Here is a 72,089-nt window from a genome sequence, read left to right as displayed (position 1 = left end):
TCGCTTCAAACCATGATCATTCCCATGCACTTCACGGTCATCCCAAACAATTCCGTGTTGATTAACGGTCGTTTGAGGCATTTCATGGTCAATTCGCTTCACTTCCGGTCATTGCATGCATTTCACTGATCATGAATTGATGCGATTTGAGTGCGAAATGCATGCAAATGACCGTGAAGTGAAGGGAATTGACCGCGAAATGCCTCGAAACGACCGTGAATCAACACGAAATTGTTTGGGACGACCGTGAAATGCATGGGAATGATCATGGTTTGAAGCGATTTGAGCGCGAAATGCATGCAACTGACCGTGAAGTGAAGGGAATTGACCGCGAAATGCCTCGAAATGACCGTGAATCAACACGGAATTGTTTGCGACAACCGCGATTTGCGACTGGGAATGATCATGGTTTTAAGTGATTTGACCGTAAAATGCATGCAAATATCGTCAAGTGAAGGGAATTAACCGCGAAATGCCTCGAAACGACCGTGAATCAACACGAAATTGTTTGGGACGACCGTGAAGTGCATGGGAATGATCATGGTTTGAAGCGATTTGACCGCGAAATGCATGCAAATGACCGTGAAGTGAAGGGAATTGACCGCGAAATGCCTCGAAACGACCGTGAATCAACACGGAATTGTTTGGGACGACCGTGAAGTGCATGGGAATGATCATGGTTTGAAGCGAATTGACCGCGAAATGCATGCAAATGACCGTGGAGTGAAGGGAATTGACCGCAAAATGCCTCGAAACGACCGTGAATCAACACGGAATTGTTTGGAATGACCGCGAAATGCATGGGAATGATCATGGTTTGAAGCGAATTGACCGCGAAATGCATGTAAATGACCGTGGAGTGAAGCGAATTGACCGCGAAATGCCTCGAAACGACCGTGAATCAACACGGAATTGTTTGGGATGACCGCGAAATGCATGGGAATGATCATGGTTTGAAGCGAATTGACCGCGAAATGCATGTAAATGACCGTGGAGTGAAGGGAATTGACCGCAAAATGCCTCAAATCGACCGTGAATCAACACGGAATTGTTTGGGTTGACCGCGAAAGGAATGCATGGTAGCATTACGAATGATCAATGCGATAGGTCGAATCCTCAAAGCGAATACGATTGTTGGACCGGAACTGAGAAGAATGCATGCAAATGACCGTGGAGTGAAGGGAATTGACCGCGAAATGCCTCGAAACGACCGTGAATCAACACGGAATTGTTTGGAATGACCGCGAAATGCATGGGAATGATCATGGTTTGAAGCGATTTGACCGCGAAATGCATGCAAATGACCATGAAGTGAAGGGTATTGACCGCGAAATGCCTCGAAACGACCGTGAATCAACACGGAATTGTTTGGGACGACCGTGAAGTGCATGGGAATGATCATGGTTTGAAGCGAATTGACCGCGAAATGCATGCAAATGACCGTGGAGTGAAGGGAATTGACCGCAAAATGCCTCGAAACGACCGTGAATCAACACGAAATTGTTTGGAATGACCGCGAAATGCATGGGAATGATCATGGTTTGAAGCGAATTGACCGCGAAATGCATGTAAATGACCGTGGAGTGAAGCGAATTGACCGCGAAATGCCTCGCAACGACCGTGAATCAATACGGAATTGTTTGGGATGACCGCGAAATGCATGGGAATGATCATGGTTTGAAGCGAATTGACCGCGAAATGCATGTAAATGACCGTGGAGTGAAGGGAATTGACCGCGAAATGCCTCGAAACGACCGTGAATCAACACGGAATTGTTTGGGATGACCGCGAAATGCATGAGAATGATCATGGTTTAAAGCGATTTGACCGCGAAATGCATGCAAATGACCGTGGAGTGAAGGGAATTGACCGCGAAATGCCTCGAAACGACCGTGAATCAACACGGAATTGTTTGGGATGACCGCGAAATGCATGGGAATGATCATGGTTTGAGCGGGAAATGCATGCAAATGATCGTGAAGTGAAGCGAATTGATAGCGAAATGCCTCAAACGACGTGAATCAACACGGAATTGTTTGGGATGACCGAAATGCATGGGAATGATCATGGTTTGAAGTGAATTTACAAAGAAATGCATGCAAATGACCGGGAGGTGAAGAATTGACCATGAAATGCCTCAAACGACCGTGAATCAACACGAATTGTTTGGGATGACCGCAAATGCATGGGAATGATCATGGTTTGAAGCGATCGCGCAAAATGCATGCAAATGACCGTGAAGTGAAGGGAATGACTGTGAAATGGAAACGACCCCGAATCAACACGGAATTGTTTGGGATGACCGAAATGCATGGGAATGATCATGGTTTGAAGCAATTGAACGCAAATGCATGTAAATGACCATGGAGTGAAGCGAATTGACCGCGAAATGCCTCGAAACGACCGTGAATCAACACGGAATTGTTTAGGATGACCGCGAAATGCATGGGAATGATCATGGTTTGAAGCGAATTGACCGCGAAATGCATGCAAATGACCGTGGAGTGAAGCGAATTGACCGCGAAATGCCTTGAAACGACCGTGAATCAATACGGAATTGTTTGGGATGACCGCGAAATGCATGAGAATGATCATGGTTTGAAGCGATTTGACCACGAAATGCATGCAAATGACCGTGGAGTGAAGGGAATTCGATCGCAAATGCCTCGAACGATCGGAATCAACACGAATTGTTTGGGATGACCCGTCAAATGCATGAGAATGATCATGGTTTGCAGCAACCACCAAATGCATGCAAATGACCGTGAAGTGAAGGGAATTGACGCGAAATGCCTCACGGCAGTGAATCAACACGGAATTGTTGGGTCACCGAAATGCATGGGAATGATCATGGTTTGAAGCGATTTGACGAAATGCATGTAAATGACGGAGTGAAGCGAATTAACCGCAAATGCCTCGAAAGGACGGTGAATCAACACGGAATTGTTTGGGATGCGAAATGCATGGGAATGATCATGGTTTAAGCGAATCGACGAAATGCATGCAAATGACCGGAAAGTGAGGGAATTTAACGCGAAATGCCTCGAAACGATCGTGAATCAACACGAATTGTTTGGGATGACGAAATGCATGGGAATGATCATGGTTTGAACGACGCGAAATGCATGCAAATGACCGTGAAGTGAAGGGTATCGACCGTGAAATCTCGAAACGACGTGAATCAACACGGAATTGTTTGGGATGATCGTGAAATGCATGGGAATGATCATGGTTTGCAGTGGTGCATGAATGCATGCAAATGACCATGCAACTTAAGAGACTAGAAGAAGCACACTATGAACACAACTTGGAAAACATGGAGTGTGTACCGACATGGGTGTGTACTAACAAGCTAACCTAAAAAAGTAAAATAAAAAAATATTTAAAAAAATAAAAACAACACATTAGAAAAAAAATAGAAAAATTACACTTCGATATATCGAATAGAACACGATATATCGAAACTCTTCGATATAATCGAAACCTAATCGATTAATGGTAGAGTAAGTTGTCGATTATATCGACATCTAGTCGATATAACATTAGTAAGTCATCCTTACAACCGACCGATATATCGACTATTATTCGATTAATTGAAAATAGTCACACACTGTCCAGTGACAAAATACTTTTTAAATTGTATTATCGATATAATTGAGTAGATGTCGATATATCGAGGTATCGATATATCGACTAGATTTCGATATATCGAAAATTGTTAGAAAATGTCCAGCGTCGAACTGCTTTTTTAGTGCAATTTTTCTGTTTTTTTTCTAATGTATTTTTTTATTTTTTTTTATATTTTTTTTGTTTTACTTTTTTAGGTTAGCTTGTTAGTACACACCCATGTCGGTACATACTCCATGTTTTCCAAGTTGTGTTCATAGTGTGCTTCTTCCAATCTCTTAAGTTGTATGGTCATTTGCATGCATTTTGCGGTCAAATCGCTTCAAACCATGATCATTCTCATGCATTTTGCGGTCATCCCAAACAATTCCGTGTTGATTCACGGTCGTTTCGAGGCATTTCGCGGTCAATTCCCTTCACTCCACGGTCATTTACATGCATTTCGCGGTCAATTCACTTCAAACCATGATCATTCCCATGCATTTCGCATTATCCCAAACAATTCCGTGTTGATTCACTGCCGTTTCGAGGCTTGTGTGCGCCTTCACTTCGTCATTCGATGGCATTGCGGCCAATTCGCTTCAAACCATGATCATTCCCATGCATTTCGCATCATCCCAAACAATTTCGTGTTGATTCACTATCATTTCGAGGCATTTCACAATCAATTCCCTCCACGGCCATTTACATGCATTTCGCACAAATCGCTTCAAACCATGATCATTCCCATGCATTTCGCATTCATCCCAAACAATTCCGTGTTGATTCACTGCTTCGAGGCATTTCATGCCAATTCGCTTCACTCCACTGGCCATTTACATGCATTTCGTCACAATATCGCTTCAAACCATGATCATTCCCATGCATTTCGGGTCATTCCAAACAATTCCGTGTTGATTCACTATCGTTTCGAGGCATTTCACGGCCAATTCCTTCACTTCCCTGGTCATTTACATGCATTTCGCACATTCGCTTCAAACCATGATCATTCCCATGCACTTCACTGGCTCCCAAACAATTCCGTGTTGATTCACTATCATTTCCATGCATTTCATGGCCAATACCCTTCACTTCATGGTCATTCGCATGCATTTCGCGACAAATCGCTTCAAACCATGATCATTCCCATGCATTTCGTCGTGATCTCCAAACAATTCCGTGTTGATTCACATCGCTTCGAGGCATTTCATGGCCAATTCCCTTCACTCCATGGTCATTCGCATGCATTTCGCACAAATCGCTTCAAACCATGATCATTCTCATGCATTTCGCTCATTCCAAACAATTCCGTGTTGATTCACGTCGTTTCGAGGCATTTCGCGGCAATTCGCTTCACTCCACGGGCCATTTACATGCATTTCGCACAAATCGCTTCAAACCATGATCATTCCCATGCATTTCGCGGTCATTCCAAACAATTCCGTGTTGATTCACTATTGCTTCGAGGCATTTCACTTGCCAATTCCCTTCACTCCACCTGGTCATTCCTGTAGCATGCATTTCATGTCGCACAATTCGCTTCAAACCATGATCATTCCCATGCACTTCATGGTAGTCCCAAACAATTCCGTGTTGATTCACTATCGTTTCGAGGCATTTCGCCAATACCCTTCACTTCATGGTCATTTGCATGCATTTCGCGATCAAATCGCTTCAAACCATGATCATTCCCATGCATTTCGCAATTCCAAACAATTCCGTGTTGATTCACTCTCATTTCGCATTTCTCGCTCAATTCCCTTCACTCCACTGTCAATTTCGTGCATTTCGCGCACAAATCGCTTCAAACCATGATCATTCTCATGCATTTCGCTTATCCCAAACAATTCCGTGTTGATTCACTATCGTTTCGATGCATTTACGGCCAATTCGCTTCACTCCACTGGCCATTTGCATGCATTTCGCCAATTCGCTTCAAACCATGATCATTCCCATGCACTTCACTCGTCCCCAAACAATTCCGTGTTGATTCATGGTCGCTTCAAGGCATTTCGCTAATTCCCTTCACTTGACGATCATTTGCATGCATTTTACTGTCTCAAATCACTTAAAACCATGATCATTCCCATGCAAATCGCGGTTGTCGCAAACAATTCCGTGTTGATTCACGTGCATTTCGATGCATTTCGTCAATTCCCTTCACTTCACTGGCATTTCCATGCATTTCGCGTCCAAATCGCTTCAAACCATGATCATTCCCATGCATTTCACTTTCATTCCCAAACAATTCGTGTTGATTCACGGCCGTTTCGAGGATTTCGGCTAATTCCCTTCACTTCACGGCCATTTGCATGCATTTCGCACTCAAATCGCATCAATTCATGATCAGTGGTCATGCAATCGACCGTGAAGTGAAGGGAATTGACCGCGTAATGCCTCAAACGACCGTGAATCAACACAATTGTTTGGGATGACCGTGAAGTGCATGGGAATGATCATGGTTTCAGCGATTTGAGCGTGAAATGCATGCAAATGATCGTGAAGTGAAGGGAATCGACCGCAAATGCCTCAAACGACCGTGAATCAACACGAAATAGTTTGGGATGACCGTGAAATGCACGGAATTGTCCGTGAAGTGGAGGGAATTGACGGTGAAATGCATGGAAATGACCACGAACTGATTGAAATTGACCGCAAAGTGAATGAAATGGATTTTCGACCATCGACCTGATGAAATCTTAGAAAATAACTAGGTTAGTTGGCTAAAGTATCTTCTCCTACCCCAAAATCATATAGGGTACATCAAGTAACTAATTTTGGTTTATAAGATATTCTTGTTGAATGAATAGAGAAATAAATGAAAAAAAGAGAGAATTTTTTTTTTATATGCTTATATATACATATTTATATAAATATGTATTAGAGAAAATTGTAGGTAGAATAAAGTTCTCCATGTAAAAAATAAAAACTAAAAAATAAAAAATAAAAAAATAAAAAAATTTGCATAGACTTTTACGAACTACAGTTATGGCTATAGCTATAATCTGTAGCTGTATCTTCGATACATATCGAATACACTTCGATTAATCGAAAATTGCAGAATTTTTTATGCAAAGTTGCTGGACAGTCTTGGACCTTTTCCGATTAATCGAAAGACATTCGATATATCGAAGTATATATCGAAAGACCTTCAATGTATAGTAGAGGACATATTGAAAAAGCATTGGCTGCAGTTATCGCTACGGTTATAATCCGTAGCCAAAGATACCAGCTCTTTTTTTCCCTGTTGTAATCCCTACCGCCTTTGTGGGTCCTTCTATGAGGTATGTGTTAGATCCAAACCGTCCATCTATTTGGTGAACTCGTACTAACGCTTGGGAAGAAAAATAAGACAGATTTAGCTATCAAGTGGACCACACTGTAAAAGGCAGTGGAAGATTGAACGTCTACCATTGAAACCCTTTTAGGGGTCCCAGAAGTTTTGGACCATTACAAAATTTGTTTTTCCTCTTCATCCAGGTCTTTGTGACATTATGAATATATTGGATGGAAAATAAATGTTACGGTGGGCCCTATAAAATTTTTAACGGTTAAAATCAATTTTCCCGTTGCTCTTTGTGGTGTGGTCCAGTTGATCTTTGGATAGGATTTTTATTTTTTTTGATAAAGCTCCGAAATGATCTCGAACTATGGATGAGCGTTGTGGATATAATAAATACGTAACTGTGGGGCCCATGTAACTCTGATATCTTTTGAACCGTTCGTACAACTCGGAGTTCGAGGAGTGTCAGCGCTTGTCTTCGAGCGCCACATATCCGCTTGAAGAAACAAGCAGGGGGCATTTTCAACCTTTGGCAAGCCTTCCGTACAGTTCGGGCGTATTCTCGCAGAGGAAAATGAAGTGGGCGTAGTTTCCTAAATGGGCCATAAATGGGTCGTACAGTCGCAAATTTCTCTAATGTTCACATAACGCAACTTTCACATGCAAAGCTTTCCTGCGCTCCAGCGTGTCCCTTCTCGGCCGATGTACCACACACCAGCTATCTAGCTGATGTGTTGATGTCAGTAAGTTCTATGGGTCCCATCATGAGGTATGTGTTATATCCAAACCGTCCATCCATTAGGCGAGCTAGTTCTAAGGCTTGAGCCAAAAAATAGGACATATATAAAGATCAAGTGGACCACACTGCAAAAAGCAGTGGGGATTCAATCTCTACCATTGAAGCTCTTTTGGGGTCAAAGAAGTTTTGGATCAATATTATATTTGTTTTTCCTCTTCATCCAGGTCTTTTTGATCTTATAAACAGATTGGATGGAAAATAAAAGTTATAGTGGGCCCTACAAATGTTGTTTTAACAGTGAAAATCATTATCCCTATGTCACTCGTGGTGTGGTTCAGTTGAGCTTTGGAAATGATTTATGCTCTAAAATGACCTTGAAAAATGGATGAACAGTGTGAATATAATAAATACATCATTTTGGAGCCATGTAACTTTGATCCCTTTTGAGCTGTCCGTGCATCTCTGAGCTCCGACACTCACCTACACCAGCTGTATCAGTAGTGGCTGGTACCCAAGCATATCCGCTTCCTTCTCTGGAATGTCAAAAGCGGAGCTGAATACGTTCGGTGAGCCAAAAAGATACAGCTCCGTACTGTTGAGATGTGGGGGATTTAATTGGGCCACATGCTACTTTAAAAAATGCTTCTATTTCACTACCATGTGGATTGACTACTAGCCTCATTCATATTAGCATCGGCTTGCTAACCAATCAAATCTTATTATATTGTGCATATATTCAATGTTATTATCGCTTAATTTATACATGGTACATGCGAATTCATAGAATAAAATAACAAATTTTGGTGCACATCGGACTCTTTAGCTTGAATGGATTGGAATCCTCTACAGCAGTGTTATACTGATAATATAAAAGACCTAGCTATGTTGACCATCCATTGTATATGTAAAAATCCACCATGCCCATCAGGCTCTATAATCTCATGTGTAGGGAACTCAAATAGGCTACACCACAAGGAACAGTGGTGATAGGTGGCTGACTATAGGTTTGTATGTGGGCCCACCACCATTAGGTATATCTTTCATCAAACTCATTAATTAAAAGTGACTCACAAGGTTGGAGTAAAGATTAAAAATTAAAAACTTGATCCAAAATACAATCGACCACACCAATGAATTGTTAAAAATTATACAAATTAATGTATTTTTGTATAATGTGGAAACCGAAAAGTGCAAAATAATCAAAAATCAGGACAGGCTGAAGCACGTATGAAACGCTGTCCTTAAAGTGTTATTTGCCCATACTCAAGTGAATTGAGTATGCTGGTAGTTTACAGGCAAATGGCTTCTAGGATACGACGAGCCTGGTGTGGGTCTGCGTTCAGCAAACACGAAGGCCCACCAAATGGAACTCAATTACACACGTTCCTAACAGTATTACAGTATAAAGGAAAAAATCTCAAAAGAAGAAGAAAAGAAGAGAAAAACTTCTGCACAGGTCACTTCAAATCTTCAGCTACTGGTTCAGTTGAACCATTCTAGACCACACCGCTGGTCTGTTCTTCAAGCTAAGGTTTAAGCCTTGCTTTGTTGCTGGAAAGACTATAATATATGAGTGGAGAGGGGCTGTCTGTCTCAGTTCGTATGGGTTTTCTGGAGTGAGTTGAGATTGTTTGGAAACCCATCCAGGTCCTCCTTTTATAGGCTATGGTGGCTAGGGGGTTATGGTCCAGAGACTTAAATTCCATTAAGCCATTTCTGGCTGTTGGAAAACTAGCCGTTTTATGGCCGTTTTCTGACTGTTGTGCATGGACCATTAAGCTGCTACATGCTGACTGTTGTGAGACAACAGCTAGCCGTTTTCTAGCTGTTGGGCTAGACATGCAGCAGTTACAGCTGTACCCTACACTAATGGCTCAACTGTTACAGTTTCTGCTGCAACAACTCTTTTCAGTCCCTCTATTTATACCGAGAGATTTCACTCTCAATCCTTGAGTCTCTCTGCTAACCAGCCACCTATCATAGCCACTTAGTCGCACCGCGACTCGCACACGTCTTGCTTCGGTTCACTCAAGGTCGCGAAGGAGTGACCATCTGGGACACGATGCGGACGTGCGAAGTGCAAAGTGCGCCACTAGCTCCTCTACAGCTACACTGCCTTACATGCCCACGCCCTCGCACCAAGCCCGAGCCCTCGCACCTAGCCCGAGCCCGTGCCCGTGACTGAGACCGAGTCCGAGTCCGAGTCCGAGCCCGAGCCCGTGCCCGAGCCCGGGCGCGGGTGTTCCACGCACTGGAACACGCAAGGTCCATAGTCCACAGACTAGATAGGTAAATATTATAATACTCCACATCTTTTATATAAACCACAGGTTTTTCTCTTCTCTTTTCCATGTGGGACTATTCCAAAAAAATTCGTAGAAAAGTATTTTTTCAAAATAACTTTTTATATTATATATTATTTTATTAGTAAAATATTTTTTATTAAAAATTAATATTTTTGCAACAATCCCCCAGTTGATTTTTATAAAAATATTTTCTCGGTTAAACAATACTGCCAGAATAATTTGCTTATATGCATAAAGAAAGATATCTTTCGATTTTAATCTTTCCTTAGTGTAAGTATTTCAAAACTCTGTCGAAATGACTGGTAGCTGCAGCTTTGAACCAGTTATTCCTAAATAACAAAATTGGAAATACCACACACATATTCGCTATGTGTTTGTTAGAGTTCCCACAATCTTGCTCAGCACAATTAATGACCATGTGCTTATCCTATTTCATGAACGATCCCAAGAGAAAAACTCTTAACTCTCATGAGAGACGGCACCATCTCTACGTTTATATAGGTGAAATCCTTCCAGTATTTCCGTTACTATAAGATACTTGTCCTTATAGACTGTATTTCATTAAGAGTTCTAAGACTCAACCCTCTATCGTAACGCTCAACACTTATCTATTATGGATGAGGTTTTATAATTTTAGTGCTGAAAAACTTTCCACATATCAGTGACTTGTTCTTACCCATTAAACCCAAAATTAGAGATTTTTTGACTTTAGGTTGGGTTACCATCACTGGTGAAACTTTGGTTGAAGAGTTTCAACCCCATATCTCTAGATGTAACATTTACTACCTCTCTCGGTAGAGGTCTAGTGAAAGGATCTACCAGGTTATTGCTTGATTTCGCATAAGAAATAGCAATGATTCCATCTCAAATTAATTGTTTGACATAATCATGTCGAAGACTAATATGTCTAGACTTACCATTATAAGTCCCGCTATAGACTCTAGCTAATGTGGCTTCACTATCACAATGTAGTGACACAGCCGATATAGGCTTTACACAGAAAAAAATTTCTAATAGAAGATCCCTTAGCCACTCAGCCTCTTTGCCTGTTGCAGCCATGGCAATAAATTCAGACTCTATAGTCGAATGCGTTATGCAAGTCTGTTTCTTGGATCCCCAAGATACAGCTGCACCTCCTAGGGTGAATACCCACCCTATAGTAGACTTGTTGTCCCCTGCACTCGATATCTAGCTCGCATCGGTATATCCTTCCAATACGGCAGGAAACTCTGAATACAATAGTCCTAAGTCTTTGGTTGCTTTTAAGTAACCAATGACTCTACTTATTGCATTCCAATGTTCAGTACTGGGGTTACTAGTAAACCTACTAAGTTTACTCACAGCATATGCGATATCAGGTCTAGTGCATTGCATAGCATACATAAGACTCCCTATAGCACTTGCATATTCTAATTGTGTAACTATTCTTTCAGTATTTTCTTTTAGCTTGATACTTGGATCAAATGGGGTCTTTGCTTCTTTTATATTTAGATGGTTAAACTTGTTTAGTATCTTCTTAATATAATGAGATTGATACAAAGCATAACCCCCACAATGTTTTTTAACTTTGATACCAAGAATGGTATCAACTTGTCCAAGATCCTTCATTTTAAATACGGAAGATAGAAATCTTTTTGTTTCAGTTACACCTTCCATTTAATTACTTATTGTTAACATGTCATCAACATACAGATAAATAATAACGATGTAATTACCATCTACTTTAGAATATATGCATTTGTCAGCTATAATGTGCATGAAACCATAAGAAAGTATTTTGGAATCAAACTTCTCATGCCACTGTTTTGGTGCTTGTTTTAATCCATACAATGATTTGACTAATCTACATACTTTGTTTTAATTTCCTGGTAGAGCGAATCCTTAAGGTTGTTCCATGTATACCTCCTCATTGAAATCAGATAGTTAGGTTGGTTGGCTCAGTTTGAATCTTCAGCTATGACCCATCCATAATGGGGCTCACAATTTGGACGGTCTGGATTGCCATACGTTAACCTGAGCTAAGCAGTTATGAGAAACTACTTAAGTATATAATTCTGGGAGTGGATTGTTTGTATGGTATGGTCCAGCTTTCGGTTTGTATAAGTGGGACCCATGGTTTAGTGATCCAAACCATTGGTACGGTGGTTCTCACCATTGATATTGGAAGATCATAGCCTTGGTAAATTTAGCCCTTTATCGAATGGGGAATGGGGCGCAACATATTGGAAGGTTAGGATTTTTCAATCTGAGGTATTTTTGCAATTCACGGTGAAGTCCATCATACCAATGGTTTGAACAACTGAACAAAGGGTCCTCTCTTGTCCAAAATGAGAGACCGAACGGTAGTGTGGAACAGTACCTCTCACAAAAGTGGTGGTGAACTATCAGCCGAATCTAAAATAGTTAGTGATTTTCAATTGTGATAAGTGGGTCCATGGTTCCGTAATCTGGACCATTCAGATAGTATCCCACTGTTGATGGATATACTGAAAAAATATTCTTAGTAGGATCATCTAAGCCTTTTGATTTGTGGCCTAAATATAGACGGATATGAAGAAAAATTCAGCAGCCGTACACGTTCCACTGAAAAAGCTCCTATGGCTTTAAGTTAACACAATCTCGGAGATGTAGGGGAACTCTCCATCCATACTGGGATTAAGAAGACCAACGGCATGGATTTCAGAATAACGGGCACCATTCTGGAGAATTAGAAACGCGTGTGCATTGTGTAGGCATGGACCCTACATATATGGGTAATGTTCACATAACGCGACTTTCACATGCACAGCTTTCCTGCGCTCCAGCGTGTCACTTCTTGGCTGATGTACCACACACCAGCTATCTAGCTGATGTGTTGACGTCAGCAAGTTCTGTGGGTCCCATCATGAGGTATGTGTTATATCCAAACCGTCCATCCATTTGGCGAGCTAGTTCTAAGGCTTGAGCCAAAAAATAGGACATATATAAAGATCAAGTGGACCACACTGCAAAAGCAGTGGGTATTGAATGTCTACCATTGAAGCTCTTTTGGCATCAAAGAAGTTTGGGATCAATATGATATTTGTTTTTCCTCTTCACCTAGGTCTTTTTGATCTTATAAACAGATTGGATGGAAAATAAAAGTTATAGTGGGCCCTAAGAATGTTGTTTTAACAGTGAAAATCATTATCCCTATGTCATTCGTGGTGCGGTTCAGTTGAGCTTTGGATATGATTCATGCTCTAAAATGATCTTAAAAAATGAATGAACAGTGTTAATATAATAAATACACCATTTTGGAGCCATGTAACTTTGATCTCTTTTGAACTGTTGGTGCAACTCTGAGCTCTGGACACCCACCTACACCAGCTGTATCAGTGGTGGCTGGTACCCAAGCCAATCCGCTTCCTTCTCTAGAACGTCAAAAGTGGAGCTGATTACGTTCGGTGACCCAAAAAGATACAGCTCGGTATTGTTGAGATGTGGGGGGATTTAATTGGGCCATATGCTGCTTTAAAAGATGGTTCTATTTCACTACTATGCTAGCATCAGCTTGCTAATCAATCAAATCCTATTATATTGTGCATATACCCAATGTTATTATCGCTCAATTCACACATGGTACATGCGAATTCATAGAATAAAATAACAAATTTTGGTGCACATCAGAGTCTTTAGTATGAATGGATTGGAATCTCTACAACAGTATTATACTGATAATATAAAAGACCTTAGCTATGTTGACTATCCATTGTATATGTAAAAATCCACCATGCCCATCAGGCTCTATCATCTCATGTGCAGGGAACTCAAGTAGGCTACACCACAAGGAACAGAGGTGATAGGTGGCTGACTATAGGTTTGTATGTGAGCCCACCACCATCAGGTATATCTTTCATCAAACTCATTAATTAAAAGTGACCCACAAGGTTGGAGTAAAGATTAAAAATTAAAAACTTGATCCAAAATACAATGGACCACACCCATGAATTGAATGGGTTTTAGGAGTTATGATGGTGTAGCCTGTGTGATTTTCTAACAGGCTGATGTTTTGCATGTATAGTTCAAATAAAGGTTCTCACCCAATGTACCAATTGGATTTATATACCCAAGGCTTGGGCCTGATAATGTACGGTGGAAAAGTAATTATTATCTTTTTACCTTGGCTGTTAAGCCGCTGACAAGGCCTTTTTCAATCATCAGATTATGTATTGTGATATGGTTGAAGCCTCAAGTAGACACCACAATAAAAAGCAATGGGGATTGAATGCCTACCATTGAAATCTTGGATTAAGCTAATATTTATGTTTTCTCTTCATTCAAGTGTTTATAATCTTATAAACAAGTTGAATGAAAAATAAACATTATAATAGTCATTTCAACAGTGGCCATCAATGTCCCCACCGCTTTCTATGGCGCAGTCCATTTGATTTTTGGATCTACTTTATTTTTTGGCACATACCCTAAAATGATTTTGCAAAATGGATGGGCTTTATGAAAATAACACATATCATACACCATGCAATCTGCTTCGCAACATATCTAAATGTCGAGACTAAATGTTTGGTTGCAGTCCCTAACAGCTTACAGTCACAGGCTATATCACCATGCAATCTGCTTCGCAACATATCTAAATGTCGAGACTAAATGTTTGATTGCAGTCCCTAACAGCTTACAGTCACAGGCTATATTCCGTGTGTATCTAAAGTCTAAACGCTTGCAATAAGCTCACGCTTCTGGAATTTGTAACAACTATTCTATTTACAGCGTGTTACCATTTTATTGGCCCATCCAAACAGGCCCTTGGATGTTTTACGCACGTCCTAAAACAGGTGTCGTGGACTATTCTGGTCCAGTCAAGCTGGAGTTGTTTTTCTCTGCCGTTGAAGAAAAGAAAGGAAATGGAAACTATATCAGGATCACCCAACACCGTGCCACGTAGATGGTACAGATGGCATGCAAAACAGACACGTTTTCAATTCTGAGCCACACACTAAGTAGGATGAGTCGAACATAATCATCATACCACCACTAGCTGAAAGTAGCAGGCCCCACAAAAGTGATGAGACATGGTATTATGTTTTGGCCTCTTATTTCGCTCGACCGGCTTAGGTGGGCCTAATTGCTCTTTTGGACAACTGTGCAACAATTTGGCAGGACTCGAGTTTTTATACTCTGGAGGGGTGTGATGATAATACGCAGGAACTTACAAATTATCGATATCGAATTAAAACTGTCCAAATAGTGGTCCATGTTTGGTGCACCATGTATGAAAAACTACCACTTAATTATTGGACGGTTAAAATGAAAATATTAAATGGTCCCATTTTCACAAATAAGAGCCTGAAATTAAAAGTTAGGATTGTTCGGCCAACCTGATTTGGTGAATGTAACTTAGTAACAGGAAGTACAACGGAGTAATTAGTTTAAATAGATTTAATGCATGCCTCCTGTACAGTTTTGAGTGTCTGTGTATTAAGCTGCATACGCAGCCAGAGTATCAAATAACCTCCCCAACACAAGCTAACTGTACCTCATCTTTGAGAGCCAGACGCAAGCACACCACACGTGCTAATCTGTAGATTGTGGTGTGTCAGGGACGGTCGTTGAGTGGTCATTATGGTGAATGTCTCATGGGCTGAAAGTCCGGCCGATCCATTTATTACATGAGCCCATGTGCAAAAAGTATCTGATGAATGACCACTCTGATTTTAATGGCCGATGAATAGACTGTTTGGTGGACAATGGTTTTTTTATTTTAATTTAATTTTAATTAATTTATTTATTTATATAAAATCATTTGTAATGGGAGACTTGCCTGTAGCCAAAAAAGAAAAAAGAAAAAAGAAGAAAGAAAAAAGGATACTACTTTTATTTTTATAAGAAAAATAAAATTTAAAATATAAAATATTTATTTTTAAAAGAAAATAAATATATTATATATTATTTCTAATATATTATTTCATTTTTTAAATACTTGTATTAGTGGTAAAAAGAGAAATTTTTATGGCAAGAATTTATGTGCACTATGTTCATTTAGGGCTTGTTTGGGAGAATGAATTGGGAATCCTCTAGATTTGAAATCCTCCTCATTTGGCAGATTAGATTCAAGATTCATTGTAATCCAAAAGTAGTTATACATAATATATTTACAGGGGTTTGAATTTAATTACTAAATCAACTTTAATGTCTTTAATTAGTGTACGTATGTAATGTTTGACACAATAGCTATAATAAGCCCATTGAAATATACACTTTGCTTAGAAATGATGAAAAAGTATCAAATGAATCATAAGCTCAAGATCACATCTGTCACGCCCCAAATCCGGAAATCGGATTCACAGGAACCCCGATCGCCGAATCCAGTGCCGATAACATCCATAGTACGTAGTATTGCAGGCTATGGGGTCCATCACAAGTGACTTCTATCCAAACTCCTGATCTCAGGTTAGTCGTGTGCCCCAACCGAAATCTTGATCATTGCGAATGTACACGTAATAAATAGTTGCGCACCACCAGCCCGAGTGGATAGTGAGTGAATGAATGAATGAATATACAACTCTTGCTTAATGAGTCCACATATCAGTATTGTTCATCTCTGGGATCATCACCGGGGTCTAGTATACTCTACACCAGCTTGTCGCCTCATCAAGCACACAACTGGACAAGTGAAAGAGACCTCACTATTCGCCTGGCCAATAGTCAGCCAACATTTACCCCGCATGTCGATAGCGGACTCATTCACGAGTTGGTCAAACTCAGCCTAGCTATGCCTACTCCCTCAGGCCGGTAAGGCCACATCCCCTTCCAACTAACCACGACACAGTGGGAGACGCGGCTTATTGGTATACGACCCTCATGTATTCATATATATCCACTCGGTCTCGACATTGGAGCGTCCTCTGGTATCAAGAGGGTTAAGGAATTTTCACCCAGGGCCATCTATGGCAGCCCGATGCTAATAAGAGATTTTCGGTGTCACATTTAGCCATCTACGATGTGCCTGTGGAGGCTACAGCCCTGATGTCGCTAGGGCGTACAGTAATCACAATACACAATGTAAGATGTATGAGTCATACAATTCAGTCATGCATCAATCCTACGCATACCGTGCGCTCATGTGAGATAACCTCTACCTATCTGGGAGTCTCAAAACAATCTGCCCAATGACATGTGCAATGGTCAACCATATCTCATAATAAACATGCAGATGATGCGTATGGGCATATATCATGATGCTATTGTAACATCCCGAAAAATTTCATGCAAAGACCCGAGCAACACCTCAATCGGGATTCTCTTGGGACTCAATCCTTTAGAAGTTAAATGTGAATTAGCTAGCGCTAAGTTCGATTGCCTGTGAAATTAGCACCAATCACTTTAAATTTGATCTATAAGACCCAAAACCTATAGAATCGTTAGCGCTACGTTACCCTGAAATCTAGGATTCAATGCTAAATCCAGTTGCTCTCGGGAGTACTTAGAAACTTTGTATCGGACCTGGACCGCGCGTCGAAAGTCCGATAGTGATGATCTTAAACTATTATGATCACCTTGTTGGGCTTGACAATCACCTTAAAAATCAAGTTCAGATGATGACCTGAGACGATTTGCCTGAGTCCAGAGTAAAGAGTGTGAGAAATGTGAAATTATTTAGAAATTAAATATGAATTTAAGAAATCTGAGTCGTGTTGCTTACGCGCCGATTTTAAGCATTCTGACCGTCAGAATCTGATCCAAATTTACCCTCGGATCAGGGAAGATAGCCCATACATGTCAAAGTGCCAGTGGCCCTGATCGAGTTTTGGTGACTGCTGGACTGAAACTGGTCCATCACCACTGATCTGTAAATCCGATCGGTACAAAAACTCAGCTTGACCTAGATCCATGGTCAGGGAGCTTAAGTCCGACCGCACGTGGAAAAGGGACCACCAGAAGTGCTCCGTTGGACCGAAATAGACCCGATTTGGTTATAACCTAAGTATACCTTGGCCCTGGGGCTATTTCCATCACTATTATGCCTATATAAAGACCTTAAACCCTCACTCTCAAACTCCATACGAATTTTTCAAACCCTATCTAAGAGAGAGAGAGGAAAGGAGAGAGAAAGTGAGAGAGAAGTTGGTGAATCATCTTGAGATTCTTCCCTGTTACTCTGCATACCTAATCCATCGCATCTGAATCATTATTCCGGCGATTCTAAACTCATTTTTGGGTAAGTCGATCAAACCCTAACCTGTTTTGGAGCTTAGAATAGTCTAAGTGTTGATGTAGCTAATCTAAATCATGCCTTAGGTTATCTGGTCGCCATTGATGAAAACTTATCGTCTGAATCAGATCTGTAGTGCACTTTCTGGTTTAAGGTGCGGACTATATTCGTATAGGTTATGGTTTTCAAGGCTTTCAATGTCGGTTAATGGTTTATCATTGTTGTGGGTGCAATTTCACATGCCAAATGCGATGTTTGTATTGCGTTTCTGATATATATGAACTATATTAAGATTTGTGTATTCCATGTATATGTAGAAAGTAACGTATACGTATGAAATATGAGCATGTGGTTGTCATGATTAATTATCACATGTTTGTGCTCGTTGTATGTGTCACAACTCCTTGGCGAAAGGATTTGTCCTAATGTGTACTATCACCAACATACGTCATGTATGTTGGAATATGTAGCCTAAGTGTTTGTAGAAATGTCTGAATGAATAAGTGTGTCATATATTGTACTTTTTATGGGCGTTGAGAAGAGATTCTCAACTATCTTAATGATGTGTATGATTTCCTCCATGCAATTTATATTCTTTGTCTGCTTAGCTTGGACACTACTTATGTGTGAATTCATGTTAAGTTGAAGTCCATCAAATGCTTACATGCTTGTATGATTGGAATTGTTGATCCATTACTGTTCTAAATTGCTGGTATGAATATCTGTTATAATTGAATGTGTTTGGGACTATGAAATAGTCCAAGGAATTGGTAACAGACCTTGACTTCGTGGCCAAGGTTGTTTTCACCACGTAGGACGTGTTTGACGAACCCGAGTCATATTAGGGTTGTCGGCAGTGGTTTGGCCACATGGAGTGTTTGCGCACTTCATATTGTTCAACTCAACGTGCGCTCATGCTAGTCGAGCTCGTCAAGTAACCCGATTGTCCCGGTAGATGTGCACCATGTATAGACGCTATTGTTTGAATCTAGGGTATTATCAGTGCAATTCCGTTAACTATGGTACCTCGATCCGCTAAGACTCATGAGCAGGGCATGGTGGTATGGGACATCGTGGTCGAGTTGTCGGCCTACGCTGGGGTGACGAGCCTCCCCGTAGTGATCAGTGAGCAATTCAAACTCGTGAGCCGATTATGGTGGTATGGGACACTATATTTGTGCTGTCGGCCTACATTGATTGGTGACGAGCCCTTTGTAGTGACCTCGAGCATACCTTGATACTGCATTGGGATGACGAGCCTTAGGGTAGTAACTAAGGTATGATATGCATGCATTGATTGGTGACGAGCCATTTGCAGCGACCTAGAACCACAATATCGTATGAGATTGTCTAGGACTGACAACCATAGAATGGATCACCGTTTGGGAATTGATATGAGGAAGGTACCTTAGCTTCCCAATCCTGCTGTGTGAAAGGGACTAATAACAACTTGAAAATCATGTTCATGCACCGCATTGCATATGCTTTGGTGTCGTGGAGCATTGCGGGAGGTTGTCATGCGTACCGTAAGATGAAGACACTGAGGGAGTGTAGGCGAGGGCATGCATCATTTCTACATACATCCTTGCATTAACAAGAGTAATTAGGACATGTTTGATTGTATTGTCTTATCATTACTGCTTGATTGAATTGATAATATGTTAACTTTTACTGTATGGTTCCACTGAGTTGATCACTCACTCCCACGTTCTGGGACGGTGTTTCAACACCAACTAGACTCTGTCTTAGATGCAGATGATGATGCGACCCACGAGGCAGAGCAGGAGTATGAGGATGACGAGGAGGCGTTTTCCTTTATGCAGTTCTCAGGCGGGTTCATGTGAGCCGTGTCCTGAGCTATGGGGATTCATGGTTTATTTTGTAATGGGTGATTTTATTTTGATACTTATATTTTGAAACAAACACTTGTTATTATGACCTGGTAGAGCATACATATCTCAGAGACTTATATAGATATACATATATGTTTCTTCAGTCTTCCGCTTGCAGATTTCACCTATCACTGGATTATATTTGTAGTTTGGCTTAATCTATTCCATGTTTTATGCACTCATACAGACAACATACATCCATCATTGCATATGTTGCATAAGTGATGTTTTGAAACTCGGGAGCTGAGTTATGCTCGACCCCCGAATTTCAGGGCGTTACAGCTATGCTGTCACATACTCATAATCGATATCAATAACCGGCATCAACAATCAACCTCGAAAATGTGGACATTTAACCAACATTGCCCCTAAGGAATGACCCACATAGAGCCTAACATATAGTGGACTCATGGCCTCACATAAGGGCCAAAAATACAACACTATGGGCCTCACTCAAGAGCTTAATACACGTTACGATGGGTCTTTCACATGGGCCTAACATACATCACAATGGGCTCCATAGCTTGGCCCTTAAATGCACCACAATGGGCCTCATACAATCATAATGGGTCACGTCACATGGGCCTAATACACATCACATGGGCTGCATCACATGGGCCCATATACATCGGATGGGCCACGTCCCATGGGCCCTGAATACATCACAATGCGCCACAACCCATGGGCCCCGAACACATCGCAATTGACCTCTCACATGGGTCCATTATGCATCACATCAAGGTGGGCCTCAATGGATGGCCATAAATACGTCACATTGGGCCTCATATACATCAAGTGGGCCGCATCACATGGGCCACATATACATCACAATGGGCCTCTACCACGAGCGTAAAATACATCACAAAGGACTCCATCCCATGGGCCTTATATACATTATATTAGGCCTCGACAATCAGAATCGACCTCAACAATTGGAATCAGCCTCGACAAACAGAATCAGTGAGAATGGGCCTAACAAGGCCTACGGGAAGGTTACAATCTGGACATCCAACCATCATTGCCCATCAATGTGGACATTCAACCAACATTGCTCCCAAGGAGTGGCCCACATAGGGATTCATACACAACGTATCAGCCACACACACATTATATTGGGCCTCATTCATGGGCCTCTCATATATCGCATTGGGCTTCATACAAGGGCCTCAAATGTATCACAATGGGCCACGCCCATGGGCCTTGAATATATCACAATGGGCCTTGCCAATGGGCCTCGAATACATCACAATGAACCAATATATGTATAACATTGGGCTAAATCAAATGGACTGAATCAATGAGCCAAATCAAATGGGCCGAATCAACGGGCCGAATAAAATGGGCCGAATCAAATGGGCCGAATCAAATGGACTGATCGAATGGGCTGAGTCGAATAGGCCGAGTCAAATGGGCCAGTCAAATGGACCGATTCAAACAGGCCGAATCAAATGGGCCCAAACCAACACGTCATTCATCTATTGCTAGTAGAGCTGGGCATTTCATACCCGAACCGGTGGATCCGGCCCGATCAGACCCGATCCGACCTGATTCGAACAGAACCGATGGTCAAGATCGGTCAGGATCGGGTAGCGTAATCCAGATCCGAATTATTTTCGGGTTGAATTCGGATAGTCCCTGTTCCGAACCGACCCGATCCGAAACCTGATCCGATTGGATCCGATTCGAACCGCATATATTAGTGTGTGTGTGTGTGTATGTGTGTGTATATATGTATATATATATATATATATTTTATTTTTTACTTTTACTGCCTAAGCTTTCACCTCGGCGCCAAAAAATCCCGCCCAATGTACACTTGAGCTCGTCCCTATCACTCTATCTCTCTCCATCTTTCTATATCATAGATTCTCTCTCTATATTTGCTTCTCTATTTCGGTTGAAGAAGAAGGCGAGAAGGAGGTTTCGGAGCCTGGACTTTGCTGCTGGAGAGAGATATACTGAGAAAGTTAGCAAGAAGAAGGCAAGAAGCGGACGGACGCAGGTAACGCAAGTTTTGTGGATTTGATCACGAGGTATGTGTTATATCCAAACCGTCCATCCAGTTGGTGAGCTCATTTTAATTCTTAAGACAAAAAATAAGGCAGATCTAACCATCAACTAGACCACCCTGCAAAAACTAGAGGGAGATTAAACGTCGACCATTGAAACCTTTTTTAGGGTCATAGGAATATGAAATTTGTTTTTTCTCTTCAATCATGTACTTGTGGCCTTATGAAATACGTTTTTTTAGGTATTGCGACCTTATGAACAGATTGGATGTAAAATAAACGTTATGGTGGGCCTTACAAATTTTTTAACGGTGAAAATCATGATATTTGCTGCCATTTATGGTGTGGTCTAGGTGATCTTTGGATATGATTCATTTTTTGGATAATGCTCCGAAATGATCTCTAAAAATAGATGAACGGTGCAGATATAGTAAACACGTCACTGTGGGGCCATGTGACGTGGATCTCCTTTGAACCGTTCGTACAACTCGGAGCTCGAGGCACGTCAGTGCTCGTCTTTGCATGACACGTACCTAGATCAGCTAGGTAGGCTAGCTGGTGCTAGCTACTGAGCAAGTACATGGTACACTCGCCCGTGGCTGATGGTCGGTGCTCTGTGGGCCCCACCATGATGTATGTGTTTCATCCATTCCGTTCATCCATTTTTACAAATCATTTCAGGGCTTAATAAAAAAAATTATAAGGATATAAATCTTACGTGGGCCACACCACAAAAAACAATAATGAATGGATATTCACCATTAAAATCCTCCGAAGGCCCACTGTACTGTTTATTTGAAATCCAATCGGTTGATTTGGTCATAAAGACCCAGATGAAGGGAAAAAATAAATATAAGCTTGATCCAAAACTTTTATTGCCCCTAAAAAGTTTTTAATGGTCAAAATTCATTCAACACCGTTTCCTGTAATGTGGTCCGCTTAAGATTGAGATATAGTTCATTTTTTTTCTCATATCATAAAATGATATATAAAAATAGATGGACGGCATGGATGACACACATACATCATGTTGGGCCCCACAGAACATCGAACACTATATGTGGGAGTTACGAAACTTCTCCAAGAAGCCTCTGTAGCGTAAAGCTTCTTCAAGAAGCTATCTGGTGTATAGCTTCTTCAAGAAGCTAAGCGTCTGTTTTTTCCCACGAGTTAATTATGTGGGGCCCATTTTGAGCTTTTTTTGGTTTATCCACACCATTCATCAATTTTTTATCCAAACGTTACTCAATCCGATCCGACTCGATTTTCCTGACCGAGTCGGAGTCGGATTGATTCAGGCCAGCAATAGTTAGGATCTGTTCGAATTAAATGACTTGGATCCGGTCCCGAATCTGATCGGGTTCGGGTCAAGACCTACAAATTTCGAACCTGATCGGGTTGGACCAAATCCGATCCGACTCGGTCCGATGCCCAGCTCTAATTGCTAGAGATCATTTTAGAGCATTATTAAAAAAAAAAAAAAAGAATCATATCCAAAGGATCATCTAGACCATACTACACCTAACAGTGGTGACAATAATTTTCACTATTAAATTCCAATGGGTCCCATCGTAGTATTATTTCCCATCCAACCTATTCATAAGGTCACAAAGGCCTGGATATGGAGGAAAAACAAATGTCATATTGGTCCAAAATTCCTGTGACCCAAGGGGTTTCAATGGTGGACGTTCATCCCATTATTTTCTACAGTGTGGTACACTTGATATAGATCTGTCTTATTTTTTTATTTTTTATTTTTTTTTTGTCTCAGGCGCCCAAGGACGAGCTCACCAAATGTATGGACGATTTGGATAAAACACATGCAGCATGGTGGGCCCACGTCCAATCTGATGGACGGCTGAATATAGAATACATGCATCAAAAGGGGGCCCACTGTCCCACCATATGGACGGTGTGGATAAGACCCTTGTGGCCCTCAAAATTAGATGGACGGTAGGGATACAGCACACGCATCATGGTGGGATCGTATGCCAAATGGACGGACGGCCCGACTTACATCACGGTGGGCTCCACCATAAAATGGATGGACGACATGGCAGTTATGCATGCTGCACCGTCCAACAACTGGACGATGCAGATATATACACATCATGGTGCGGTCCAAGTAATGACCCACTGTAATATATATATATATATATATATATATATTATAAGATCATAATAATATAACATTATATATAATATATCTTACAATGGCAGGAGGTGCCCATATCCACCGTCCAGATCCATCTGGACGGTGTAGACATTAAGATAAAGGTGGGTCCCACGTATCAGTGGCCCACCACAACATTTATATAATATATAATATATTATATTATATAGTACATACATTATATAGTATATATGTTATATGTATTATATATACACTTATATGTGTGTGTGTGTGTGTGTGTGTGTGTGTGTGTGTGTGTGTGTGTGTGAAGCTGTGTCAGTGACAACGTCCAGCGTCCAGGGATGCTGGACGGCCTGGATGAAAGGGGCCCACCTAATATATTAGGCTCCACATGAATGGACGGTTTGGATGTAACATATACATTACAGTGGCTACTCAAAGCTCCTCATAATATAATATAATATTATATTAAAAAATAATATTGATTTAAAAGGGAGGTTTCCAGAGTCCAACCTTAGACGTCTGGACGTGTGGGTGGATAATCAAAATTCAAGGTGGGTCCACACCTGTGGCTCACCACAACTTTGGATGAAGCTGGTATTTGTCTTGCCTCTACAGTTGGTTGGACAGTATGGATATAATAAATAATTTATGGTGGGTCCACATCAGCGTGGCCCACTGCTTGAATCAAACTGATACTTGTTCTTTTTACTTTATCCAGGTCCGTATGGGAAGGACGGTGTGGCGTGGATAACACATCATGGTGGGATTTCCACCGTCCATGGTGTGGATCTAATCCATTCTTCAAGGTGGGCCAATATAGGAAAAAAAATAGAGAGAGAGAAAGATAGAGATATGGTGTAGTGGAGGGACCTCGCCACTATGGGCCCCTCATATATTATAACACATACATCAAATTGGATCCCATCACAAGTGGGTCATTAGATAAATCAACGGTGGATCACCCACCTATTGCACTCCTCCTTGATCCCTTAGCCTCCTTAGCTCCTTGCCTTCACTTTTGATGGAGGTTGATGGGTATTAGAAGGTTGAGATAGGAGATGAGAAGGTGGGCCACACTTACTATTTGGAAGAGAGCTTAAATGTTGGAGCTCTTATGGGATTTTGAGAAATTGTTAGAGAATGAGAGGGATAGAAATAATGGATGAAGGGATGAGTGGAATGATGGTTGTAAGGAAAGGAGATGGGGAAACATAGGTGTGTTTGAAATTTTGTAAAAGAGGGATGGGTAGGGGAGAGAGAGAGTTGACTGGTGGAAAAAAGAGGGATGGAGCTTATACTTGAAGTATGGGGTGTATTGATTGATTGATTGATGGGACATGTTATAGAGATTTTTTTCAAATTCGCAACGCGCGGTGTTTTTCTCGAAATGAACGCAGGCCCACATCTTATAGCCTGGGTATCGGATCGGTGAGCGAGTCGCGGCGTTGGAACCGCGGCGACGGCACGGTCGCTAAGGTACAAGTTTCGGGTCGAACTAACTTCGGTATGTAGGCCTCAGGTTAGGATCGCGGGCAAACGTCGGATACAGGCTAAGGGTTGCCGGAATTCGACCAGGAGGGCGGCAGAAGCCTACGGAATGACACGGACTAGGATACGGGCCTTACAACATCCGAGTCACTAACCAACAATTTTTAACCATTGATTTACATGGACAATGTTTGAACTGTGTAGATCATCGTATTAAAGTAATTATAGTAATGCAATTGATAATCTAATTGTTTTAGGATATCATTAGTAGGTCATGTGCACAATAGATTAATAACTTAGTGACACAAATGTTATACATGCAACTCTTGAAAGGATTTTATATGTAATCCTAAACCCTAAACCTCAATCCAAACTTTCACCTTAGTTTTGAAACCCCCTATTTAAGGGATTTTGAAACCCCTGTATTCGAAACCCTCGAATACTTTATGGTGCCAAACATAATAGGGGATTCGATATCCCCTCATGTGTTAAACAACCCTTAGATTCTATATATTCTGAATGTTATAATTTAAAGAAAAAAAAATACAACTTTAATATTAAGATATTTATAGCAGCATGTTTTGATTCTTACTCTCTTTCAATTGTTAATAACCTTATATTCTCATCTTTACCCTTTTATAATTATCCCTCTGAATGGTGTTTTTGTTAATCATGGTGATATCTATTTTTAAAATTTTATTTAATTCAGAGGTGTGCATTTTTATGTTAAGTTGTAGACTTATGATTTCATTTTAAAAGATTTTGCTGTATTTTAAAAATAAGTTGTCATTTATTTTCTTTTATACCTATTAAAATATTCTAAAGAGATAATAAATTTATTAGAAAAGTTTCTCATTTTTCTTCGTTTCATTCATTACATAAACATGTATCATGATGTGATGCATATGTGACATCTATGAGATATGAGCTTCTTATGAAGTATAAACCTTAAATTCTTATAGCATAAAAGTCAGGTCAGTGCAGCTCGTGATTCACCTGAAGTCTAAAGGTAAATTAACATTGCAAGGTGTGGTCCACCTCAAAATTAAAGTTGTCCAATAATTCACCGTGGAATTAGCAAAGCCCTGTAAATGCATAGCTAACTAACAAACTGCCAAAGCCTTAAATACTAATATTATTTTACCTACTATTAGGTGATCCTCTTTCCTAACCGTTAAATTCACGGCCATAAAATGGACAGTTGAAATGAGAATGGTCAAAGGTACATATTCCATGGGCATGATTAAATGGTAAGGTTCATCAGATCAATGTGATCTTCTAGCTACATTCTATACACAGTGGGCCCCAATATTTTTAAGGTCCAAAGAATGTTGAGTGTGCCACGAGTATGGTAAATAAGTTACCACCATTTAGCAATTGAAATGCCAGTGCTTTGCAAACTCACTTAAATACTAGGGTAGTCACCGACATATGTGAGTGATCGAAGCCACCCATGTAGTGGCCGAGACTGCTTATACTGGTCATGGATTGCTTGACCGCAAGTTCTTACGCTGAGAAGCTAGGTGGGGCATATCGTCAGGTTTAGGGCCTGTTTGATTTTTGTGTATAGGAAAATTTCCTTGAAAAAGGTCATTATTATCTTTCACTTGTTTGAAATTCCAAATGCATTTTTATTTCGAAAATTAGTCTAAATAAGCTGACTTACATTTGTAGACCCCATTGTGATATGCATTACATATCTACATTGTCCATCTGTTTTATCAGAAGATTTTAGAGCCTAGGTCCAAAATTGAGACAAATGCAATGCTTAAGTGACCCATATCACAGAAAACAATGGCCTTAAATATCCACCATTGAAAGTTATTTTGTTTATTGGGACCACATTAATGTTTATTTGTCATCTAACCTGTTCATGAAGTCATAAAAATATTAATAAGGGGTAAACACAAATATCAACTTCATCCAAAACTTTTGAAAGCCACATAAATTTTTATACAGCAAGCATTCAATTTTCACTATTTCCTGTGGTATGGTCCACTGTAGCTTGGATCTGCCTCATTTTTGGGCTTATGGCCTAAATGAGGCTGACATATAGCATGAACGGTGTTGATATATCACATACATCATAGTAGGCCATATATTCATTTGGCCGTCATCATCGGTTTTAACGCCGAAAAGTTAAGTCGTCAACGTGGGCATAAGAAATGATTTGGTAATTACCTGGTAAGTAATTATTATCCATTTACCAGATCATTACCTATTACCTCAAAAATCAAACAACTCTTAGAGAAATCCACACCATATGTCACATCATTTTGACCACAAGTTCCTACGCTGGGAAGTTAGGTGGGGGCTATCATGATGTTTAGAGAAATCCACACCATCCGTCAATTTACAACTCATCTTAAGATAAGCCAAAACAAGGCAAATCCAAAACTACTGCATGACTGGCAAAAAAAAAAGAAAAAAAGTAGGGATATCCTTACCGTCGAGGCTTTTTGGAGTTCACCATGATGTCATCATTTCCACCTGAATCAACTGAAAACATAAAAATAATAGTGTAATTTAAGACCTCTGTAACCCACGAATGTTTAATCCTTGTTGTTTCTTGTCATGACCCACCTGCATTTTGGATCTGCCTCATTTTTGGGCTCATGTAATAACATGAACAGGCAAAATAGATGCATGGGGGTAGATTTCCACTAAATATCATGATGGACCCACCTAACGTCCCACAAGAGTTCAGGTCGACAGGCATTCCCCTCCACGGATACCATGGTGGCATGAAATACTTTGAATGTGTACTGTCTACTTTTTCCAGTCATTTCATCATATTATTTTTATTGGGTGACCTGAAAAACACAAAAATAATAGCCTGAGTCAAAACTTGTGTAGCCTCGTCAATGTTTCATTCAATTCTCACTCTTTTCTCCCACGTGGCGTACTTGACTTTTGTATTTGTCTATTATCAGACATATGTCCTAGCACCATTTGGCAAAACCTACGTACGGGATGAATTTTTCACAAACATCACAGTGAGCCCCACCTAGCTTGCGAAGTTTTCGCAGGCAATTCTCAACCGGTTCATGCATTCTACTCGGTGGAGCCCACAGCACGAACAGGTGGTCCATGCATTCTACTCGGTGGATGCCACAGCACGAACACGTGGGATAACGCATGTTATCACGTGTGGATGCGAGTACATGAATCACAGCTGCACCCGCACGTGTGCGTATCCGTTGCTGAGTCCACCTGAACGGCAAACGGGTAGTTAAGGGCGTTTTCGATACTTAGCGGGAAAGCAATGTCGTTTATACATCCCCGTCTAACTTTCGGCAAGAGTTGAGAAAAACATTCATACTCTGACAGACGTGGATGAATGATACGCAGGTAATCATAAATAATACAGGTTACGTAGGTATAACTCAATTTAAACCGTCCAAATACTGGCCCCTGATTCATTTGTTTCATAAAGTATAAAAATTTATACCTAATTGATGAATTAACTAGTCAATTAACCACTATCTAGTAGACGGTCCGTTGATAATTAATCAAAGGCGTAAATAGAATAATCAATGACTTCCATAAATCAGAAGTGGGGATCACATTCCATTAGTTTTATTCGGAAACGGATTGGCTACTCCCCCTGACACCAGCCCTGGAGCTGGTGGTGGGTGCTCTGTGGGCCCATCATGATGTATGTGTTTCATCCATTCCGTCTATCTATTTTTCTAGATCAATTTATGGTAATACACAAAAAATGAGGTATATCCCAATCTCAAGTGGACCACTTTACAGGAAACAGTGTTGAATGAACTTCGGCCGTTAAAAACTTTTTGGGGGCCATAAAAGTATTGGATCAAGTTGATCTTTGTTTTCTCCCTTCATCTGGGTCTTTATGACCTAATAAACGGATTGGATTTCAAATAAACAGTACATCAGGCCTTAGGAGGATTTAAATGATGGATATCCAATCACTGTTTTTTTTCTTGTGGTGTGATCCATTTGAGATTTATATCCCACTCATTTTTCGGATAAAGACATAAAATGATATTTTAAAATGGATGAACGGAATGGATGAAACACATACATCATGGTGGGGCCCACAGCGCACCGACCACCAGCTCCGGGGCTGGTGTCAGGGGGAGTAGCCAATCCGTTTCCGTTTTATTCACCCATCTGACGTACCTCCAGTTGGACGCGGATTTCCTGCGAAAGCCTTTCGCAGGAAGTTCCTGCGCAAGAATGCTGTGTGGTGCCCACCATCATGTTTTTGGGAAATGTAATCCGTTTATCCGTTTTGTGAGCTCATTTTAGGATAAGCTACAAAAAACTAGGTGGATCCAAGACTCAAGTGGGCCACACGAGAGGAAACAGAGGGGTTCAGTTAGAACCGTTGAAACATTCTTATGACCATAAAAGCTTTGTTTCAGGCTAATTTTTTTATATTTTCACTTCATCCTTGTGTTAATAACCTTATAAACGGTTTGGATGGCATATAAACATCAAGTTGGAGCCCAGGAAGCTTTCAACGGTAGGTATTTCTTTTCCTCTCGTGTGGCCCACTTTAGTTTTGGATCCACTTCGTTTTTATTCAATTTTCCTAAAATGAGCTCACCAAACGGATGAACGGATTACATTTCCCAAAAACATGATGGTGGGCCCCACACAGCATTCTTGCGCAGGAACTTCCTGCGAAAGGCTTTCGCAGGAAATCCGCGTCCCCTCCAGTCTGTTGTTGCATGTGGACATTTCCATCTGCCTGCGCATTATCCATCATCCTCTGCCACAGTATCAAATTATATGGCCTGCTCCGTAATAAGACAACATACATTTTGTGGATGCACAAGATTCCCTGCATTTGGGTTTATCAAGTAACTGAGACCGTTGATCTGATGGCCCTCAGTGTGGATAAGTGATATCCTGGAAATCACACAGATTTAACGTGTCAAAATTCATTGATATTTGGGATTTTCTCCATTGAATATGGACATTTGGTGTACTAATCCTGCCAACCGTCTATTATTTACCATTCAACAGAAGCTTTTAACTGTACAACATAAGTGATTTCGTTCCTGTCCTTTATCCAAAGCATGTTCCATCAGATTAACGGCTTGGATCACTGAAACATTAGCCCCACATCCAGGTCGACATCATTCTATGAGCTTGGTGCTGTAAAGGACCCGATAATTCCTTCATGTAAAGACCTCTAAAAGCAAAAGCAGAAGGACGCACGTGGGTGACTCGTTGCGCCGCGCTCTCTCTCTTTCGGTGTGTGTCGACGAGTATATACTACGCGATTCGCTTTTCACAAGTACGGCCTTTAATTCTGACAAATGGGGCCCGTAATGCAGTAATCTAAACCGTTGATCTGTTATAACCCACCGTGGATGGAGCATACTCCAAAATTATCTTAGTATCCCAACCTCTCAATCACTGCCTATAAATGGACGGTTGAGAAAAACAACGGTGGGCCACATTAAACCGCAAAAAATATCCCATTATTTCTGATACCATCTTCCGTTCTTGGTTAATAAAGGAACGGTCCATCCAGTGTGGGCCCACCAGATGAATGGCTTGGATTACAGAAGTAGAAACCCCGCGTGCATATCTGACAAAGCAGAAGCCGCGTATCGCGTACTCTCTGTCTCTCTCTCTAGGTAATTACTTCGCTCCTTCCGACTCTCTTTTTAGCCTACTTTCACAGAACCAACACTCTCAGGCTTTCCAACCTTTTTCTAGGGCTTCTTCTCTTCCAAGCTTCCGAAAAAAAAAAACCCGGATTAGGGTTTGTATAAAAATCCCAGTAGTCCTCACTCAAAATCCGATGGAATCCGATTCATGGACCGCTCGTTTCACATCCAAACGACACCAATCTACACTCCAATCGCGATCTGGTCAGTGTAGAAATTGACTTTGCTTTCATTTGTTAGAAGGATTTTCTTTTTTCTTTTTTTGGTTGAGTAGGGTTTTGGTTTTGATTATCGGCGGTGGCGATGCAGATCTGTACCTTGCTTTTGAAGAAATGGACGGCGACGATGATTCAAGGGCGGAGTTTTCCTGTCCGTTCTGTTCGGAGGATTTTGATATCGTCGGTCTGTGCTGTCATATCGACGATGAGCATCCTGTCGAGGCGAAAAGTGGGGTATGAATTAGAGTTTTAATTTCCGTTTCGTCGGTGGAAGAAAATTGATATAATTGGGGATTCTTCCGCTTCAGATAGTTAAAAATTGAATCTTTTTCGGTGATAGAAAATCGGTGTTGCACCCACACATGCCGACATGGGTCACATCTATGAGATCAAGGTCGTTCATCAGGTCGGCTACTGTGTAGATGCTGCCCTTGCCCAAAAATCAGCCCGTCATCAGGTGGGCCAGGAGCATACAAAAACTATTCAGCGGTTGGAGAAATGCCAACTTGTTGCATTCGATGCACCTCCGTGGCCCACCCAATGAGTGTGCTGGACCTAGTTTTAGGCAATAACATCTACACAGCAGGGCTCACCTGATGAACAGTTTAGATTCGTGTGACTACAAGTCGCATTGTGCTTACCGTGTTCATCTACATTTCATCATTTCAAATTAGAAAAAAAAAAGGATTCTGATGGTCGAGGATTCTGAATGAACTAAAATAGAAGGAAAATTCTCTACTTGGTGCGGCATGGATATGGAATTTTTGTTACTTAAAGTATGAAATTTCAAACTCGGGAATTCTTTATACTCGGGTTTAACTTGATTTCAACCAGTTGATCTTCAGCTTGGCTGTGTCAATGATAACTTGATCATTGGTTCCTCCAACCCTTTATGAAGTTGGTCTGGCTCAATGTTCAGGCCTTGCTAAAATAAGCTGCGATTTCTGTTTCTCATTGACTGTCGAATTTCCGAACATTGCTTTATGCAAGTATTTATAGTGGATAGTGGATAACGGTGCTTATTTTGAAGTGCACTGGGTGGAAGTTTTTTTTTTTTGGCAAGATCATTTGCTTTAATATTTTGTAATGATTCAAGTAATGGTTTTTGCCCTTGATGTTGAATCAAATTTCTATTTTGAATTTTGAGGAAAAATACCTGAAATGAATTGGGAGCATTGTTTGGCATTACCTAGGAACTTGGATGTTGTTTGGAAGTTTGGATCATAAGTATGGTTAATGGGGGATTTCCTCTTATAATCAGCATATGTTTACATTTTCAGGTGTGCCCTGTTTGTGCGGTCAGGGTGGGGATGGACATGGTTGGACACATAACCATGCAGCATGGACAGTTCTTCAAGATATCCTTTTCTTGAAGGATATTCCACATGATCTTTTCTTTTGGAAATGATTGTAAAATGCACTACAGACGTGTGTGTGTGTGCGTGTGTGTGTGCGTGTGTGCGTGTGCGCGCGCGCGCGTTATGGTACAGGGGTTATCCCATCATTGATCTGAACCGTTCATTCATTCATACAACCGGGAGCAAGCCAGGGTGTAAATATCATGCCAGTGGGATAATCCCCATTGTCTGATCAATGGGATGAAAATGGAAATTCAAGAATGCCTGGAGAAAGAAAATAACTCCAATCATCATCTTGAAACATCTACTAGATAGATCTCACCATGCATTGTTTATGATTCCAAAGTAGCATTTTTGTTTGATGATTCAAACCACGCGATTTACGGCTCATAAACAATGGATGGTTTTAACAAATTGGCTTCATTCTCCGATTGGCATGATTTTTGCACCATGTCTTGCTCCTGTTGGTACTATTGAACGACCCGTCCCCATCAATGATTGGACGTCCCACATGTCATTCAAAAGGTTTGGGGTCTTTGTTTAAATTTCCATGTCTAGGATTTCACGTTATGCTTTTAATTCCTTAACAAGATTTCACATGCAGCGTAGGAGGAGATTTCGTAAAGGTTCATCAGGGTCTCATTCAACACTTTCTTTACTGAGAAAGGAGCTCCGAGAAGGACATCTACATTCTCTTCTTGGGGGGTCTTCATGTGTAGTTCCTTCCAGCACAGCTCCAGATCCGCTGTTGTCATCCTTTATTTACAATTTGCCTATGATCGACACTTTGAAAGATTTAGAATCTCATTCTACAGATGAAGGAAGCTCCAGTAAGAAAAATGTGGATGAGAAAGTTGTAGAAAGGTATTTATCACCGTTACTTGTTGACACTTTGCTTCTCCTTCTCTGCTCTAATATCTCTCATAATAACTGAAAAAATGCAAATCCAGCTGTTGCATGGGATCTGTATTGAAGTTGTGCCTTGGGCCATCAGATTTCTGAAGAAGTGTCATATGCTGATATGTCAATATGCTTCTAGCGAGTTGACATAGAAGGATTATCTAGTTGATAAATATATTGATATATGGAGGTTGCTGTTTTGCACTGCTACATGGATTCTTGAAACCATGCTGACCTTTTTCTGTTTGATGTGACTCAAAAGGACTTCAATAGGACTAAGACTTCAGATCCTTGACAAGAATGTGGGGTCTTAGAAGAACAGAACATCTCAATTAGCATCTAAATCAGGTTGCCTATAATTTGGAATAGGCTAGCTCGACCCTTTTTAACCTTTTCTTTTTTGTTAAGGGTTTGTTCAAGTGCACCAAATATTGTGAAATTTTGTGATTAATCAGTCTGATTTGGTGTGAAATTTCATGATAATTTCATTGGTGTCAGAACATCTCAATAAGCATCCAAATCAGGCAGACCAGCAGTTGCATAGAAATGGAATAGGCTAGCTTGACCCTTTTCAACCTTTTCTTTTTCTTTTTTGACAAGGGTTTGTTTGAGTGCACCAAATATTGTAAAACTTTGTGATTAATCAATCTAATTTGGTGCAAAATTTCATGATATTTGGTGCAACCAAACACACCCTAGATAACTGAGCTTTATATTAAAAAGAAAAAAGAGAGAGAAATATAAAATAAAAATACACGATAACTCATGCTACGAGAGGGGAAGAGACTACATATTAGGTAGTCAATGGCAATATGGGAACACTTCTGTTAGCAAGCGAGTCTGCTACCTCATTTGCTTCTCCATTGGCATGATTAATTGATACATACAATGAAATAGAAATTAATGAATCTGATCAAACTCATTAGCAAGCCTCCCAAGGAGAGAACCGTCGTGTAACAAAACAACAAATCCTTTATGCTGATTGGTCCGGCATTCACCAACCAAACCTCCCTCTTGTTCTTATAAGTACCAATGTTACTCCTGGACCTGGGTTATAGGTTGTGCTTGCATCAGAGATAGGCTTAAGTTAAGATACACCATGGGAGGTACCTTCCAAGGTGGTTATAGGTATCTTCCTCAAGGACTGCTGTAGGACCAACACCATTTCCAAGTTGCTTACCACTTCAATGATTGGATGCATGACCTCAATGGGTATAAGCCTTCTATTTCCATAATGGCTGAGAACTTCGAAGATACTACTGTTGTGTTGTGTGGATCTTCAAGTTCTCCACCAGAATACATCCTTTGGAGAACTAGTTTTCTCTTTTTTATTTTATTTTATTTTTTTGAAAGATAACTAGTTTTCTTTTTCAGAAAAGAGCCCAATAGAGATTGTAGGAATTGTTATGCCAAATCTTTTAGAGAAATTATCATCTAGAGAATTAGTTTCCTCTTTCAGAAAAGAGCCCACTGGTTGATATTTTGTAGGAATTGCCTTATATCAAATCTTGTTTGTATGTCTAGTATGGATAATTGGAACATGCAACAATTGGATTAGAACCTCAATGGTCATGATTTCAATCAGAAAATATTTAGTGCTTATGTAATATATTTTGATTCGATGTGTATGACCTTTGCCTTGTTAGAGAAGATTGTAGCCCGTGGGAATGCAAATGCATATATCCATATGTGCATCCCTGTTTTGCAATTTGTTTGTCCATTCTTAAATACTAAAAAGGAATAAAAATTATGCTAACATTTGTTAGTTGATGAAACCCTGGAAATGCTATTGGAGAAAAGAAAAAAGAACCAAGAGAGTTCAATTATAACATACCTGGTTGTACACGAAAGCTCTTCCCCCCACCCCCACCCCCCCTCTTTTGGCTGCAAATTCATCTGGGAAGTAGTCATCTAAAGCCTTCTCATGCCATTTCTTTACTATCTTCCAGAGAGTTATAAAATTGTTTATTACAAAAATAATTATCTAAAACCTTTCCTCTGAAACTCTTGGCAAGCAATTAGATAGCGATGTGTCTGGATGTCTTTTCTTTTCCTTTTCTTTTTTAATATTTAGTGATGTGTATTTTTGTGTAATGTGAATGCAGTTATGGAAATGTTAACCTTGTTTTGCTAACACATCCTTTGGTTGAAAAAAAAAAAAAACACCTATGAATCTCTTGGCAAGTCAGGAAGCATTTTGAACTTGAAAGAAATATGCAAGTTCCAGCTTCGTATATTTGCCTGAAGGTTGATTTTCCAATAGAAGTTCTCATGAAGAGCTTTTATGGCACTCAATGTGAACTATTTTTGGTTACTCATAAGATCAATATTTTCAGATTAATGAAAATGCCTAAAATCTTCTCACAAGGCCAAAGGCATCCATTACTTTCTTATCATTATTAACAAAGAGTTTCTAGGGGTATTTTAGGCATCTATTATTAATTTGAATTTTGCATTTCAATGTTCATGAAATACTTGGGGTCTGTTTGGTAAGACTGAAAACTGAATCCATCTCATTTTAGTTAATACATAATCAATACTATATCCAGTCTGCTCATCTGATTGCCTATGATCAGTGCATAATTTTGATTTACTAAAATGGAATGAACTCATTTTAGGTGTCAGCCAAACAGGCCCCTAACAGTACCTGAATCTCTATGATTGGGCCCACCTGCATGATGTCAGCATCATTTGGATTGATCATCCAGTGGGATCCCAGTGCAAAGTAGCCCTGGTGTGAAAATTGCTCTGCTCGAATGACCCAATGGTCAGTGATCTGCAAATGGACCATTTTCGGGTAATGGATTGACACTCAAATGTGTGAAAAGTCTTCTGTCGGGTGGTCCAGATTATTTGGTTGGAGCAGTATCTAGGTTATTGCCAATCCACAACAGGTTTTATATCAGTGGAATGTAGATACAGAGAATCAATTTGAGTTTGTATCTGATGCATTTGTGGGATCCAACCAATTCCTACATCCAACCCACATAGGAAAGCCATCCTGGCCTTAGGTTCTATTGCAGGTGGTGGTTTGGACTGTAGCAGTTGCAACTCTCCTCTGTTTTTCATCTGAGACAAACGCCTCAATTATGGTGTTAGTCATTTCTTACTGAATCTAAGCTAATTGTTTGATCCCCAGCACTGAGCCGTCTCTATCAGAAAAAGACCAGGAGGAGGAGGAGGAGAAGGGTAGAAAGTGTGAATTCGTGCAGGAGCTTCTGCTGTCGACCTTCCTCGATGACACTTTATGAAGGTCAGCTCATGGTGGGCAGCACCAAACCCATCTAGGAGGACAGATCTTTAGTGCCAACGCTGGGCAGGCAGGCCATCTTGCGCTGGATGCTGGAGATCCCACGTTATTCATGTCCCAGAAATGTTCTATGGGAAGGTTATGTATGTAATTGGGTATTGTGATATAGTAGTAGTAGTAGTAGTAGAGAGAGAGAGAGAGAGAGAGAGAGAGAGAGCGGAAAGTCTTACATTTTCCAAAATGGTTAGTGGTAGTTAGGTAGGAACTGGCTTATATAATAAAGCATCTTCTGTTTGATGCGGGGCTGTAGTTGTGCATAGTGCAAGGGTTAAAGAAACTGTTCTATTTGTTTTTTCTTTCCTTCGTTTATTTTCAGTGGGGCAGCCTCATTCCCATTGTAGGCCCATATCCATGGTGTGGCCCATCTTTTGCACGTCTGTATATGTTTCTATGTAGTATGCCGGAAAATATTGCGAGTGATCAATGTTCTTGGGCACCCTGCTCAGCTCTAGGTGGTGTTGGGTACCGTGGCGGCCACTGTGATGTATGCGTTTTATATGTGTGCCGTTCATCCATTTTTCGTGCTCATTAGGGCATGAGCTCAAAAATGAATCAGATCCGAAGCCCAAGGGAACTGCACCACAGGAAAACAGCCGGGACAAGGACACACACCGTTGAAACCTTCCTGGGGCCCACCATAATGTTTAGTTGCCATCGAACTTGTTGATAAGGTCAAACAGGCCATGATGAAGGGAAAACCACAGATCAGCTTGATAGTGGTTAGCGTTCAATCACCTCTACTTCCTGGGGTGTGGTCCACTTGAGCTTTTGATCGCCTGTGAGGTGGCAGAACTGATGGACTGTATGGATAAAACACATACATCATGGCAACACCACAAGAGCACCACTTGTGCCAACCCGGCACTCTGTAGTCTCTTCCGCCCATTTCTAGCCTGCCAACCCGAATCGAGATATGTGCTAAGACGCTGCAGCACATGCCTATTTGGTTGGATGTAATGACATGCATTTTACATGTAATTTGTCTCAAATGGGGGAGTCGAGCAATAAAGTTGGGGAGTTATTCTTAGTGACCCAAAACTTCGTGGGCCTCACCATGATATGTGTGTTATATCCACACAATCCATTCATTAGCATGGGTCATTTTAGGGCATGGGCATATTCAAAGTTTAACTGGACCACCCTTCATAAAGCAGTGGAGATTGAACGCTAACCATTTAAATGTTATCCCTATCGATTTGCGGTCCACCTGAGCTTTCGAATTGGTACATTAATGGATGGCGTGGATAAAATACATACATCTTGGTGGGACCCACAGTCTCAACTTATATTCTGTGCCATAAAAGTTATTGCTAAAACTTTATACACCATTCCATTCTGAGAGCATGGAAGTGGGTGAAACCCTGACCGTAGTACCCACCTCGATGTATGCACTGTATCCACGCCGTCCATCTGTTTTTCCAGCTTAATTTACAATAAGGTCCCATTTTTCAGCTTATTTTCAGATATGGTTCCACAAATGAAGCCAATACAAGTTTTAGGTAGACCACACCACAGGAAATAGTGGTCATTGAACTCGAACCATTAAAAGCTTCCTTGCGTCCACCGTAATGTTGAAAGTTAAAAACAAATATCAGCTTGATCTAAAACTTTTGTGGCTCACAAATGGTTTTCAATAGTCATTAACCACTGTTTCCTGTGGTGTGTTTCACCTAAAATTTGTATCTCCTTCATTTTTAGGACCGTTTTCTAAAATAAACTGAAAAAAGAGATAAACAGCGGGAGTATACCATACATCGAGGTGGGTCCCTACGATCAGGTTCTCACCCGTCTCACCCAACTTGCACTTGATTGGTGGGAACGCCTGAGGAGCGTCTTATGTTTCATCAAACTTGCGCTCGGTTGGTGGGCCCGCCACAGGAGCGTCTTACGTTGGCTCAGCATATTTCCAAGGAGTGACGTTTTCTCTGAGGATTTCGAATTGAAGTATGCGTACAGATGGTACGTCATCAAGCCGACAGTTATCCAGGTGGATCCAATTTGTTGCTCGCGTGGGACTCGAAATCAAAGTGGTTGGAAATTACTACACGTGTCAGTAGATGAATGGTACGATTAACTTAAAATACTACCACGTGTGGTGGGATGATGGAGATAGGCAAGTATAAAACAAGATGACAATTTTCTCCAACTCCTATTACGCAAGCATAAAACAAGATGACAATTTTCTCCAACTCCTATTACGCAAGCATAAAACAAGATGACAATTTTCTCCAACTCCTATTACGCAAGCATAAAACAAGATGACAATTTTCTCTTGCTCCAGTGGTAGGTGGTGAAACACCACTAAGGCGTGAGTGTGTGGTGGTGTGTGCGTGTGTTAAAAAAAAAAAAAAAAAGCATAAAACAAGATCGTCCGTTGACGCCTGTTTCACGCAGCTGCCGATTGATACCCAGGCTATGGGGCCTACCATGTTTTGTATGTAAATCCACTCCATCCATCAGTAGAAAAGATTCTGATGGGACACACCAATGGAAACATTGAAAGACTAATGGTAAAACCTCTTTACAATCACACACTGTTAGATCAGGCTGAAATTTTTAATTTTTTAATTTTTTTTTATTTATCACTTCTGGTCAGTTATACCTTATTAACGGACGGATTGGGTACTAATCCATTGGGACCGACATAGAGACGGACGGTCCTGGGGCTCTGTAGGGACAAACCGTGATCTGTCTTTTATCCCGTTCATCCATTTTGAAAGATTATTTTAAGAGATAAGGCCAAAAAGGAGGTAAATCAAAGGCTCGAGTGGACCACACCATATAAACCAATGGTGACAATCACCCCAGAATATTGAAACTTTCCTAGGGCTCATCGTGATGTTTATTTGCCATCCTACTTATTCATAGGGTCATATATATATATATACACGGAAACGCTCACCTGCGAACCAGGTCGTACGTACTACATACGAACTTTTTGAGAACCCATCATACGTGATGTGGATCCAAAATCTGAACCGTTCATGTGAAGCAGCACCTCGTAAAACCTCCCAGGACCAAGTTTTACTTTGATCTAAAACTTTGATGGGCCATGAAAAATGAAAACAGTTTCCTCCCTTGATTTGCATTTCTCTTTGCTATGGCCCACCAGAATTTTAGATCAGGGTGAAATTTTGTCACATAGGGTTTCATGGGATTCCGCATCACTTGGACCGTTCGGATTAGACACCCATGACACGTGTGCAAAGGTGTGCACGTGCGTAGGTGCACAGGGGAGCATGACTCTATATATATATATATATATATATATATATATATATATATATATATATATATGTGTGTGTGTGTGTGTGTGTGTGTGTGTGTGTGTGAAGGTAAAACTTAAATATCAGTTTGATCCAAAACTTCCGTAGCCCTCAGGAGGTTTTCATGTGGTTCATTTGAGCATTCCATCTTCTTATTTTTGGGCTCATCATTTAAAATGAATTTTCAAAAATAAATGAATGGCATGAATAAAACAAGCAAATCATGGTGGGCTCCATAAGCCTCGCCTCTTATTAACGGGTTTGATGAAATATTATACACAATGGTGCCTTTAATACAATAATGATATGAAGCCCACCATTGAAACTTTCCTTTGTAGCAAATGTTTATTTTCCATCCAACTTGTTGATAAGATCACACTTACATGGATGAAGGGAAAATACAGATATAAGCTTGATCCAAAACTTTTGTAGCTCTTAAGAAATTTTTAATGGCAGTCATCTAATCACCATTGTTTCTTGTGGTTTGGCTCGCTTGAGCTTTTGATCTTGTTGGTCTTGAAATTGGCCACGTAGAACACGCATGTGGTTTGTGGGCATGCTAGAACCGATTGGGTCTGATTCATACAGTTACTATCGGCCTCTGGCGTCGAGATAGAGTGATGTTTGGTCGTTGTTTTACCGTTTGTCTATTCAACTAACTGTTTTGTGCTTGTTATTCAAGAGATTTGTAGAGGTTAGGGCTCTTTCTCCAATGAGCTCCTTTTGCCTTAAAAATTTAAAGACTCAAAAAGGTGCATCAGTTGTATGGTCAAAATGGAAAATATTGGAGAGATGGATGCGGAAAAGATGTGTAACTTACCATTACAACGGGATCACCGATTTGGCTGTAGATCAATAGAGTGCTTCAAGGAGTAGCGTGTTGATGAGCGAATGAAAGGAAATGCTAAAGATTACAATTATGGTCGACCCAACTTATGAGCATAGGCAGACAAATTCCTAAGTTAAGATCTTCCTTCAAATCCTACATATAGGTACAGACGGAAGGGAATTATAAGTACTGGCTATAGCTAAGAGTTAGTCAGGCATGTGCACAGGGATAGACTAAAACTAAATCTATCCTAAAGGTCCGCTGTTGATGAGCAATGGAGAATTAAATCTAGATACACAACGTTGTACTGGATTGTACTTTAATTTTAGATTTGGAGAGGGGTCTTTTAGCTTTGAATTTGTTTATGCTATTTATACCTTTCTAAGGAGAGATGAAAGAACAATTGCCAGTTCACATGGCACTTACACATGTTACCAACTGTCATTTTTAGCTCGAAAATTTTTCGAGCCAAGTCCCAGCTCAACTCGGCTTTGCTCAGATGTAGACTCAGTTCAAATCAATTCGACTCAGATCGGGTTTGCTAAATATAACTAATTTGTAAATATTTATATATTAAAATAAATTATATATTATATATATATTAAAAATCTTAAAACCTAAATTCAAACTCAGCTTGTAGGCTCGAACTCGAACTCAACTCGAGTTGGCCTAAGCTGAGAAGAGCTGGCCAATCAAGCTTGAGGACTGAGCCAAACCGAATTTAAGCTAGGGCATCCTACTGGCTGAGCCAATCGGAACCAAGCTAGGCCAAGCTCGACTCGGCTTATGTACAACTTGACCATCAAGAGCCTCACCTTCTTGGGTGAGGTCGGATCTTACCTATTCTGCTCCCCAAGTGGGCCATGCCGAGAGAGTGAGATTGGGCACGACAACCATTGAAACAATCTCAAGCCTGTTAGAGTTTCCTGATATTTGTGATTTTCCTTCATGCTAGTAGAAATTTGGATGGAAAGCCAAGGAAGGTTTCATTGTTGGGCATTTCTATCACTACTTCATGTAGTTTGGCCCACTTGAGAGAAGATTGGGTGGTGACCCCAACACCTGGTATTGGGTGCTGTGAGCCCACTGTGATATATGTGTTTTATATCCACATTGGAAGAGCTGTGCCCCACAAGTTAATATTTCTAAGGTCCATCTTATTATATATAGGTCATCCAACCTAATCATCTGATGTGCCCCACCGAGATAAATGGACACTCGGATATGCAAGCCATTTCCAAATTTAGGCGGGAGGATCGAACATCGCTCCCCATGAAATGAATCTTGCCATGTGCCGTGCCCATGAGAAGGTAGACTCCAAAGTGCCCAACACCACTTAGTTGGGTGGTGTTGAGGTCACCATACAAGAACTCACCCGATCCGTAACTCAGGTGGGCCACACCAAAAGGAAAAATGTGGGACATTGGAAGAGCTGTGCCCCACAAATTAATATTTCTAAGGTCCATCTTATTATATATACGTCATCCAACCTAGTCATCTGGTGTGCCCCACCGAGATAAATGGACACTCGGATATGCAAGCCATTTCCAAATTTAGGTGGGAGGATCGAACATCGCTCCCCATGAAATGAATCTTGCCATGTGCCGTGCCCATGAGAAGGTACGTGCAACAAAAACACGTTTGGATTCCAAATAAAAATCACATGTGGGGCCCACAGAGCTCGAATATGGGAGAGGACCTACAAGGTGGGCACCACCATGATGTATGTATTCTATATCCACGCGGTTCATCTATTTTTGATAGATCATTTTAGAGCATGAGCCAAAAAATAAACATATTCAATATTAGTAGACTATACCATAGAAAATAGTGGTGATTGACCATTAAAAACTTCTTATTGACCATTATATATATTCTTCATTCTTGTTTGTATGACTTTATCAACTAGTCAAATAAGCATTACAGAAACATCATGGTGGCCCTAGGAAGTTTTCAATGATGGCCTTCAATCGCCATTGTTTCCTACAGCATAGTCTGCTTGAGATTTGGATCTAGTTCATTTTGAGCTCATGCAATAAAATGATATGGAAAAATGAATGAACACCATAAATTTAAACTACATACATCAAGGTGGGCCCCCTAAGTATGGGCCGTGTTGTTTTGGATGATGTCAGGCCACACCTAATCCACTCCCCTAAAACACATGGTAATCATCTTACTTTAAAATGATGATTAATCCAAATATCTCTGAAATTTAGACATGGATTGGATCAGAGAGGAGCTATGAGGGGCCACCATTCATCCATTTTGCCATATCATTTTAGAGCAGGTGGATCTAAGGCTCAAGTGGATCATTCGAAGGGAAGCTGCCGCGATGATGACACACACCATTGTAACCTTTCTAAAGCCCACCATGATAGTTAATTGCCATCTAATCTGTTCATAAGGTCACATAGATATGAATGAAGGGAAAACACAAATATTATTAGTGTAATCCAAAGCTTCCGTGACCTCTAAAAAGTAATCAATAGTAAATGTTTAATATCCACGTGTGATCCACTTGAGGTTTGAATGTCTTATTTTTGGGATTATACTCTAAAATGACTTGGCAAAATGGATGAACAGTATGGATAAAACTCATACACCATCGCGGTGGCCCCGTCAGAGCTCCCGTCAGTTACTGGATAGGGACAGGCCGGGGTAGTACCCAATCTGCATCCTAGGATTAGTAATCAATCAGGGAAGCAGATTAAGTGGGACCCAGTGCGGCCCTTACTGTGGAGGCCTATGTATCCATTCCATTCATCCATTTTTCCAAATCATTTTGAGGCATTATCTCAAAAATGAAGCAGATCTTATCATTAGGTGGGCCATGCTATAGGAAAGAGTGGTGATTGAACTCCCTACTATTAAAAACTTCCAAGGCACACCTATGTTTCTGTAGTGTTTATTTTCCAAGGTCATATAAGCCTAAATGCTTTCTTATGATATGGTCGACCTGATAATTGCATCTGCTTTACTTCTGGGATAATTCCCTAAAATGATCCAGGAAAAAAAGATGGACAGCATGGATGCAGAATACATACATGAAGGTGGGCTCCATGGTAAGGGCCGCACCCTCTTGGGTGAGTCTGGGTCTCACCTAATCTATTGCCTTCAATCAGATGTATAATCTTCCGTAATATAAAAGTGTTTGGAATTCCTAATCACTTTATTTATCCCGAAACGTCCCATGCATGGTTCCCACAATGCTTCCCAACGTGTCTTGAATTTAAATAATTTTTATTTTGTCTCATTTGAACAGCCTCATTGAGACTGTCCACATCAGCATCAAGCAGGGATCCCTAGTTGGAAAGATAATAAATTGTTTTTAATTTTATGGGCACCAAACACTAAAATATAATATAGCACTTTTCTAAAAATTATTAAAATGACTATCTTTTATGCTTTAAAAAGTGAAAGAAGCATTGGCCCTTATATATATATATATATATATAGTCTTTCTTAAAATATCCCAGCTTCTAAAGATTGAATGGACCACACCACACCACAATACAGTAAAAAGTGAAAATCCTACGGTTGGAACCTTCCTAGGGGTCTTGATGTTTTTGTGCCATCCTACTCGTCCCAAAGTGAGTCTGTCCAGCTGAGGAGAAACAACAGCATTTGCCTTATCCAAAACCTTGGTGGGTCCCAAGAAGACCTCCATAGTGAGCATTTTCATTCCTATCTAGTGTGGCCCACTTGAGCTTTAATTCCGCTTAATTTTTGAGCTCGGTCCTAGCATGGTGATGCATTGGATGGATGGAGTGGTGATGCATTGGATGGATGGAGTGGATGTCATTCAGTCATCAGTGTGATCTAAATCGAGCTTACCCTGACGCTGTGACAGGTATCAAAAAGAGTCTCGTCTTTAAATAGAATAAGGCCCTGCGCCCCAAATAACCATTGAGGGAAGAGATCATTCCTCGACTGTGCAAACGCATGGCAATATCAATTAAAAGAAAAAGAAATACACATACAAACTAGAGAGAGATTTATCTCATTTCCTTTCCATATGCATATGAATTTCCATCAACGGCTCTCAATATAATGATGATTCTATCTTGTATAATATGATATATGTTACTCTAGATAAATTAACTTTAAGTAAAACTTCACATGAAATTATAAAATTTCTTCTAATGATTATGCTCCATAGATCCTAATATACTATCCTCTTCCACCCGCTGATGTCGGATCCTCCGTCTGGTATGGCTCAAATATAAGAGATCATCCAAACCATCCATCTATTACCACATACTCTGAACATGCCATGCATCAAAATGAAGGTCTGATCAGTGGACCGATATTTTTCTTCACAAGACATCTTCACAGTAAATACAACATGATGAATGGTCCAAATCTCTGACAAGCTTGCCACCCAACGGTGGTAAGCACGTCCAGCATGGTAGCTGTGATGCGGGCCCACATTCTATTAGCTTAAGTTTGTGACCCAACGGATGGAGGGTAATCCGTTAAGAGGCAACTAGCTAGGGATATCTTCCAACTTCCAAGTGGGTGGTGGGGAAATGGTCCGGCCCTTACAGTACATGCAATGGGCCCCACGGTGATATTTAGGGGTTTTGATAGAACGGGTCCTCGTTCCCACCATTGGATGGCACACATGTCACAGATCTACGCTATGCATTGGGAAGTTTATACCGTGGATAGGCCCATCCCCCAAAATTAATATTGGTACATTGATCAGGTTGATCAGACTCGTTTGAAAAAAAATGGACGGTTAGAAAATAATGTACACGTGTGGCTGACTTGACTAATGTACGAAGCCTGATTTTGGTACGTGACATGTTGACGCAGGGATGAACGTGATGAGGATAACTACTCCGAATACACGGAGCTTGTCTGGACTCCTCATAGAGACTTCTCGAATCCACGAGGAAAGAAGGCAGAAAAGAAAGATAAGTTGTAATAAATTCAAAATTGATTAATTGATCCATAAAAACGAGTTTACATCCCTTTAAATAGGGGTACCAAGCAATAAGAAAGAAATTAGAAACAAACTACAACTAAAACTCTCAGAATCCGCGACTTACTATAAATAGTAAACTTACTATTTATATACGGTCGGGATGTCTACTAGTGCGCAAGGTTTTCGGCCAAAAATAGTAAGTATCCTATTTGGCTTCACCAAACCGTACGAAATTAAAACAAGAAAACGACCGTCGATCAAGGGATTTTTCGCAATTCTGGGCTCCGCAACCTGGCATAGCGAGGTTGGTTGGCTAAAGTAGCTTGTTCTACCCCAAAATCATATATTTTACGTCAGGTAACTCATTCCGGATTGCGAGATACACCCGATCTAAGGTCCGACAGTCCGGATCACTTCTGTTGTCGACCGAGCCTTTTCTGATCCATCTTGGCTATGAAACTGTCCGCGACCCGCTCTACATCACATGTCCATAGTGTGTGGTAGCTAATGAATGGTATGGAATAAGCCCCGCATGTAAGCAGTGATGAAGTCGTACCTAAATTATGGTCCAGTTTAGATGTATCATGAACCAAAATTCATGTTTATTTAATCATCTGAATATCAGATTGGTGGGCATCCGTAATTGACGGTTAAAATAAATGCTATATTATGGTCCTATTCCAACAAACAAGTGTCCATAAATCAGAGGTTAGGATTGCTCAATCAATCTGATTTTGGGACCGTAGCTTATCGAAAGTGGGTTCCACAGTATTGTCGGTTTAATTTGAGTTGCTATGCACTAATTGTCCAGTTTAGACAGCAATCACCTACGACATCGATTTTGAACGGTGCACAAAACATCTCTCTTTGTGGGGTCCATTATATTCTATATGTAAAATCCACTCCGTCTATTAGGTGAGGACAGTGATTTGACTGTATGTACATACGGTAAGTTCAATTAAAAACTGATGTGGAAAAAACATACAGTTGCTCCCTAAACTTCTAATCACAAAGTGTGGCTGACCTAAGTTTTGTATGAGGTTTATTTTTTAGAGCTGCCTAATTTTTGAACTCAAGCTTAAAATAATCTTGGGAAACTGATGGACGGATTGGATGTCTAAGGGACATCACTTTGGGCCCACATGGCTTAAGCTATAGGAACTTTCTAGTGGGCAGGCACACACGGATTTACTAGACACGTCTTTGTGTGGCCCACCTTCATGTATGAGTTTCATCGAGTACATCGATTTTTTAGTATCATTTAAGGGTACAAGCTCAAAAATGAGGTAGTGTGCAGTGGCCCTGATGATGGGGCCCACATGCATGTGTATGCAGTATATTTACCAAAAACAAAGCAGATTCAAAACTCAAGTGAACAACACTACTTGGAAAGAGTGGTGATTGACCGTTAATTTTTTTTTGTGTCCTACGAAAGTTTTAGATCAAGCTGATGTGTCTTTTCCCTTTATCCATGGATGTCTTTGTGACTTTACCAACAAGTTGGATGGCAAATAAATATAACGGTGGGCATTACATTGGGCCCTTGAAAAATTTTAATGGTAGGTGTTCAAACATCACTTTTTTTCCACACCATATCCATACCTCAACTGGCAGACTGAGTGGAGATACCTCGTTTCAACACTTGAGGTCATGGTATCAATCCCTTGTGGGGGTGGCTAACATGGAGTGTGTGTACTGTCAGGCTAACCCAAAAAATAAAATTAAAAAAACACTACTTTTTCCTATGGTGTGGTCCACGTGATATTTAATTAGATCTTCTTCATTTATGCACAAATTAGCTTAAATGATCTAGCACAATGGATGGACGGAGTGGATATGCAACGTATACATCAAAGTGGGCCCCACAGTTATGCCGCACCACCATACCCACTCTCGGAAACGGATTGGCTACTCCCGTGCTCCGTGGCCCCACCATGATGTATGTGTTTCATGCATGCCGTCCATCTATTTTTACAAATCATTTTACGGTATGAGACCGAAAATGAGATAATCCCAATCTTAATTGGACCACATTACGGGAAACAGTGTTGAATGAGTGTAGGCCATTAAAAAACATTTCGGGGCTATAAAAGTTTTGGATCGAGCTGATTATTTGTTTTTTCCCTTCTTCATCTGGGACTGTATGACCTAATCAACCTATTGGATGTCAAATAAACAGTACAGTGGGCCTTAGGAGGATTTTAATGATGGATATCCAATCACTACTGTTTTCATGTGGTGTGGTCCACCTGAGATTTATATACCTCTCATTTTTGGGATCAAGCAATAAAATGATCTGTAAAAATAGATGAACGGAAAGGATGAAACACATACATCCATGGTGGGGCCACAGAGCACCGACCACCAGCCACGGGGCTGGTGTCAAGGGGAGTAGCCAATCCGTTTCCCCCACTCCCCTTCGCAAGGGTCTGCATTTCAGAACAGTTTAAGAGCCCGTTTGGGGCGTGCCAAACAGGCTGGGTGATCTGATCCCAATCCCATGGATCTTAAACAATCCACTGACAACACCATCATTACCTTTAAATCCCATCCAATCCACCCTTTGTCTGGGACATGTTTGGTTCAAGGGATTGGAAGGGATGGGAAGGTTAAATCCCGGGATTGGCCAGGGGTGCCAAACAGACTTGATATAGCAATCCCGGGATATAGATCTTAAGACAATCCACTGACAACACCATCATTACCTAGAAATCCATGCCATCCACCTTAATACCATTCAATCCCTTCCAATCCACTCGGCCAAATGGGCCCTAACATCTTTGCTTCTGGAGAAATTGACTACTGCATGCCACTTTTTACCCCGGCTCTTTTCAAAATGCTCCCAAACATTACTTTCCCAAAGTAAATCATTTTATACGGACACACGATTTGCATATGAAAATACCCTTGCATTCACGATCTATGGCTACGAAATGCGAGGGCTTGAGATTGGCCAGACCACTAGCGAGCTAGGGTGAGACCCACCATGAAGGCCGGTCCACCATGAAGGTCGAGCCAGGGCAGGCCACCAGTTGTAGCCAAGCTAGCGAGGTCTCGAGATCGGTCGGACCACCAACAAGCTAGGGCGGGACCTACCTTGAAGTGCGGTCCACTAGCGAGCTAGGGCGCGACCCATCGTCGTGTACAGTAGCTAATTTGTGTCCATCCTGATCCAGGGTGGGCCACCAGCGGCCCGCACGGCTACACCCGAGGTCTCGAGCCAAGGTGGGCCATTGGCGGCCTGCATGACTACACCCAAGGTCCCGAGCTCGAATCAACACAGAAAAAACATATAAAATTAACCTACCTGATGAATGGACGAGGATGACCGGTGAAGATAGGGTGTTGGGCTGCTGACTGGCCTGGATTCCGATCGAGTTCGATGGAACGCCGGCTCTGGTAGGGTTAAGGTTCAGGTAGACAAAGGGTAAAGATAAAAAAAAAAAAAAAAAAAATTAACTTTATACTACCCAATTTTAGATCAGATCAGATCAAGTTGCTATGTGATCTGAACTCGACTCGATTAGGCTTCAGATTCATAAATAGTATGTCTGTACATAATGGTTTATTTTGGGAAAGTAAAGTTTGAGAGCGTTTTGAAAAGACGTCGACGGTCATCAATTTCTCCTTATCATAAAAATTCCCTGAAGTTTGTGATACATGTAAAAGTATACACATCTACATATATACACACACACGTGTAAATATGAAACACATGTCTATGATATGAGCTTTCCATAACGTTTAAAACTATCCTTAGATGTGGTGCCTAAAAAAAATCAAATAATGTAACTCTTAATTTGGGCCACACAAAGTACAAAGTAAATTAATGGCGAAAAACTTTGTTCTACCCATTTTTTTGTTTTGATATGCTGTGGGGGCCACCCAATGTGTAAAAATGCTTTCATTTTTATAAAAAAATATATCTGAAATACATAAATTACCTGATGAATAGGTCAGATCTCATGCACGTGTCACATTTAGAAACTCGAGTGGGCATGAGATCGTGTACAACTGTCGAAATCAGCAATTCACGAATCTTCCTAGCAATCCCAAGCATCTTCGCATGTAAAAGCTAAACGTCTGACAATTATTATAATATCAATAATTGAAAGGAACGCTACCGACAGGTTGACGGCATTTCTTCAATCTTTATAGGTTTGTTTTTTTTTATTTTTATTTTTATTTTTTGTTATCTTTTCTCTCTCTTTTTATTTAGGGTTAAAATTTATTAGTAGGATGATAGTTTTCTATAAATGAATTTATATAAATACTTTTATTTTTTAGTTTTAAATTTATAAGCTTTCAATTTATTCGTTTTTCTGTTAAGAAATAGAAAATATAATTGTAAGGCTTACCGTGGAGTGTATCTCACATCCAATCTGTCAATGGAAGCATCCTTTCGTGATTATCAGACAAACCAAAAATATATTTGATCTAATAATAAGGGAGACCTAGCCCTAGAAGATAATTCAATCTATTTGAAAAAAAAGCTATAAGAATATCGACCTAAAGATTCTCATCCCATAGGTCTGGAACTGTAGAATATGACTCGTACACCTTGTTAATGATTTCAATTAAACATAGGTCTAGAATTGTAGAATTTGACTTGTACACATTGTTCATGATTTCCAATAAACTAAAGCTGTCTAAGCCGGCTCTTAAAGTCCCGGCAATGGAATTTTTTGATTGTAAGAGATTGTAGGTTCAAATCCCACTCCTGACATTTAAAATTAGCGTCTGCCCGTAGTTGTAATTTTTCCCTTATGAATGTGATGTAGAGCGAGTCCCAGACAGTTTCATGGCCAAGATGGATCAAAAAAGGCCCGGTCGACAACAGAAGTGATCCGGACCATCGGACCTTGGATCCGGTATATCTCGCAATCCAGAATGAGTTATCTAACATAAAATATATGATTTTGGGGTAGAATAAGATAATTTAGCCAACCAACCCCACTATGCTGGGTTGCGCAGCCCGAAATTGCGAAAAGCCCCTTGATCGACAGTCGTTTTCCTGTTTTAATTTCGTTTTTACTATAAATAGTAAGTTTTAGTTTGATTATAACTCTTCATCCGTCGGGCTTTAGGAGTTGCGCCCAGCATGAAAAGAGCTTAGAATAATTAGGAGAACGGTTTGGTGAAGCCAAATAGGACACTTACTATTTTTGGCCAAAAACCTTGCGCACTAGTAGACATCACGACTGTCTATAAATAGTAAGTTTACTATTTATAGTAAGTCGCGGATTCTAGGAGTTTGAGTTGTAGTTTGATTCTGATTTCTTTCCCATTGCTTGGTACCCTTATTTAAAGAGTTGTGAACTCGTTTTTAATTATTCATCAATCAATTTCGAATTTATTAGAATTTATTTCTATTTTCTGCTTTCTTTCCTCGTGGATTCGAGAAGTTTTTGTGAGGAGTTTAGAGAAGTTCCGTGGATTCGGAATAGTTATCCTCTTAAGGAAGATGGTGCTCGACCTCACGTCTTCCCCTGCATCAGTTTGGTATCAAAGCGAGGTTTCTCCTCGGATTGATGGCTTTTAACGACGGGTCGGGCAACAATCCAATGGGCAGTGCTCCAGAAAATTTACCTTTAACGGCGGCAGTTTTTGAAGTAGCGCAACGAAAGAATCAGCAAGCCATGCAAGGGCTGCAGGCTTCCATCGACCGCATAACGGATCTCTTGGCGAAAAACTTAAGGCAACTCCGTGTTCCTGGTGGCAATCCTCCACCCCCAATTAATCGCCCTGATCGCAGGATAGTACCGGCAATGTAAGACCCGTATCTTAGTCCGTACCGTTCCGTTAGCTTCCGCGGTCCTTCCGGTCAAATTCCGGCAACCTTCGCATCATATCTGACGTTTGCACGTAATTTTAAGCCGAGACCTGTATGCCAAGTTGGCTCGAACCGAAACCTATATCTTGGCGACTGTGTCGTTGCCGCGGTTCCAACACCGTGACTCGAGCACCGAACCGATACCTAGGTTAGAAGATGTCGATTTGCGTTTATTCCGAAAAAACGCCGCGCGTTGCGAATCTCGAGGGAATCTCTACAATAAGTCCCATCAATCAACCATAAATGCATCCCTTACCCAAGTACAACCACCCCCACTCCTCCTTTTCCCATAAGTCAAACTTCTCTCTCCCTCACCATCCCTCTTTCACCCATTTTTCAAACCAACCCATACCTCATTAATTACACCCACCACTCCATCCATCACTTTTAATATTCTCTCTCATTTCTCAAATCTCCCAAAAACAACAAAAAATTTTCACACGTCTAACCCCTCTCTCCCAAAAACCACAAGTGTGGCCCACCCTCTCATCTCTCATCCACACCATCAATCTCCCATCAACCTCCATTAAAAGGGAAGCTAAGGAGCATTGGAGTCTAAGGGACCAAGAAGAAGGAAGATAAGGTGGGTGATCTACCGTTGTTTTCAATTTTAAGGGCCACTTGTTGTGGGACCCACTTAATGTATGAGTTGTAACAATGGAGGGCCCATAATGGCGGAGTCCCTCCTCTCCATCTCACCGTATATCTCTCTCTCTCCCTCTCTCTCTCTCTTTCTTTCCCCTCCCTAAAATGAAGTGGGCCCCACCAAATCATGTTAAATCAACTCCATTCATCAATGGTGAGGCCCACCACATTTTAGGCCAAATCCATCATTCGGTGGGAATATATATATATAGATGATATATTATACTTATATTATGCTAATACATATAAATATACATATATATATATATAGTTGGTGGGCCACATCCATGTGGGACCCACCACAATGCATGTGATCATCCATGCCATCCAGCGTCACTGGACGCTGGACGAGCAAGGTTAAAGTGGAGTGTGTATTTATTGACATGGGTGTGTACTAATAAAGCTAACTAAAAAAAAAAAAAAGGGTTGCTTTTGGAATAGCCTACCCATGTAGGCTCCATCTTGATGTATGGGGCCGATCCACGCCGTCCATTCCATTCTTCAGCTCATTATAGGCGTTGAACCGAAAAATGAAGCTAATCCCATTTTCTGGCGAGCCATACCATAGGAACTAGCGGTGTTACCATTAAAATCCACCCTGGCCCTTCTATTCACCAAAAACGGGCCGCATATTGGACTCTTTTAGTCGGTCTTGGACCAAGGAATCTAATGGCTGGTGTGGATCTTGCTGATGCGGGCCCCGTCTGTGAAAAACCGCAGAAAAACTTTAAAAAACAAACAAAACAGCAGCAGGGCTGCTGTTACTGACAGAAGCGCAGGCAGCACCTGTGCTGGCTGCTAGCGGACGACCGGCTGGGCCTCATGGCTCCAGCTGTGGGCCCCTACCGTGAGGCGTTTCGACCATCAACACCATGCATTTAATGGGTCCCTTCGGACCAGGTGACCACCCCAAAGATCAGCTGTATACGGAACTTCGGTGGGCCACACCATTTAAAATCATGTGAAGACATGCTGAAACATATAAAATCAGTTGGTGGGGCCTACCTGAGTTTTGAATGTTGCTAAAACTTGGTCTGGACCGTCAGTTAGGTGGGACTCACATAATGGGTGGGCTGAATTTGTGAACCACATTTCGGTGGGCCCCACGCCCACCCCCAAGTCCAAATGACCTTATAAACAGGTTGGGCGGCAAATAACTATCACGGTGGGCTCCCTGCCCACGTGACCTTATCAACAGTTGGATGGCATTAAACATTCTAATGGGCCCCATGGCCACGTGACCCTATTAACAGGATGGCTGGAAAATAAACATTCCAGTGGGCCCCAGTCCAGTGGGCCCTACCTTGGTCCACATGGCCTTATGAACAGTTGGGTGAAAAATAAACATTATGTTGGGCCCTAAGTTGGGTCGAAAATAAACATTATGTTGGGCCCAAAGTTGGGTGAAAAATACACATTTTGTTGGGCCCTAGGCTGGGTGGGGAATGAACATTATAGTGAGTTCTACTTAGAACTCACCTATGTATGTATAGTAATCCACACCCTCCATTAGTGTGGGCTCCATCATGATGCTTGTGTTTCATCCAACCATCCAACCATTTTGGAGATTATTTAAGGCCCATTGTTGAGGCCCACCTTGATGTATTGGTGGTCTTTGTTGAGGCCAACTTTGATTTGTATAGGGCTCATATTATGAGGCCCACTGTGATGTATGCAAGGCCCATGTGACTAGGCCCATGTTGATGCATTTGTGGCCCGTCATTGAGGCCCACCTTGATATGTATATGCGAGACTCATGTATGAGACCCATTTGATGTACTGGAGGCCCATGGGTCAAGGCCCAATAGGACATACATAAGGCCCATTGTAGTGTAATTCCACCATGGTATATGTGTTGGTTTTGTAGTGGGCTATACCTTGGGAGCAATGATGGTTTGACGTCCACATTGAATGGATAATGTTGGTTAAATGTCTGCATTATAACTCTCCCTAAGGCCCACGAATAGGCCCATATTTGCAGTAAGTAGGCCGTCTAGGCCCATCTCCGTTATACACAGAGCCCATCTCTTTATACATGTTTAGTATAGATCTATAATTCATAATCATTCGCATCATATGTATGCTTGATATGAGGAGTGACCGATCATATCATATGCCTTCGGGCAGACTGTTTATGGGCTCCCTGATAGGCGGAGTTGCCCCATATAGTGCATGGTACATGCAGGACTGTTGCATGACTGATAGTGTGACTTATGTACTTGCATTTGTGTGATTGTAGTTATTGTATGCCCTAACGACATCAGGCCATAGCCTCCACAGACACACGTGGATGGCAGGATTGGATACCAAAAATATTTGGTTTTAGCATATGGGCGCCATAGATGTCCCTAGGTGAAAATTCCTAAACCCGATGGTACCAGAGGATGACTCCAACGTCGAGACCGAGTGGATATACGAGCGCGTGAGGGCCGTATACCAGTAGGCCGCGTCTCCCACTGTGTCGTGGTCGGTTGGAAAGGGGTGTGACCTTACCCGCCTGAGTGAGGGGGCAATTTCTACGTTGAGTTTGACCAGCCTGAGGAATCGGTCCGCTATCGACGAGCCGGGCCCGATATTGGCAGGCAGATAGTGAGGTCTCTTCCACCCTCCCAGTTGTGCGACCGGATAGGGGCGGCAAGCTGGCGTAAAGTGTACTTGACCCCGGTGATTATCCAGACTGAGAACCGTACTGATTTGATGTTCTAGTGAGGAGCTGCATTGATATGTGAATGAGGATTGACATGCTTGCATTCTGCATCGCATGGCCTTGGTACGGCTGATTGCATTCATGTACTCATCACCATGATTCCACATTACTCTGACCTTGCATTCTGAGCACGCTTATATTGCGCACACACTTTCACCACCCTCTAAGCTTTCTATAAGCTTATGCACGATTGATGCGTGCAGGTGACGCCAGGACGCAGCCGTAGCCTTGTCAGAGTTGGAGCGTGCATTCGAGCTTTTGGAGTTCCTGTTATTATCATCACATTGTATTTTTCCCTTTCAGACGCATTGTATTCAAAGTTTTTTATTATAGTGGATTTTGTGGTGGTGTTCTTGTGGTTATTGTTCGTGGATTATGCTTTTGGTTATGCTCATCATGAATCAGACTGATGATTATAAATCCTCCTTGTAGTATCCCAAGATCGAAACCTGGTGAATGGGTGCCGGGAGCCGAGAATGGGGTTCTACGGAGGCTGTTGGCGCCGGATTCGGCGATCAGAAATTTTGTGCGCCCGGTTTTCGAGTTTGGGGCGTGATAGGCAGTGCATCCAAGGGTCATTCCTGAGGAAGGGGGCTTCAATGAGGAGGAAATCGACGACATAATCTTCCAACACCCCAGACATGGCGGCGATCGAGTAGATCGAACGGATCGAGAATTCAAGATGAGGGTTGATATTCCTAGCTTCAATGGCCAATTACACATTAAGGATTTTCTCGATTGGCTTTCTGAAGTTGAGCGATTTTTCGACTATATGGACATCCCTGAAGTAAAGAAAGTCAAGCTTGTGGCCTATAAGTTGAAAGGAAGAGCTTCAACTTGGTGGGAACAACTGCAACTCGCGCGAACCAGGCAGACGAAAGCACTAATCCGCACCTGGCAGCGGATGAAGCAGCTACTACGTGCCCGATTCCTCCCTAGCGATTATGATCAGGTATTATTCCAACAATACCAAAATTGTCGACGTGGTAGTCGGTCAGTGAGAGAATATGCAGAAGAATTTTACTGGCTGGCGGCGTGTAACGATTTAGTCGAGACTGAATCGCTGCAAGTCGCCCAATTTAACGGTGGATTGCGTATAGCTATCCAGGATCAGGTCCAGATGCAGTGCATCTGGACGATAAATGATACGATCAAGTTGGCTACTCGGGCAGAAGCACAACTTGAACGTCCTAACACACGGACCTATCCTACTACAAGGATCCCTATGGCAAGTCTTCCCCAGGGAACTGCACAGCCTAAGGGGAAGGAGCCCATAGGAGCACGCACTCAGCCTCCTACGTTTGAAAACCGAGATCAGGGAAGCGGGCAAGCTAGACCCCAAAGGGGTGTATCGACTGCTGCTGGTCCAAGTAGAATCTCGAACCCCTATGCTCGGCCAAGGCCTGATAACTGCTATCGTTGTGACCAACTAGGCCACCTATCAAATACTTGTCCCCAGCGAAAAGTGGCAAACCTCACCATCAATGATGGTAGTGCTGATAACGCTTATGAAGATCCAGATATTGAAGAACAGAAGCATACTACCGAGGACGAGGCAGATGATTCAGGTTGGATTCAGCAAGATCACGGCGAGTCACTCGTCGTGAGGCGACTATTATATGCGTCAAGAAAATAAGTGCATCCACAGCGGCATAACATCTTCCGCACTAGGTGCACAGTGAATCGAAAGGTTTGTGACGTGATCATTGACAGTGAGAGCAGCAAGAACATCGTCTCCAAGGTCATGGTGGAAAAATTGTAATTGAAAACGGAGCGTCATCCCTCTTCATATACAATCGGTTGAATCAAGAAAATCAGCGAAACAAAGGTAACTGAACGGTGCACTATATCCTTTTCAATTGGCAAACATTATAAGGATGAAGTAGTATGCAATGTGGTTGACATAGAAGTATGTCACATACTACTCGGTTGGCCCTAGCATTCTGACCATGACGCCACTCATAAAGGGCGAGATTATATATATATATATATATATATATATATATATATATATATATATATATATATCTTCGTCAAGGACGGCCGGAAGACCATATTGGCCCCTATGGATCCAGAGGGACCACCTGAAACTTCTAAAGTGGAGGGTCATTTTCTCTTAACCATACGGGACTTCGTGGAAGAATCTAAGGAAACAGGACAGACTTATGCATTAATTGTAAAAGGAAAAGAACTCGAGCCTACCAACATCCCTGAAAGACTAAGGCCCCTTCTACATGAATTCAAAGAAATCTGGCCCGATGACCTTCCTGATGGGTTACCCCCTATGCGGGATATCCAACACCATATCGATTTTGTCCCTGGGTCCAGTTTACCTAATCGTCCCCATTATCGAATGAGTCCGAATGAGTGTGAGATTCTGCAGGGACAAGGAGAGGAGTTGATCCATAAGGGTCTTATTCGAGAGAGCATGAGTGCATGTGCTGTACCAGCTCTATTAACTCCAAAGAAAGATGGGAGTTGGCGCATGTGTGTCGACAGCCGAGCCATCAACAAAATCACCATAAAATACAGGTTTCCTATACCACAGTTGGACGATATGCTGGACATGTTAGAGGGTGTAAAAATATTCTCTAAATTGGACCTAAGGAGTGGCTACCATCAGATTCGAATACGGTCGGGTGATGAGCGAAAAACGGCCTTTAATACCAAGGAAGGATTATACGAATGAATGGTCATGCCCTTCGGTCTTTTGAATACGCCTAACACATTTATGACGATATGCTGAACATGTTAGAGGGTGTAAAAATATTCTCTAAATTGGACCTAAGGAGTGGCTACCATCAGATTCGAATACGGTCGGGTGATAAGTGGAAAACGACCTTTAATACCAAGGAAGGATTATACGAATGGATGGTCATGCCCTTCGGTCTTTCGAATGCGCCTAGTACATTTATAAGATTGATGAACCAAGTTCTGAAACCTTTCATTGGGCGGTTCGTTGTGGTTTACTTCGATGATATTTTGATATACAGTCAAGACGAAACCACCCATATGAAACACCTCAAGAAGGTCCTTCAAGTGCTCACTAAAAATAAACTGTACCTCAATTTTAAAAAGTGCAGCTTTATGACTGATAGCCTATTGTTCTTCGGTTTTGTCGTCACATCCACGGGCATTCGGGTGGATGAGGAAAAGGTGAAGGCAATCAGAGAATGGCCGGTTCCTACAAATATTCACGAAGTGTGAAGTTTTCATGGACTGAAGACATTCTATCGTCGGTTCGTGAAAAATTTCAGTACCATTGTGTCACCAATCATAGATTGCATGAAAAAAGGGCAGTTTCAGTGGACTGACGAAGCCGACAAGAGCTTTGCCGAAATCAAGCGCAGATTATCCACGACCCTGGTTCTTGTACTTCCCAACTTTGACAAACTGTTTGAAGTCGAATATGATGCCTCATATGTCGGAATTAGAGGAGTTTTGTCTCAAGAAGGTAGGCCGGTAGCCTTCTACAGCGAGAAACTTAGCGATGCACGTAAGAAGTGGTCTACATATGAAATTGAGTTATACGCGGTGGTCCAGGCACTGCGGCACTGGTGACATTATTTGATTCAAAGGGAATTCATACTTTACACGGACCATCAAGCTCTCAAATTCATTAATAGTCAAGCTAACATTAACCGTTTGCATGCTAGATGGATCTCATTTTTGCAGGAATTCACATTCGTACTAAAACATAAGTCAGGGCAACAGAACAAAGTAGCAGATGCACTGAGTCGCCGTGCAACTTTGTTAGTCACTATGAGCAATGAGGTTGTCGGGTTCGAGCACCTCAAAGACATATATGCCGATGACGACGACTTCAAGGACGCATGGGTCAGATGCCAAGAAGGTCACTCCGGCGACTTACATATGCAAGACGGGTTCCTTTTCAAGGAAAATCGACTATGCATCCCAAACAGTTCGCTAAGGGAACAGATAATCCAAGAGATACATGGTGGCGGCCTCAGTGGGTACCTTGGGCGAGACAAGACGCGGGCTCTTGTGGAAAAACGGTATTACTGGCCGTAATTGGTACGTGATGTGGGAAAGGCAGTCCAACGTTGTTATATTTGTCAGACCTCTAAGGGACAATCTCATAATACGGGCCTTTACACTTCGTTACCCGTGCCTAATGGCCCTTGGGAAGATTTATCTATGGACTTCGTGCTTGGTCTCCTATGAACACAACGCAGCATGGATTCGGTGTTCGTGGTAGTAGATCGTTTCTCCAAGATGGCACACTTTATTCCATGCAAAAAGACTCTCGATGCAACACACGTGGCGAATCTATTTTTCAGAGAAATTGTGCGGCTACACGGGGTTCCCAAGACTATTACTTCTGACTGTGACACGAAGTTCATAAGCCACTTTTGGCGGACTTTGTGGACTCAATTCGATACATGACTTCAATTCAACAGCGCCTACCACCCACAGACTGATGGTCAAACTGAGGTTGTGAATCGCACGTTGGGAAACCTCCTTCGATGTATTTCAGGAGAAAAACCGAAGCAGTGAGATTTGGCCTTGTCTCAAGCGGAGTTTGCATTCAATAACATGGTGAACCGCTCGACAGGGAAATCCCCGTTCCAGGTTATTTATGGACGAGTACCTCGCCGCACACTAGACTTGGTCCCTCTGCCCAAGCTCCCAAACATGAGCATTGCAGCGGAATATATGGCTGACAAGATCATGGGCATTCATGTGGAGGTACAAATTAATCTACATGCCTCGAACGAAAAGTATAAGGAGCAAGCGGACAAGCATCGGTGACAAAAAGTGTTCGAGGTGGGCGACCAAGTAATGGTCCATCTGTGTAAAGAACAATTTTCGACCGGAACATACAACAAGTTGAAGAATAAAAAGATTGGACCGGTACCAATCATCCGAAAGATCAATGATAACGCTTATGTTGTTGATTTTCCAGATGACATGGCAATCTCACGGACTTTCAACGTCGCGGACTTGACCGAGTATCATGAACCAGCACAGGATGAGAACTCGAGGACGAGTTCTTTTGAAGTGGAGGGGACTGATGTAGAGCAAGTCGTGGACAGTTTCATGGCCAAGATGGATCAGAAAAGGCCCGGTCGACGACAGAAGTGATCTGGACCATCAGAACTTAGATCGGGCGTATCTCGCAATCCGAAATGAGTTATCTGACATAAAATATATAATTTTGGGGTAGAACAAACTACTTTAGCCAACCAACCCCATTATGCCGGGCTACGCAGTCCGGAATTGCAAAAAATCCCTTGATTGACGGTCGTTTCCTTGTTTTAATTTCGTTTTTACTATAAATAGTAAGTTTTAGTTTGATTATAACTCTTCATCCATCGGGCTTTAGGAGTTGCGCCCAACGTGAAAAGAGCTTAGAATAATTAGGAGAACGGTTTGGTGAAGCTAAATAGGACACTTACCATTTTTGGCCGAAAACCTTGCGCACTAGTAGACATCACGACCGTCTATAAATAGTAAGTTTACTATTTATAGTAAGTCGCGGATTCTAGGAGTTTGAGTTGTAGTTTGATTCTGATTTCTTTCTCATTGCTTGGTACCCTTATTTAAAGGGTTGTGAACTCGTTTTTAATTATTCATCAATCAATTTCGAATTTATTAGAATTTATTTCTATTTTTTGCTTTCTTTCCTCGTGGATTCGAGAAGCCTCTGTGAGGAGTCCAGAGAAGTTCCGTGAATTCGAAATAGTTATCCTCTTGAGGAAGACGGTGCTCGACCTCACGTCCTCCCCTGCGTTAGAATGTATATGAATATATAAATTTTTTATCTTTTATTTTTATAAAAAGAGTAGCCTCTTAATGCCTGAAACAAAGAGAAGGAAAAATTAGATTTATTCTAAAGCCCTCCAATCTCTCTCCAACTTTCAACTCATTGCGATTCCAACTAATCATTTCTTCTAAAACCCCTCGATCAGTTATGGGTTTACTTTACATTCGGGTAACAATCTTGTTTCTTGAGATGCTAAAAGCATAAAGATTATAATAAAATTAAATTTATTCTAAATAAATTATAATGTAATGATAAAAAGAAAATTAAATTATACCATAGTGGGATTTCACCACCTATGAGATTCTACCATCTGAGTGAAAGTAAAGACTATGGTCGAAGTTTTCTAAACCATCTCTTATTCCTAACATAAGTAGTTAGCTCACCTGATGAATGGACCAAATTCATCTTTTGGTGAGACATCTACATGTACGGTCAAACTCACTTGATATATAGAATGAATAATAATACATGTCGTAGCTTGATACGTCATGCACATGTTTTAATGATTAAAATTATTATGTGATGAGTCTCACCATAGATCTGCAATTCCCCCCCACCCCCCTCAAATAAATAAATAAATAAATAAATCTCGAATTGGACTAGCTCAACCCTATGATAATTTATCTATGTTTTTTTTACTATCTTAACCCTTGTTCTGTAGGCCATTTAGGGATGTTTACTATTTTTTGTGAAGACTTTTTTTTTTTAATTAAAAAATTAGCCGCCACCACCTATGTATATCTTGTCATATCAACGGTTTGGATCATCAAAATAACGACATCTAACTGATATAATTCTTGTCATTACTTATCTGGATCAACAGATGGATTAGGAAAATTCGTTTTATCATTTTTTTTGGGCAGGCCCAACCAAAATTTTGGGCTTGGGCTTCGGAAATTATGTGTCGGGCCAGCCAGGGGGACGCATATTTCCTGCCAAAGCCTTTCGCAGGAAGTTCCTCCGCTGGGAACCTAGGTGGGGCCCACCGTGATGTTTGTGAGAAATCCATACGGTTCATTTGTTTTATGAGATCATTTTAGTATTCTAGAACAAAATTGAGCATGATCCAAGACACAAGTGGTCCGTATTAAAGGAAAATGTGGTTAGGGAAATTCCTACCATTGAAAACTCCCTGCGTCTACGGTGACGTTTACATACCATCCATACCGTTCATAACCACATTCCTACTGGGATGAACTGAAAACATAAAAATTAGCATGATTCAAAACCTCTGTGGCCCAAGAAAATTTCAAGTGTGGACGTTCAATCCTCACGTTTTCGGCCCACCTGAGTATTGGATCCAGTTCATTCTTGGAATTATGTCCAAAAATGAGCTCATAAAACAGATGGACGGTATAGATTCCTTACGAACATCACGGTGGGCCCCACCTAAGTTCCCAGTCAGTAACTTCCTCCGAACAAATCCAGCCCTTTGCCCTACCCCTTGACACAAGATACGTCGCATGGGATATTTTCCCATTGGACAAAATCACCCTCCTTCTGTTCTCTAATGATCAGACTAATATTTCATGTCTTTGACTATTAGCCTAGGGGTAGTTCTGTCCAATAATTAACTATTGGCATTATCTTTCTGTTGGAAGCGGTGATGGATTTGTGCAAATCCAAAACCGTATGAGCATCGTCTGAGCTAGCTTTGCTAGCTGTGAGATTGGATTTCCTTTCTAAAATTAGATTCTTAGCTGTGTGATCTTTCTAGCTGTTGAGATTTTTTTTCTAAGTTTACTCTGCTAGCTAAGAGAAGATATACAGTAGATTTTTTCTAGATTTTTTTCTTTCTCTAGCTGCCCCTAGGATGTATCTGGACAGGGATAGATTAGTCTTTTCACGTAACAAGAAAAGCCTATAACAGCACCGTGTATTCATCTCCGTTTGAATACGATTCTAACACAGCAGCATATCACTGTTTCTTTTTTTAAAAGTTTATTTTCTGTTTTGAGGTGGCTGCAGCCACTCGTCAGCAAAGGATTGGGTTTACAACCCAACAAAGTGGTATCAGAGCCGACGATCCTTGGGCCTCATCAGCAAGAGGCTGATCCTGCACTCCGGTTTTTAAAAAAATCAGCTTTTTCAAAAGAAATCGATTCCACGCAGTCTTCAAAAAAAAAGCTTTTTAAAAAAAATAATATATTGAAAAAAAAAAATTTCAAAAAATCAGATTTCAGCACAAAAAAAAAAAACAAAATCTCTTCTTCTAGTCCATCCTTTAAAAAAAAGAAAAAAGAAATAGAAAAAGATGGCTAGCACAATCCAGCCGGAGGTTCCTAAGTTGTCAAAGGACAACTATGAAAAATGGTGCATCCAAATGAAGGCGTTGTTCGGTCGCAAGAACTATGGGAGATCGTCACCGATGGGTATGAAGAACCCACTATGGAAGAAGAAGTCGCCTTCACCAATGAAGAAAAGACTGCTCTCAAAAATCAAAGGAAGAGAGACAATAAGGCTTTGTTTCTCCTCTATCAAGGCTTGGATGAATCCACCTTCGAAAAGATTGCCGAAGCAACATCAAGCAAGCAAGCATGGGATACCCTTGGCACCATCTTCAAGGGTGTAGATCGAGTGAAGCGGGTTCGCCTTCAAACATTGAGAGCCGAGTTCGAAGCAACTCACATGAAGGAAGGTGAGAATGTTACTGATTATTTTTCGCGTTTGCTTATAATTGACAATAATTTGAAAAGAAATGGTGAAAAGATTGAAGATGTCCGAGTTATTGAAAAGATACTTCGATCCCTCACAACCAAGTTTGAGCATGTGGTTGTGGCGATCGAAGAATCAAAAGATATAGAGAAACTCTCCATTGAGGAGTTGATGAGATCGTTGCAAGTTCATGAGCAACGAATGCAGAAGAATGCCAGTTCCATGCCGATGGAACAAGCTTTGGAGTCAAGATTGACTCTTAATGATAGCAATGGTGGACGTGGAAGTTCACAACGTGGTGGACGGTTTGCTAACAATCGCGCAAGAGGCAGAGGGCGCGGATACCAACAAAGTCATGCCCAAAACCAACAGAAAAATACCAATTTCCATGGAAGAGGAAATGGTAGAGGTAGATCTATGCGTGGACGGGGAAGTACAAAGAACATCCAATGCTATAATTGCAACAAGCTTGGCCACTATGCATCTGATTGTTGGAGCAAGCCGATGAATCAAGACGAGCGATCCAACTATGCCGAAGCATCAGGACATGAACAAGAAAGCTCCACACTTCTCCTTGCACAAGAGAAAGGTAGTGATCAGCAGGACGTATGGTATCTCGACACGGGTGCAAGTAATCACATGTGCGGCGACAAGAAACTCTTTGTGGAACTCACAGAAGGAGTTCATGGCGATGTAACATTTGAAGACTCATCAAAAATGCCTGTGAAAGGTAAAAGTAAAATCCAAATCTTTCAGAAGAATGATGTTCCAAACTATATCTCTAATGTGTACTACGTGCCTAACATGAAAAGTAACATACTGAGTCTCGGACAACTCTTCGAAAAAGGGTATGTCATACACATGGAGAACTCTTCTCTTTCCATTAGAGATTCGCATGGACGTTTGATTGTAAAAGTCCAGATGGCAAAGAACCGTATGTTTCCTCTCCATATAAACACAATGCTTGAGAAGTGTTTTTATGGAAAAGCAAAGAATGATTCTTGGATGTGGCATCTTCACTTTGGCCATCTAAATTTCGGTGGCCCGAAACTCTGTCCTCATCAAGCATGGTGCATGGTTTGCCTACTATTGAAGCTTCAGAACATGTGTGTGAGGCGTGCATACTTGGGAAACAACAAAGAAACTCCTTTCCGAGTGGAGTATCCCGAAGAGCAAGAGAACCGTGCTGTTGGTTCACACCGACATCTGTGGACCATTAGAGCCAATCTCTCTTGGAGGTAATAAATACTTTATTACCTTCATTGACGATTCCAGTAGAAAATTGTGGGTGTATGTAATTAAAGAGCAGTCTGCTGCTTTTACTATTTTTAAAAATTTTAAGGCCCTTGTTGAAAAAGAAAGTGGTCTTAAAATCAAAACTCTCCGATCTGACAGAGGTGGGGAGTACACCTCAAATGTTTTTCGAGAATATTGCAGGGAACATGGCATTAAGCAACAAGATACTGCAGCATACACGCCACAACAAAATGGAATTGCGGAACGAAAAAACCGCACCATCCTCGATATGATGAGGACCATGCTGAAGGAGAAAAGTCTGCCAAAGAATTTCTGGGCAGAGGCAGTTGCGTACTGCCTATCTGCTCAATAGGTGTCCAACCAAGAGTGTCAGATTCCAGACACCGCAAGAAGCATGGAGTGGATACAAGCCGAGCGTGGCGCACCTTAAGATCTTTGGGTGTGTCGCCTACGCTCAAGTTCCAAAAATGAGAAGGAAAAAGCTTGATGATCGTGGCGAGAAATGCATCTTCATCGGTTACAGTGAAGAGTCAAAGGCATACAAGCTCTACAACCCACTAACCAATAAGCTGGTGGTAAGTAGAGATGTATTATTCTGCGAGAAAGAATCTTGGAAGTGGAACCAGGAAGATTCGGCCAAAGAAAGTCAGGTTGAGGCCGAAGTATATGAAGAAGAGAGGCATATGAATCAGGAGCAGACACCCACATCACCCCCTTCGGATCTCAGAAGTCCAGGAGTACGCTCCATATCTCCTGGAAGTACTTCATCAAATCAGAATTCATCCAGCACATCTTCATCTGATTCTCCTTCATCCTTGGCTCCTATTAAAATGAGAAGCCTCAACGACATCTATGCAGAAACTGAGGAAGTAAATTTACTCTGCCTGTATGCGGACCATGAGCCTCTCACATTTGAGGAGGCTGTGAATGAAGAATGTTGGAGAAAGGCTATGGAAGAAGAGATTCATGCCATCGAGAAGAATCAAACATGGGTGTTGACCTCACTCCCCAAAAGCCAGAAGACCATTGGTCTCAAATGGGTGTACAAAATCAAGCGGAATGCCGATGGTAAGATCGAACGATATAAAGCAAGGCTCGTAGCAAAAGGTTACAAACAGAAATATGGGGTAGACTATGAAGAAATTTTTGCCCCAGTTGCTCGCCTTGACACTGTAAGAATGATAATCTCCCTTGCAGCTCATCACAGTTAGATGATTTACCAACTGGATGTGAAATCTGCATTCTTAAATGGGGTACTTGAAGAAGAAGTATACGTTGACCAGCCTGAAGGCTTTGTCGTGCAAGGGGAGGAACACAAGGTGTATCGGCTGAAGAAAGCCCTGTATGGGTTGAAGCAAGCTCCCCGTGCTTGGAATGCACGGATCGACGGTTATCTTCAAGAGAATGGTTTCGTCAAATGTCCATATGAGCATGCCGTCTACACAAAGAAGAATGCCCATGGTGATATGCTTATCGCTTGTTTATATGTTGATGATTTGTTGTTCACTGGGAACAGTCAGGCGATGTTTGAAGAATTCAAGCTGGCTATGTTCAAAGAGTTCGAAATGACTGATGGTGGATTGATGTCTTTCTTCTTGGGCATTGAGGTGAAGCAACAAGTCGGCGACATTCACATATCCCAGAAGAAGTACACAAAGGAACTCCTTGAGAGGTTTCAGATGGTCGACTGTAAAGCGGTAAATACACCTATTACAACAGGCCTGAAGCTCACGAAAGATGGAGAAGGAAAAAACGTCGACTCAACCCTATTCAAGAGCCTAATCGGAAGTTTAAGGTACCTCACAATCACTAGGCCAGATATAGTCTACAGTGTTGGGCTTCTAAGCCGGTATATGGAAGCCCCAAAGAATCACACTGGCTAGCTGCAAAACGAGTACTGAGGTATATCAAAGGGACTATTGAGTTTGGTCTTTTTTATCCGTACAATGATGATGCGATGTTGTATGGATACTCTGATAGTGATTGGGGTGGTGATCTAGTTTAAAGAAAAAGCACCACGGGCTATGTTTTCTATCTTGGGTCGAGCATTCACATGGAATTCGAAGAAGCGAAGTGTGGTCGCCCTATCCACATGTGAAGCAGAGTACATGGCAGATCGTCCACCGTCTGTGAAGGAATTTGGTTGAGAAACTTGCTAAAGGAGTGAAGCATCCGCAAGAAGAATCCACAATCATATATGTGGATAACAAGTCGCAATCGAGCTAGCTAAAAATCCGGTGCGGCATGGAAGAAGCAAACACATTGATACCCGATACCATTTTCTGGATCATGTGAAGCGGAAAACGATGAAATTAGAGTATTGTCATACTACGGAACAGTGGCGGATATTTTCACAAAGGCATTGCACAGATGCATTCAAACGACTAAGAACGATGCTCGGAATGAAGCCGGTTTTGGTTTGAAGGGGAGTGTTGGAAGCGGTGATGGATTTGTGCAAATCCAAAACCGTATGAGCATCGTCTGAGCTAGCTTTGCTAGCTGTGAGATTGGATTTCCTTTCTAAAATTAGATTCCTAGCTGTGTGATCTTTCTAGCTGTTGAGATTTTTTTTCTAAGTTTACTCTGCTAGCTAAGAGAAGATATACAGTAGATTTTTCTAGATTTTTTTCTTTCTCTAGCTGCCCCTGGGATGTATCTGGACAGGGATAGATTAGTCTTTTCACGTAACAAGAAAAGCCTATAACAGCACCGTGTATTCATCTCCGTTTGAATACGATTCTAACACAGCAGCATATCACTGTTTCTCTTTTTAAAAGTTTATTTTCTGTTTTGAGGTGGCTGCAGCCACTCGTCAGCAAAGGATTGGGTTTACAACCCAACACTTTCATCTTTCTGTTCGTCTTATCTTTCATCTTTTGTCCAATAATCTGCCAATCAAGGCCATTGAATTAAGTTGGCTTTATATATATATATATATATATATATATATATATATATATATATATATATATATATATATATATTAAAACGTCATTGGACTCACTAATTTATTTCAATTTTTTCTCTGAAGGAAGCAAGTGCACTCCAGCTTCAACCATGTCTTTTACTCGAGTTGGCCATTGTTTTTCCACCAACTTCTCTTCCACCATGAATAAGATGGGTCAAATCAAAGATATGATCGCAATCATTGAAATCCGTCTAAGGAGGAAGTATCAGTTTCTTGTATGTCAAGGAGAATACACAAGAATAGTTTGTGAGAGGGAGCTCCCTACTGCTGTGAATCTATTTACAGTCAAGATCTCCAACTTAATACATCCTCAAAAATGTCAGCTTTTTATTTCGGATTTGATTTCTTCTATGGATTTCAACCGACACATGCTCGAGGAGTTGGGGCATCATATCAAAGAGTTTGTTCATAGTAAGGCAGGAGAGATAGTTCATACAAAACACAATCAGGTGGAGATGGTATTAGAGATAGACGATTCTGTAATCGAATTATATGATGAAGATGAGGCAATCGCTCAGGTTGCAACAGATTCGATGGATGCTAGTGGGTCAGGAGCAGTCCCTGCATCTCAAGCGTCAATCGAAGCTTTGAAGACAGAGAAATATGATGAAAGGGATTCAGGCGGGAATTGTAGGATTTGTTTAGATGAATTCTGTGATGGGATGGAGGTTACGTGCATGCCATGTTCACATATTTTTCATTGTGACTGTATTCTGCGATGGTTGGAGCAAAGAAAAATGTGTCCACTCTGCCGACATCCAATTTAAAACAGGAAAATGAATTTTCTTTTTTGAAATTTAGCTAAATTCATTTGATATGTTTCTGGATTTGAATTATAACATTTTATTTTAGGAAAGTTGTAAGTTTAATCAGTTGTAATGGGTCTAAAATCGAGTCAGTTACAGGTGGTGATGGTATTGTGGTGGGAATTGTAGGATTTGTTCGGATGAGTTTTGTGATGGAATGGAGATGGTTGATACATATATTCACCGTTGATTTTTATTTTTATTTTTGTCTTTTCATTATTATTTATTTTTTGTTAATTTCAGTTGTAATCTGTGTTGGATTGGATCCTGTATGATAGTATTTTCTTTTAATTTCTATTAATAAACCTGGTAATTTTAAGCACTAAGTGGGACAGAAAAGGATATCTCCAACCGTCCAACTTCAACTCACTGATGTGACCAACGTGATGAGTAGGCAGGCAGGATTTTTGGGATAGGATACATTCACTGAGCGGCCCGCTTAATGAACGTTCAGGATCCAATGAATGTATGACTGCGGAGCTTTTGTTTGGTCCATCTGGATTTGCAGTGGCCGGTTGTTGCATTGCTCTCAATCACCACCGGACGTGACAGCGGCTACACAGAGAAACAGAGATCCCTTGTTATAAAATAAAAATAAAAAATAAAATGTGGATCCCACCAGGGAGATCCAAAACTCAAATGGACCCTAGAAAGTCTAAATGGTGGGTGTTTACATTCCCACCTAGTGTTAACCCAGTTGAGATGATGTGTGGGTCGGCTTGTCCCGTGGGAGAATATACTTATATAGGATGGCCAATCAATGTATATCAAGGGACTTTTAACACTCCAACGTGACCATCCATTCGGTATGTCATGAACGGCTGAATCCAAACCATCATCTGGCACCATACAGCATGTCATGCCACCGTCTTATTCCAACAAACAAGTGTACGTGAGTAGGCGGCCCACCGTGATGTACGTGTATTATCCATGCCGTCTATCCATTTTACCACATCTTTTTAGGGAGTGGGTCCATAAATGAAGCATAAACAAAGCTCAAGTGGGCCAGATCACAAGAAAAGGTGGGGATAATGACACCCACCATTGAAACCTTTCAAGGGCCCACACTGATGTTTATTTATCATCCAACCTGTTTATAAGGTCAAAAAGACATGGACGATGGGAAAACATAAATATAATCTTGATCCAAAACTTCGGTGGCCCTCAAGAAGTTTTCGACGATAAACTTTCAATTCCCACTTTTTCCTATGGTGTGATCCACGTAAGCTTTAGATATACTTCAATTTTTGTCTCATGTTCCATAATGATATTTTAAAATGGATGGACGGAGTGGATAAAACGTACATCACAGAGGGCCCCCACAGAGTTTACTCAGTAGGCAATAACCTACCGAGTTACCCTTCCGCTTTGGAGACAATCTCCAACACATGTAAAATTCTACAAATCAACACGTATTGTATACATAAAATGATACACGTGTGTCATCCGAGCTTTCCGTAAAGTGGAAAACCGTTCTTAGATCTCATGCCTAAAATATCAGATAATATAACTCCTGAGTTGGGCCACAACCCACAGTAAATTGACACCGAAATATTTTTCTAACCATTCATTTGCTTCAGTATGCTGTGGGGTGCACCCGAGTTGTAAAATAGCTTCATTTTTATGACAGAAGATCTGAACCGCATTGATCACCTAACAAACGGCTCAGATCTCATGCACAGGTCACATTCAGACACTTGAGTCCGCATGGGTTGCGTACAACACTCTATCACGATCGAAATTACGGTTACGAACGGAAATGGATCGGCTAGTGACCCTGCCACCGGCCAATGGCTAGTGTTCGGTGATATGTTGGGCCCACCATGATGTATGTGTTTCATCCATTCCGTCCAACCATTTTTAAATATCATTTTATGGGATAAACCTAAAAATTAAGTAGATCAAAATCTCAAATGGACCATACAGTGTTGATTGAACTCCCATCATTAAAAACTTCTTAGATGCCACAAAAGTTTTGGATCAAGTTGATATTTATTTTTTCGGTTCATCCAGGTATGTATGACCTAATCAACAAGTTGGATTTCAAATAAACACTACAATAAGACCCAGGAGGTTTTAAATGGTGGACATTCAATATCTAATGTTTTACCTGGTGTGGTCCACATGAGATTTATATCTATCTAATTCTTTGGATCACCCAATAAAATTATCTTTAAAAATGTATGGACGGTTGGGATAAAATACATACATCACAGTAGAGCCTACAGAGCACTGAGCACTAGCCACCTGGCTGATGGCAGCGTCACTTGCCAAACCGCGTCTGTTACGAACCTTCCCGGCTCTTGGACCTTCCAGGCTCTTAGCGTATAAAATCCATACCGTTAACAACGACATTCCTACTGGTATGAACTGAAAACACAAATATTAGTATGATTCAAAACTTCCGTGGCCCCACGAATATTTCAACCGTAGACGTTCAATCCTCACGTTTTCGGCCCACTTCAGTATTGGATCCGGCTCATTCTCTGTATCATGTTCTAAAATGAGCTCATAAAAGGGATGAACGGTATGGATTTCTTACAAACATCACGGTGGGCCCCACATAGGTTCCCACAGCAGTAACTTCATGCGAAAGCCTTCCGCAGGAAATCCACTTCCGCTACTCCTGCCACAACCGTCAACCTTCCAGGCGCGATCCGAAGCATCTTTGCATATAAAAGCAGAGGTTAGGTACTACTGAATGGACGAAATTCATAATAGCACAAGGAAACTCCTGACGGCCTCTACTCAACGGTAATTACCTCATTCTGAATTGTTATTCTCTTTGTTTTTGTTTTTGTTTTTGTTTTTTGTTTTTTGTTTTTTTAATTAAGATTTTTAATGCAAAATTTTTAGAAAATCTGAATTTTAATAAATAGTTACTCAAGTAATAACAATTCTGGGGTGGTGGCTTGAGGAATGAAATTATATAAATAACCTTATTTATTTCTTTTTCTATTAAAAAGTAGAGAATTGAGAATTGTGGGGCCCACTGTAGTATGTATCTAACATCCAAACTGTCCAACGGATGTATTCCTTCCATAATCATCGGACGAACCATAAGTATGGCTGATCTAATTATAAGGTGGTCTAAACCTTGAAAATTACTCATTTATTATTATTAGTATTATTTTATTTTGAAATAGAACATGGAGATCAGTGGTGGGACCCACCATATATGCATCTAACATCCAATCAGACGAGCCAAAATTATGGTTGATCTAATCATAAGGTGGTCCAAACAAGAGAAATTCACACACACACACACACACACACACATATTATTCAGAATAAATCAGGCAGAGGTGAGCGGT

General features: G+C 41.1%; 1 protein-coding gene across 2 annotated transcripts; it reads left to right on the top strand.

The window, feature by feature from the left end:
* Positions 1-31,264: 31,264 nt before the first annotated feature.
* Positions 31,265-37,388, top strand: LOC131224848 (protein DEHYDRATION-INDUCED 19 homolog 2-like). Of its 2 annotated transcripts, XM_058220271.1 has the most exons (5): positions 31,265-31,506; positions 31,612-31,754; positions 32,801-32,880; positions 33,479-33,742; positions 36,918-37,388. In XM_058220271.1, the coding sequence occupies exons 1-5, from the start codon at positions 31,437-31,439 to the stop codon at positions 37,027-37,029; spliced, it is 669 nt and encodes a 222-aa protein (XP_058076254.1). In that variant the 5' UTR covers positions 31,265-31,436; the 3' UTR covers positions 37,030-37,388. The 2 variants fall into 2 exon arrangements, with proteins under 2 accessions (XP_058076254.1, XP_058076255.1); XM_058220272.1 differs by lacking the exon at positions 32,801-32,880 and having other exon boundaries at positions 33,483-33,742.
* Positions 37,389-72,089: the final 34,701 nt, after the last annotated feature.

Source organism: Magnolia sinica, chromosome 14 (genome assembly GCF_029962835.1).
Source record: "Magnolia sinica isolate HGM2019 chromosome 14, MsV1, whole genome shotgun sequence".
In the NCBI taxonomy this organism is placed as follows: Eukaryota; Viridiplantae; Streptophyta; class Magnoliopsida; order Magnoliales; family Magnoliaceae; genus Magnolia; species Magnolia sinica.
Note: the sequence above shows the minus strand (reverse complement) of the source record. Positions and strands in the feature narration are given on the sequence as shown.

Excerpts from the sequence above, each read along its gene's own strand:
- LOC131224848 (XM_058220271.1), top strand. The coding sequence starts at position 31,437 with ATGGAATCCGATTCATGGACCGCTCGTTTCACATCCAAACGACACCAA. Across the intron at positions 31,755-32,800 it reads CTGTCGAGGCGAAAAGTGGG|GTGTGCCCTGTTTGTGCGGT; the intron begins GTATGAATTAGA and ends TTACATTTTCAG. Across the intron at positions 32,881-33,478 it reads CATGGACAGTTCTTCAAGAT|GCAGCGTAGGAGGAGATTTC; the intron begins ATCCTTTTCTTG and ends AAGATTTCACAT.